The sequence below is a fragment of the Quercus robur genome, chromosome 8 (assembly GCF_932294415.1).
Source record: "Quercus robur chromosome 8, dhQueRobu3.1, whole genome shotgun sequence".
NCBI lineage: Eukaryota > Viridiplantae > Streptophyta > Magnoliopsida > Fagales > Fagaceae > Quercus > Quercus robur.
In genome coordinates, this window is record NC_065541.1 from 32,960,191 (window position 1) to 33,032,279 (window position 72,089).

At 35.5% G+C, this 72,089-nt stretch overlaps 2 protein-coding genes across 2 annotated transcripts; one reads left to right on the forward strand and one right to left on the reverse strand.

The window, feature by feature from the left end:
• The first annotated feature begins 21,404 nt into the window (after positions 1-21,404).
• Positions 21,405-22,626, forward strand: LOC126695249 (cold and drought-regulated protein CORA-like). Its single transcript, XM_050391924.1, has 2 exons — positions 21,405-21,560; positions 22,151-22,626. The coding sequence occupies exons 1-2, from the start codon at positions 21,449-21,451 to the stop codon at positions 22,444-22,446; spliced, it is 408 nt and encodes a 135-aa protein (XP_050247881.1). The 5' UTR covers positions 21,405-21,448; the 3' UTR covers positions 22,447-22,626.
• Positions 22,627-30,196: 7,570 nt separating this feature from the next.
• On the reverse strand, positions 30,197-44,900 carry LOC126695250 (3-oxoacyl-[acyl-carrier-protein] synthase, mitochondrial). The gene is made up of 14 exons (XM_050391925.1): positions 44,597-44,900; positions 43,947-44,176; positions 43,018-43,125; positions 42,848-42,919; positions 42,607-42,693; positions 42,084-42,235; positions 41,849-41,929; positions 41,717-41,750; positions 41,534-41,600; positions 41,368-41,444; positions 33,390-33,450; positions 33,195-33,277; positions 31,595-31,666; positions 30,197-31,052 (listed from the first exon to the last, which is right to left on the reverse strand). The coding sequence occupies exons 1-14, from the start codon at positions 44,742-44,744 to the stop codon at positions 30,888-30,890; spliced, it is 1,437 nt and encodes a 478-aa protein (XP_050247882.1). The 5' UTR covers positions 44,745-44,900; the 3' UTR covers positions 30,197-30,887.
• Between the last annotated feature and the right edge of the window lie 27,189 nt (positions 44,901-72,089).

A 72,089-nucleotide genomic window follows, 5' to 3' on the forward strand; every position in this document is an offset into this window, starting at 1 on the left:
AACAGATTTTTTCCAAGTGACATGGCCTAGGACTTGGTAAGAGCAAACTTTCCATGTACCTGACCCAAAACTTGGCCTAGAACCATTTTTTTTAAATACATGGCCTAGAAATTGGCCAAGAGCAAAAGTTTCCAACTACAACCAAGAAAATGGTCAAAAACAAAAGTTTATGGGTACAAGCTGTAGCACGTACCAGCAATAGGTAAAAGTGTAGATTGTAAGCATATCCCAGTCATGGCTACAACTTTAGCATGTACCAGCAATGGGTACAAACTGTAACACGTACCAGCAATAGGTACAAGCCGTAGCACATCCTGGCAAAGGATGCAAATTGTAAGCAAGGCCCAACGAGGGGTACAAAGAGAAAGAGCCTCGAGTGGGTATGAAAACCCAAAAGTGGGTGTGTAAAGTGCACAAGATTGACCTCCTTGAAAGGAATTGGTTCAAGGGAGCCTAAGGAAGCAAGGAAGGCGTAACTTAAAAAAAAATTCTAAGAGTACATCACTCGAAGCCACACAAGCATGGATACTTTTGCAAGTTTCTATACAAAGAGATTAGTCAATGACATTGCAAACCAGCTAGCGACATTTCCCTCCTCCTTCAAGGTGCAAACTCACCAAAGGCTTGGAGGTATTTCAACTTAACAAAAGAAAGGTACCCTTTTGGTAAGCCCACTCATTACTACCATGTTTGAATATATCAAAACACTGCAAAATGTTGTGCAAGAGGTATCACCCATGCACTAATATTTTATTCATATAGATTAAAACGAAAATTCTAAAAATTTTGGTCTTCTTACTTGACCAATTATCAAAAATCAAATTTGGAATTCTTGTGTGGTTGAGATCCTCACATGGTTTCATATACATGAAGTAATTTTTATTGCCATATCTTATTTGGCAACTGGCTTTTCCAGTGCATACACTGGGGGCTAAAACAAGATTATAAATTTTTCTTAGATATATCTTTCACTTGATGAAAATTAAGAAGTCTAGTGCGAACTTTACTGTACATAAGTTCAGCCACTGTTATTTTCTTTGGCTTATGAACTATATGGAATATAGCAATTCAAACAACAATATAATTGGTGGCATGGTATGTGAATAATCTGCTGCAATCTGAAATATTATATAATCTCTCACAATTTGGAAAAAGAATGAGGCAAAGATCAAGAGCATCCACCAGAAGAGCAAGGTCTTTAGCTAAAGCAAGGCGTGGAGATGTTCCTAAGCCTTCTAAGTCATGTCCTCAGGGAAGTTTCTATCTCTTAATACATTTTAAGAAGAATAGCTAACCTTGATTAGACTCTAAATCAGTATATGTTTTTATGATTCAATGATTTATCATATCATGGTCCCATTGGTAAGTCACTATTCATGGACTAAAAATCTCATGGGGCAAACATCTTGGTGTTATTCACCTTAGCCATAGCAAGCATGTACTACAATGCATAGAATATCTTTGGCAAAGTTCATGGGGGATCCCCTCATTCAACCTATTTTGTAAAACAAACAAAATCTTGTTGACAAAGTTGTGCTATCTTATATTAAGATTTAATATGCATTCAACATGATTTTTGTATGCTACTTTTAAAAAAAAAAGCATATCCTAGAATTGCTAGCAAAAAACGTTAGTGCTAGAAATATACTCTTAGTATCAAATGCGATACCAATATAATTTGGTTATACATATATATCTGCATATATTATTGATAGTTTGACAAAGTTGATTTATTGAATACCAATCTACAGCCTAATACTAATATAAAGGTGAATTCTAATCTTTCGCAACATGTTAGTACATCCCATGAAGGAAGTGTAGCAATTCCTTTGGAGTTTCCCTCAAGAATTATTTGATCTACACATTGATTCTACAAACCAGAAAAGTGTCCAAAAACAATTTATTTTCTCGCGCGTGGGCTACAGGTAACCCACGAGCTCGGGGGGCTAATGTTGAAGGCCAAAATTTCATAAGAAAGCCCATTCCATGAAAAGTAAAGAATGCCCAATTCAAGAAGCAAGAAGAATCAACATTAAGGCCCTATTTATGTTCAGATTTCCGGCAAAAAGGTCATTAAAAAGTCCAGCAAAATTCAGTAAAAGAACTAGGCCGGGATACCCAGAGGTTGCCAGAGGCCCGGGATCCTCAGGTAATGCAGGACAGCTACTGTAGGATTGAGACAACTCAAGAAAGGTACCACGGAATACAAGAAATGAAGAACAGAGATGTCCTTCTCAAGTACCCACTGGTGCAGCAAAGAATCAGAAAGTATAAAGCAAACATTCATGAACAAAGGAGCTGTACCACAAGGAACCAAGAATGAGAAAATCATACGTAGAAGCGACTGGAAGAGAACTTTCAACCCAGCAGTAAAAGATTCCAACTATTTGGGAATAATGACAGCAAGGAAATACAACCAACAGCTGAGTCTGAAAAGTGAGAAATCTTGAAGGAAGAGAGATTGAAGGCTAGTTGCCCAAGGACGCCTCGGAATGGAAAGTCAGCAAGTGACTTTTAGAGAAACAGCAATAAAAGATGAAAACTATGAGAAAAAAAGGAAGAGACCAGCCCTTGAGCAACTGTCACAGCACGAGCTCTGAGGGGCAAAAGAGAGAAATCACTAGTACCATGGAGCCTTAGAAAACACACTATAAAAGGAAGAGAAAACCCATGTTGAAAGAGGGGGGGGGGGATTTTTCAGTAAAGAGAATATCATAACAGAGTCATTAGAACTCTGTAAAATTTAAGAAAAACAGAGGAACGTCTCCCGGTATCCCAGAAATAGCCACTATAGCACATATTTGTCTCCCGGTATCCCAGAAACAGCCACTATAGCACATATTTGGATTCAAAAGGATTCAAATTTTGCAAGTCTTAGAGGCTTGAATAGCCATCAAAGTCTGTAATTTTTGAGCTTATTTGAACCTTGTATCACGTTTTAGTGAGCACATTTGTAATCCACAATTAAAAAAAATAATGAAATATCTCATATTGATTTGAGAATTTCTAACAATTACTTTGCATATTTCTTTATTATATTATCTTCCTTTACTGCTTCTTGCTGCTCAATACATATATTCTTGCTTGAAAAGCTGAGTCTTTTGCCCAAGTAAAGCCACTCAGACTTGAGTTCCAAATCCCACAAGTCTTGTGCAAAAGCACTAAGTCTGTGAGAATTGGGGCCAAGATCCTCGTGACTGAATCATTCTCATAAAATTCATTTACATATATGTATATGTATTAATTAATATATATATATATATATATATCCTAATCTAAGAAACTTACTAACAATTATTTGAAGATATGTGTCTTGTATAGTTGTTCTTGTGTAGGACCTATAGAGGTAAAAGGAAAGGACAAAACTTCATTGCATAACAAGCATGGAGAAAGATTGTATAGTGCAGAGAACCAGAGATTCTGGGTTCTTACAGGCCTAATACGCCCCGGGATCCCACGACAATGCGTCCCGGGATCCCACGACAGTACGCCCGGGGTATCAAGTGAAGGAATTCTTTAAAATGTTTATACGATAAAAGATAAGCCTTAAATATTCTATTTCAATCTCTTTCTCATTGTGAATATTATGAACATCTATTTTACTTATTTTGTAAGAGTAAAGGGTCATTTTATGATACTAAAACACTTATAATGATATTTTATTGCTTAGGAGGAATCGCATTTTTGCCTTGAGGAGATTTATGTGACTTGCGCACAACTTGGTTCGTAATCAGCCCCCATTTAGCTGCGGTGAACCAAGCCCAGTCCACCAAAATACAACTATTTGGCCCAGGATCCTTGGGCCTGTGTGCTAAAGAAAAAAGCACTCTCACACCTCCTAAGCTATAAAATATCATTGTAAGTGGTTTAATGTTGTAAAATGACATTTTATTCTTACAAAATGAGTAAAAAAATTATTTATAATATTCACAATGAGAAGGAGATTAAAATAGAATATTTAAGGCTTATACATTCTAGAACATATACATATATGTATGAATGAACTTCATAAAAATGGGCTAGCCACGAGATCCTTGATCACCTCAATTTTCATAGACTTAGTGCTTTTGTACAAGACTTGTGGGATTTGGAACTTAAGTCCAAGTGGTTTTGCTTGGACATTTCCTTCCAAACCAATCAAGTGAGGAGAATTTTGTGGGAGGAGTGATATCTGATGTCTGCATGTTTTTGCATATGTTTCTTTGGAGGCTAAGTGATATTTTGAAGGATCTTAAGGATATGGGACGAAGTCCTCCTCCTAGGCTCTCTCATTTTGTTCTTTTTCTCTCCTGTCTCTCTTGTTGAACTCTTAAAACTCTAAAAATTATTCTTTTAAACCTCTAGAACCCCCTGGAACTCTCCCCTTCCCCCCCCCCTTCTTTCTGCTATGCTTTGGTACTCCTTTTATAGTGGACATGGTCTGGTACCTCAGGCGAGGATCTCCTCAGTTTGCTGGTAAAACCATGTCCTTTGATAGAATCTGAAGGAGTTCCTTAGGCAGAGTTTTAGCTTAGTTTGGAATTATAACTCAAAAGATTATTTGGCTTTAGTTAAAAATGGAAGATGCCTTCCTAGAAAGTCAAAGGAATAGGTGGGATATTTAATGTAATGGATGACAGTTTTGATTGATAAGGACAACTAAGAGGAAGTTATAGGGAGATGCTATGCACATGGAGGAACTAAGTTAGGCCTTTGGTTCATGCATTCTAAGCAAATACATTTACCAAGGGAAAACTTCAAGATCATCCTTTCACCATAAATCACTCCCCTACCGACCAAACCACTTCTCCCTTACTACCAATTCGAGATCCCATGAGCTTGAACCATGGGTTACAAAGAGGATACGTAGTTTTGTTGGATTTTTTAATGACTTTTGTTAGGAATCTGAACATACACCTTGGCTTTCCCATGTGTCAGTCAAGATCCTCTTCTCAAGGCTTTAAAAGGACACATCAAGGTCCTAGGGCCTTGATGTTGACTCTTCCTGATTTGGCCTTTTTCCAAAAATGGCATAGATTCCTCATTGCAATGGGTGAGCTGGGAAAGCCTCTGACCATCTTCCCATTTGCTTCATGTCCTCTGCTTTGACCGAGATCCCTCGGTTCCTACGTCAAGTACTAAACTCAAGGATACCACTCGTCCCTTTCACTTCTCTCTGCCTCTTGATTTCGACAGGACATCTAATGAATCTTTCCTTCTTTCAAGAATACTTGTGAGTGACTTGTTCTATCTTCTGGGTTGCCCACGTCCTTCTCAAGATCTTCTAAGCCATCCACGTCCTTCTCAGGATCTCCTAAACTTTCCCTCAAAGGATCCACTTCTTGGGTGATGGAGATCCCGCTCGTGGCCTAAGTCTAGGTCCTCTTCTTTTTTACTTTTGCTTTCTTTTTCCTTCTTTTTAGGCCTTTGGGCCTTCATGGTCCTTCTTAACTTCACGGGTTGGGCCTTTTTTTGTTAAGACCCATGGTCTTTCCTTGCTTTTCATGGAATAGGCTTCCTTGTCACATTTTGGTCCTCAACAGATAGATAATGTGACAACCGTAAATGGGGCAAGATAGATTGGTGTTCTTTGATTGCCACTCTTCTACCCTTTCCTAGACTTTAATTGCCCCTTTTATATTAGGTATGGTTTGATTCCTGTAGAATCTATAGCTCCTTTTAGTATGTTGGACAAATCATGGTTTTCTATTGAAGGTGTGCTTATGTAAATCTAAAGAGTTCAAAATTATATTATGTTGAGTAGAGAGTTACCTTGAGTCTTATAGCCAGAGACGAAACTACTAAGGGGTTGAAGGGCACAAAGCATGTGTGATAAGGCGCGCGCGCGTGTGTATAATGAATATTTTAACAATTGAACACAAAATAATTATTTTTGGCCCCCTTCTTCCCAAGAAGTTACAAAAAGGCTCATGAAAATGATAAAACGCAATAGGCAAACACCCATACTATAACATCTATAGCGTTTTTATGTTACCGTGTTGGCTGTTGTTGAGGACTATTTTTTAACACCACATGAAATTATTTCATTGGCAAACCGAGCCACATCAACATTATCATGGATTTTGGGTAAATCTCCTTTAAAACCCAAAAAGGCTCGTATTTTATTCAACTGCATCAATTGGGCTCACATGGCCCACAAGATCTTCACTTTAAAAGGCGGATTCATGGTCCACATCTCATCATCAATTGGGCTCATGACCCACGACATCATCAACATCAATATATGGATTGGGCTCAAGCAATGATTCAAGGCTCAGCCCATATTATCTCTCTCATGCTAATGATGATTCAAGGCTTAGCCCATATTTACACAAAACAATGTCAAAGCCCATGGTTCAACTTCCATGGCGATATTATCTCATCAAAGCTCATGACATGTTATCTCATCAAATCCCAAGGTAAATCATCTCATCTTCAGCTCATGATCCAAGATCATGAGTCTTATCGGAGAAACTTTGGGAGTCATGGTTTGGAAGGCCAAGAAGTAAGTTTAGTAAAGCTCCAGTAGTTTAAAGTAAAAGAAACATGTTGTTTGACATGTCTTCTCCAACTCCCTGAATTCTGACAAGTCATTGTGTAGCGGATAACATCTGGTAAGCCTTTCTTATCACATAACACTTAAAATGATAGAACTCTCCATTGCTCTTCACCTAAAACTTAATACTTATCATATAACAAATACTCAATAGCTCTAGCCATTTAAATGCTGATCAAATAACTATTCATTTAATCTCCAGCTGTTCCTATACGAATTTGGAAACCTAATCATATTATTTCACATAAACTACATTACTATTTTCAGCTAAAATCCAACTCAAACACGTTGCTAAATGTGATTGGCTATCTTTAACCTTCAAATATAAATATTCATAATATCTTTAATACCCAGCTACAATTTGCCATAATCAGAGCAAATATTCCGCTGCCAACTACCTAAGAAGAGCATTAAATACTCTTCTTGTTCCCCAAGATTGAGTCAGAACACAATGAGACCTTGATTAGTTCTCTAAAACTTCATTAATTATCAATCAATCATCTTATTACTTACTAAAAATGTATTATAATAGAATCATGGGCCAAAAATATAAATACCCAAAAAAGAAAACATTTCTAGCAGAACACTAGCAGCGTGTTCAACACTTGATACCTAACTAAAAGTGGCATCACTAGCTATTTAATGCTCAATCCTAGCAGCCAGCTACTGTACCCAAAATAGCAAGATATCCTCAAAAGAGATCTTACCATTTTCAGCTAAATCCAAGAAATTAAATATTCTCTCCACCAGTTTGACATCATCTAGCTAACCTCATCTACTTCAGCTCCAAGTAATAGCTGTCTTATGACAGCTATGATAGCTTTTTCAAATAGCTATGACAGCTGTTTTAGAACATATGTGTCAGCTAACTTAGCAGCCTTGACATTACAGAATTTTCTTACTTTGATAAAAACCAAAACCAACCAAAGAAACTATCTTTTTCTTACTAAAATTCTTTCCTTTTTTGCTGGTTTTTCCTCCAACTAGATTGATTTAGTTTCAAACTTGGCTCTGTATAAAGAGAACCAAGCCACACACTATTCCACATACTATTACCCATCTTATACTCACTCCCTCACTCCCTAATTCTAAAACTTTGTCATCTTGCTACCCATATCCTCTAAACACATCTCCATCTTCACTTCTCTTGCAAAACCTCTTCTCTTAGAAAGCAACATAAGCCACCACAATACCTCATATTATCTACTACAACCTCTCCAACAACTATAATCTCATATCTTTACTATCTTTAACCTTCATATCTCTCATACTTCCATATATCTTACAAACTCATTCCTCACTAAATATCCATACATACTTCCTATATCTTTAAACTCTGTACTGTAACTCACAAAGTATCTATATACAAATTACGTATCTCACATACATCTTACAAATTACACATCTCACAAAATATCCATAATATCTCTCACACATCTTACAAATTATCTCTCATAAATTATCCATACATATTCCTCATATATATTACAAACCCATCTCTCACCAAGTACACATACTAATTATCTATACATATTACAAATACTACAATCCACAAAACATCTATATCTTAAACCATCTCCATACTTCTCAAAAGATATCAAACATTCATACTAAAAGCCCTTCTCATGGAAGGCATAAACTTCTAATACTAAAGCCCTTCTCTTAGAAGGTACAAAGAGTTCTTGCAAAAGCCCTTCTCATGGAAGGCATGGACTTCTAATACATAAAGTTCTCCTAGAAGGTAAAAAGACCTCATACCAAAGCCCTTCTTATGGAAGGCACAAACCTATCTTATAAAAGCCATTTTCATGGAAGGCAATACTATTCATAACTTCATAATAACTAAAATAGCATTATCAAGGAAAAATTCATTTAAATGCATGATAAAAGGGACAAACTTAACCAGCCTCTACACACAGCTGGACATACTCTCTCTCCCTTCAGTTGCACCCATTTTTCCCTTTTAATCTTGAAGTCATCATGGAAGGACTTATCATGGCATACTACCTCTCTACCGCTGGAGTCATTCTGCTGGAATATTATCAGCTCACTGATACTTTACAGCTAGAGTTATAAACCATACAAAGATAAATGACTATGTTTCCATGTCTCCAAATTTACATTATTGAATACATGATTATTTCACCTTTAAATGAAAATTACTTTAATATTACATTACTATTCAATAAACACGATCTCACTAGTGTTTTACTAATAAACACATATATTAATAAATTAATCTGTCACTACTAGACATATAATTTGAACATAAACCTCTGCTGGACATACATTATTTGAACATAAACCCTTGCTGGTCATATCTTATTATGTTAAAAAAGACCAATCCCATTGCTGGACATCTGACACTTAATTAATTACTCCCTAATATTTGACATCACCCAATATACATTATTAAGAACTTTAACTCATAACTTGAACAATGCTATTACACTAAATACATATTACTTTATTTCAACTATTATTACAACCATTAATCAAAAATATTATATTAAACACATATTATTTATTTATTTCAATCATTATCATGATTCTTAGACTTTGGGCTTTATCCATTTTGTAGGCCTAAAAATACATTGGAAGCCATTGGACTTTGCGGTCTAATGTCGAGTTTCAAACTCAACTCCCCAGACAAATCCTGGCCTAGCAAGGTCACCCTTCAAATGGACAACATGTGGTCGTGCAACAAATATCGGTCCCCAACAACTATCTCTCACTCATTATTCACAGACTCAAGCTATTTTTTTTTTTATGAGTGCTAAGATTGGCTATTTGAATTTGTGAATGAGATATGACTATTTTTGCTGAATAGAAAGAGAGATGAATACAAATTACAAACCAAGTTTACGTACTTGTAGTGAGTGAGAGTGGGGTGCGTGTGTGGCAATTAATTAGTGTATGGGATAGGGTGGCAGGTGTGTGTGGCTATTAATTTTTAACTTAAAATATTTAAATCTCTTTTTTAAAAAAACTTAAAAAGTTTTTTATGGTTATTTGTTAGTAAATTAGTGTTAATTTTAGAGAAGTGTTACGTCTATAATATTTCCATAATATTTCACAAGAAATTATAGGTAGTAAGTTGTTATTGGTTCTAATATGAACCCACAACTGAAAATTTTCTTTTATCCACCAATAATAGTTGATAGCAATCTGCCATTTAGAATTTTTTTGTAAAAGTATTGTGAAAATATTGTGTACATAGCATTTCTCTTACTTTCATGTGGGACATTATGTAATTGAAGAGTTGTGTTAATAAATTTATGCTAATGTGCAGTGCGTAGCTATAAGGATTTACAAATTTTATTACATAAATTTTATAAATTGATATATCATTAATTAACAAAAATTAGGATTAACCAATGTAAATCATTTGTTTAAAATTTTTTTAACTTTAATTTTATAAATTGAAAAGGAGATTGTTGCAAATTTTAATACAAAATCAACCATAGATGATTTTTGTTATTTAAAAGAATGTTGAATTCTATTTTTAGATGATTAAGTAACAATGTATTAAGAAACGTTTATTCTGTTTCTTCTCTCTTTTGTTGATATTTTTTTAACATACATGCAAATTTGGATTTTAAAGATTTTTTTTATTTTTTATTGAGGCTTCCCCCCCCCCCCCCCTCCCAAAGTTTAGATTTCCTTTATTGCATCTCTAATAGATTAGCTAAATCTATTTTTTGGAGGACAAACCCCAAAAATCAACTCCATCAGATTCTCCAAATGCAAAGCTTTTCCAAATTTTTTTTGAAGTTTCTACAGTGCTTCTCTAGATATAGAAAACACTATAGCAACTCCAAATGAATTTTTTTCCTTAAAAAAATCATACCACTCAATAAAAAACAATTCTTTCTCTCTCCTCTCATAACAGCTACAAATATTCATAACGGCTACAAAGACAACAATCCTTTCTCTTAAACATCTCTAAACTCAAGCATAATCAAAATATAAACTCAAAAACACAATCTTAAAATTAATCAAATCATAACAATAAAAGCAAAAAAATAAATTAATTAAAAAAAAAAAAAAAAAAAAGACAGAAGCCATCTGACCCATTTTGGCTGTGTTGGGGAGGAAGACGAGCAGCGGTGGAGCGAAAGGCGCAACTTGGCACAATGAATGTTGATTCTGCGCCTAGCTTTTTCCTTTGATCAACGGTGGAGCAAGCCTCTCGTTTGTTCTTTCACTGTTTCTTATCACATAGAGAGCTAGAGAGTGTTCTAGAATCAAGTAGAAAAAGAAAAAGTAGAGAGAGAGAGAGAGAGAAATGTATGGATGAAATTGAAAGGAAAATTAATATAAAGAATAAGAAATGATAATTAAGAAATGCTATCATAATATTTTCACAATAAATCTTAAGTAATAGATTGTTATTAGCTAATATTGGTGAGTAAAAAATAATATCAGTGGTAGGTTCAAATTAGAACTAGTAACAACTTTTCACATAAGATTTTGTTGTGATTCTTGTGAAAGTATTGAGAAAAATGTTGTGGATATAACACTTCTCATTGAAAAATATAGTTATTGGGAATAAACATAGAAAGAATAAATAATGATTAAAAAAAGAATAATGAATGAATGAAGAAATAATATTTAAATGAGATGGAGAAAATAATAGAGAATCTGTTGGAAAGTGTATTTGAAAAAATAGATAAGTAAAAGTTAAATGTCACTGTTAACTGTCCAAACAGTACAAAAATTTAGATAAGCTACTAACGATACTCTTAGCCAACTTGGTTTTATTTCTTAGTTAGAAAATTTGTTAAGAGGAAAAAAGTACTTGGTTTTAGTTAAAAAAGAAAAGAGGATTTCTTAGAATGTCAAAGAGTATTTACTATTTAGGGGCATTTGATGCAGTAGATAACAACTCATATTGATGGGAACATTAAGAGGAAATAAAATGAACGTCATGCACGCATAGCAGAGCTTGAGCCAATCACTTGGTTCACGGCTCCAATCTAAACACATTGACCGAGAGGATGGCTACCAAGTCTGTCTCACTCGCCTACTTGTAAGACCACTTTTCCTATTATTGCATACTTAAGAATTGTCAATGGGCTTGGGCAATAGGTTAGAAAGATTGAATGTCAACTTAGTGGGCATATGCTCATATTTGCGGATGGACATGTTGGTTGACTATGGATCTTGGTCTTCAAGTCTAGAGAGAGAGAGAGAGAGAGATAATTTGTAAATAAACAAATAAAACCAGTCTCATCACACACACTTCGCACGTGTGATGAAACTTTTTATTTTATATTTTTTGGATTTACATGTTTTACTCATGGCAGTTTTATTTTATTTTTTATTTTAAGGAAGTTGTATTAGTACTTCACTACTAATGCGAGAGAAATGTAGAGGTGAGAAAAAAGTAGTTTAGTGATTAAAAAAACGATAAATTACAAATTACACCTCTAAAGTTTAGAAGTGTTTAGATTTTACATCTTGAAATTTCAAAACTTGGATTTTACCCTCTAAAGTTTGGGGGCTTTTGGATTTTACACCTTAACGTTTAAAAATTTGGATTTAACCCCCTAAATTTTAAGAGTAGTTGAATTTTACTCCCTAAAGTTTAGTGATGTTTGGATTTTACACCCTAAAGTTTTAGAATTTTAGGGTGTAAAATCCAAACAATCTCAAACTTTTGGGGGTAAAATTCAAATTCTGAAACATTAGGGTGTAAAATGCAAACACCCCCAAACTTCAGGAGGTAAATTCCAAATTTTGAAGCTTCAGGGTGTAAAATCCAAACACCCTCAAACTTTAGGCATGTAATTTGCAATTTACCCTTAAAAAAAATTATACGTTTGTGGAAAAAAAAAAAAGGGCAGTTTTATTTTTATTTTTTTTTCAAAAAAAATAAGTTGTATTAGTACTTGACAACTAATGTGAGAGAGAAATGTGGAGGTAAAAAAAACTATTTTTAAAAAAAAATTAGCTAAAAATTAGGAGTTTTTAAATTACTAATTTTATATGTTTAACCCTATGGTTTAAGCCTTAGAAACTGATGAATTTGAGGGTATTTTGGGTATCTAAATTGAAGATCTCAAATAGGAAAAGCTCCTTAAATAGTAGTATATATATATATATATATATATATATATTAATAGGTAAAGCTGAGAGAAAATCCAATTAGACTTTACAATTGAAGTTTAATTTTGCGTCATGTATCCTAAATTATTTATTTATAGAGAGAGTTTTATTTCTTAATTTAGGATTCAAAAGTGGGACTACATCATAAATATCTATTTGAGTGAGTTATTGCGTATAAAAACCAGTGAATCTAGAATTAATGAACATAAAAAAATTTTAAAAAATGGATAATTTATATTTTCTACCTAAATATTCTTGCAGGACTTTTTAAAGAGTTAAAAAAAATATATGAATGACTATCAATAATATTTAAATTATATATGTAAGAATTATACTACGCATATTAATGTATACCTTTTAAGTAACCTCACGCATATGTATGGGGTTACAAGTTAGTATATATATATATATATATATATATATATTATAGGTAAAACTAAAAAAAAGTTTAAGGGAAATGCTAACGAGTGCCCTTAGGGCATTGGTTAACAATCCATTTTAGGAAAGTTTTGACATCACTTTTATGAAAAATGAAAAAAGTTGTCAAAACATTAATTACTTTTTTTTTTCTTTTCTCATAAAAATTTTCTCTAACTGGATTGTTAACTAATGCCCTAAGGGCACTCGTTAGCATGAAGTTTAATTAGAATTTGAAATTAGAATCCAATTTTGCGCCATGTGTCTAAATTTATGTGGAGAACACACCATATTTATCCACTTAAATTTGTGCCATGTTTCCACTTAAATTTTTTTAATTTTTGTGCCAAGTGAGTTAATGAGCGCAAAATACAAAGAATCTAATATTAATGAACTATAAAATTAAAAAAAAAAAAAAACTAATCACATATACTCAATAAAAATCATCACACAACAAAGATCACCACACATTCTATCTTATTAAAAATTAGAAAAAAATAATAATCATATGTAGTATTAAATTTGGGTAAAAATTTTATTATGTGACTTGTTAGATTCTAAAGAATTAGAAACTAATGTATTAGAACTTCAATGTGTAATGTTAGCAAATCATGATCAAAACATTTAGTCTAGATTTAGGTTGCACAAAGTGTGTTTTTGTGTAAAGTTAGAATCGAGTATACTGCAGGATTTATTATGTAAATTTGCAAGGCTCGATCGATCGAAAATTAGACTCAATTGATCGAAACTCGTGTAGATTACTTTTCTGCAGAATTTTCCAACTCAAGCCCAAGCCCATATGACGTGTAGGGTTTTATGTTTTGCCTTAAGTATAAAAAGAAAAACCCTAGCCCCGTTTTATTGTTGTTGTTTATGCTGTGTGTATGAATCTCTTATGAGATCTAGACGTGTTTGCCTTCATACATACTTAGGGTTATCAAGATCAAGAATGATGTCGAGAGCTTGGTGATCGCTTCGTGATCACTTCAGTTGCTGCATAAAGAGCTTAAAGAAAACATAAGTGGTGTACTTGTGGTTGCTATGAATCTAAGAAAGAAGTAATTCATGGACTCGAAGTTGTCACGTAGTCGTGGTAATAAGTTTTCTACTCAAGCTGCATAAAGAGCTTAAAGAAAACACAAGTGGTGTACTTGTGGTTGCTATGAATCCAAGAAAGAAGTAATTCATGGACTCGAAGTTGTCACGTAGTCATGGTAATAAGTTTTTTACTCGAGGTAGTAATAGGATATTAGTGATCTAAGTCGCTATTGTAAAACTTCAATTCTTTCATAGTAGATCTGTTTTACCTTGAGGATAGCTAGGTTGAATCCTCCCTAGGTTTTTTACAGGTTTGGTTTTCCTAAGTTATCATATCGTTGTGTTTTTTATTTTCCGCCCTGTTTCAATGATATGATTTACTTGTGTTAACCTAGAACTGTATAATTTACCTAAGTTAATCACTTTCCTAAATAACTAGGTTAATCTGTTTGTGTTTAAGGGGTATAAAAACATACATGACTAATTGCGTTTACTTTAAAAAAAAAATTGATTGATTATTTATATTTTATAATAAATATTTTGTTTAATTTTAAATGTATCCATACATATACATATGTTACATACTATTTTTTATAATTTGATTAATTATTTATATTTTTATAATAAAAATTGTGTTTAATTTTAAATGCATCCATGCATTTGCATATGTTATATGCTAGTATAAATAATTATGGACTCAACGAGTGTCCTATTTAATTTATTGATAATGTAGTATATTATAATTTACTTATTTATTTATAGACAATTTTTTTTAAAGAAAAAAATCTATGATAAAACCCTAGATAATTGTAAGGACCAAATAAACTGGTAACCTAAGTCCACTTAAAACAGTGAGTTGTACAGCTCAGCCTTAGCCCAAGTCAATAAAATTTGTAAGTGAGGGCTCTACTTGAGGATGAAAATAAGGAAGAAAGGGTTGATGTTATGGAATAGATGAGCAAATGTCTCCCTACAAGCCTGCCCGAGGAGGCTAATATTATACAGAGAGTGACACTGTTCACTCTCTTCTCTTAATATTCTTCTTGTTTCTTTTTCTTTTCTTGATAATTGTGTCTGCCTCTCCTTTTCTCTGAAAACACTATCTTTCTTATATTCTCCTCCCTCCTTCACATCTTGACCTCTCATTCTTACCTAACAAATCTCTCCTAATGACATTTGTCTCTTTTTACATTTAAAGAAGGCAGTAGAAAGAGTTTGCTTAGCTGTGACTTATACTGTTCAGGTCATTTTCTCATCAATGCAATTGATAAAGCTATTGCCCACCATTTAATGTGAAGGTAACAGGCTACTCCAAACTGGAAACTTCCTTTATTTTCAACGATTCTCTCTCATCCCCTCCTCTCCTCGAGCGAATTTCCTCTTTGGGCACGTGATATCCCCATATCAGTACTACAACTCTTCAATTTCATTTTTGGTCCTCGGGCACCCACAATAATTTTTCTAACTAATTAAAATAAAATAAAAACACCTAGATAGATAATTTAATCTGTTATAACTTGTAAGTCCCAATGAATTATCACATGCAATGCAAGTTCGTACTCTAAAAAAAAATAAAAAAATAAAAAAATAAAAAAAACCTTGTCGTTTTCTTGTGATTATTAATGATTTAAGTGCCTAGATTTTTGCGTTGTCCCCGCGAGTAAAAATGAGATGGGAATTGGATGCCATAACCTACCATGTGATTGTGATATGCGTCAACATATAGTGAGTAGTAAGTAATGCATGATTTTCATAAATAAATAAATAAATTAGTAACTAACGAATGACCACTATTTTGGCACGTAATTTTATCCAATATTAAAATCTTCTGAGTCATTAGATCGACTGGCATGGATGGCGACTGTTTTGTGAAAGTGAGATCCACATTAAATCCCACCTCTTAGAGCATCCTTATCAGTTCATGTAAAATCCTCTAAAATACAAAAAGGTGCAAGATTTACACATTTTAGGTAAAAAAACACCCACATCAGTGGGTGTAAAGATGTGTAAAATATACACCCGGACGTGTATATGAACAGTAACCGTGTATATATTACTGTTCAATGTGTAAATAATTTTTTATTCTTTTTTTCTCTCTCCTCCATCAAACTGCAACAAACTAACGCAACAAGGAAGAAGAATATCCTAGCGCCAGTGCCACCGCCACCACCAAACTACAACAAACCCAACCACCAAACCCAGTGCCACCACCAAACACCGCAACCAAGCACAGAAAAATATCCCAAAATCAATAGAAACTCAAAAATCAACCCAACCCAAAATCAACAAAAACCCAAAAATCAACCCAACTCAAAATCCATTAAAACTCACCGAGAAACCCAACCCAAAAACAATACACACCCACTGGAAAACCCAGCCCAACGGAGCCGGATCTGTCGCCCGAGTGAGCTGGATCGACTGGCGGCGAGCTGGGAGTGAGCTGGATCGACTGGGTAGGCGAGCTGAGAGTGGGTAAGGGAAAGAGAGAAACGGGCGAGCTGGGAATGGAATCGACTGGTGGCTGAGGCAGCGACGGCGGCGAGCTGGATCGGCGAGCTGGGAGTGAGCTGGATCGACTGGGTAGGCGAGCTGGGAATGGGTGAGGGAAAGAGAGAAACGGGCGAGCTGGGAGTGGAATCGACTGGTGGCTGAGGTAGTGACGGCGACGAGCTAGATCGGCGAGCTGGATCGGCTGGGTCGGCGAGCTGGGAGCGGGTGAGGGAAAGAGAGAAACGGGCGAGCAGAGAGAAACGGACGAGCTGAGTGGGTGAGGGAAAGAGAGAATGGGTGAGGAAAAGAGAGAAAAACGGTTTTAATACCTAATAATAAAAAAATAATAAATAATATTATTTAATTAGAATAGATTTGTAAAATAGAAGAACTGATGTGGGTGTTTTAGAAATGTGATAATGTAAAATAGAAAAAAGTAGCTTTTTCCGTGTAAAATAAATGATAAATTTGCATGAGCTGGTGTGGATGCTCTAATGGATGGCTACAGTCTAGCACCGGACACAGCTAACGATCAAAGAGGATGATTGATGTTGGTGCCGTTTGGATTGCGCTGAAACCTTTGTCTGCATCTGCGTTCTTTTCTTTTTCTTTTCTTTTTTTTTTTTTTTTTTTTTTTTTTTTTTTTTTTTTGATGAAAGGCAGGGGACAATTATCACATAAACTGCTGAATTGATTTTATGTTGTGTTTAAAAGTTGACATAATAGTTTTTAAGAGATTTTTGCAGTAAAATATGTAATGCCTATAATAATACCTATATATCATAGAGCAAAGTTTGGCTGCAAACTTAGTTATAAATTAAAACTACAATTTCACTAAATATCTTTTTTTTTTATGTGAATTTTAACAAATTTACCATTGGATTGCATTTACTTCTTATGTCCTCTATTCTTGCAAAATTTCTAGAAGAGTAAAGATTAATAGTTATGTCATCAATCAATTGTTTAAATTACAAGTTTTTGTAGTCTAAAATTATGCATAAAAAATAAGTTTATGGATCATATAGTAAATAAATCCTATTGGTACAAAATTTGACTTGTGTGTTAAGAGCATAAAGAACATACAATCCAACAATTAGATTTTCAAAATATATAGTTATATTAATTATTTTAATGGAAGTTGTAGCTTTAGGCTACAACTAAGTTGGTAGAGTTTGTCCTATGACATAATCAAAAGGTTTTCATCTTTAAAAAAAAAAAAAAAAAAAAAAAAAAGGTAAACAATAAATAAAATAGCTTATGTACATAATTAGGAAACAGGAGGATGCATCACATAAAAATTAGATATCATTTGAGATAAGAAAGGTAGGCATTTACAAGTGTAGCTCCTATTGAGAATATATATGAATTCCTAGATCTATTAGATGCAAAAAACAAAAAGAAAATAACATACACTCAAAAGGCAATATAATCACATGACACAAGAAATGATGTGGTTCGGCAATTTGCCTACGTTTATAGAGTTGCAATGGTTTCACTATTTTCATGGGAAAATATAATATGCGGTAGTACAATTTTTCTATCTAAAACAACACCCCAACCCTAATTTGAAATAACGGTATTTATATCACATACAACGGATGAGCACTCCAGCTTGGGCATGCCAGCCCAAGCCTCCGTTTCATGGATTAAGCCTCATAAAATCTCTCATTAAAAAACCAAAATAATTTTATATCGAGTCGGGTCATAATCTAGATCAAACACAAACTAGCCTCCACATAGTCCAAGAACTCATGCACCTCTAAACCCTATCATTTATCTAGCTACTTTGTTAAACACCTTGTTAAATTCTGCTTTGTATGAATTTTGTTGGGGTTCATCAAGACCACCAACTGTAAATCCCTTCACGGCACTTTGTTTATCTTTGCTTCAAACTTCAAAATTTGTTCCTTTTCAATCAAATAATCCTCCCAAAGAAACAAAAGTTAAAGTGATTAGAAACTCATATTCAATGATATACAAATTACTAGGTGTGGGGTGGGGGGAGTTCAATGATAAACAAATTACTAGGTGTGTATGTGGGGGGAGGAGGAAAGAGATGATTGACCCCAAACCAAAGACCGAATTGTCTAAGAACTAATATATGCACATAATCATCTTGGGTGACCTAGCTACCGATCGACCTTTGGATCTCTTTCCTTCAGGTCATTCAACTAGAGCAATCATCAATCTTAGTAAGACATGGCCACCAACTTTCGGATCCCTTCCTCCTTGTTGGTCGTCCATTGCTACAAGTACCCTTAAAAGCATTGCGCACTAGCTTCCTTCACATTAACATTGATTAAGCCCAAAAGTCATTGAAATTATTCCTGAGCAGACGACTAGCTATCAGAGATGTACTGCCCATTTTCAAGGTAATTTCCCACCAAATACAACACCCCCATGCTCTCTATAAAATTATAAATTAATACCCCTCCCTTCTGCTTAATTAGGTACGCAATCTCACAAGTTGAGACTATCATTTTCATTTCTCTTCTTCTCCCCCATGTTTGCTCTTAACCGTACGTCAAAGCATTCCTTACCAACCTCTGCTGGTTTGGGACGAAGTAGGGTTTCTCTTTCTTAGCAAGGGACCCATCCAGTTGCAATGATTTACCATTGCTCAATCTTATCACTGACCTTGTGATGGTTCCACATTGTTTAAAATTTTAGCCACTTACAAATTTCATTTCCTTCGAGGAATATGGATAATAAAATTTAATAAGGGTTTATCTCAAAATTCAAAAACATGATACTCCAATTGACATTAGAGTTTTTAGCAAATGATTTGAATTAAGTGGACAGTTAATTAATGATCAACAACGAACTAGATGGTGTAGTTCACATACTTGACTTTGTGTCAAAACTAATTCAAAATAGCAACTTCTCTCTCTAAGGCCTTAAGAGGCTTGACAATTAGTTCTGCGGGGTTGACTAGAATGTGGATTTGAAGTATCATAAGCAATGTTACATATACAAAAAATTTGATAATTACATTTTTTACATCAGTTGAGTTGGTAAGCTTGAACGGATTTTTATCTAAGCCAATCATTAATATCATTTTTTCACCTACCACTAATAATCTAACATATCAATAAGTGTCAAATTTGTTGTTAAATCTTGTGTATCTAGACTTTCTCGAAGTCTCATCATTTAATGTTTTAATCAACGTTTTGTGACTTTTCAATTTCCAGAAATCCCCTTGCGTACGAAGTACTATTTGCATTATACAAGCCGTCTTGTGTCTTCCTTCTTCTTTTTTGATACAGTGTCTTCTTGCCATTGATATATTTATTTTTATGGGGTGCCAATGATTTTTTTTTTTTTTTGTAGAAAAGGGAAAGTTTTATTTATTTATATATATATATACTATACATACCACAAAAGTCTCAGTGCAATTAATGGGCACTGATTGATCAGGAAGTCGGTGAACTTTAGGCCTAGCCATTTTGACTAAATAAACAACTTGCTCGTTTATTGCCTTCCATCCTTTATTATTATATGTAAGGTTGAATTTATTCAATCATTTTGTTGGTTTTATTCCGAGTCAAATTTGCTTGTAATTTAACATTTAGAAACTCTGTATTTAGGTGGGAATCATGTAAGGGTAGTGTGTGAGAGAGTGTGAAGAAAAGCTCAAGAGTGTGTACTCAAACAGGGCCTCGCAACTGGATCTCGCGACTGACAAGTCGCTAAAGGAGGCACACATGTGAAGCATGCAGGGAAGCTGAAGAGTCACGCCAGTTGGAGCACTACAAGACAAAACTTCCAATCTGGCCAGGCAGTTAGCTCGCAACTCAAACTCGCGACTCGTTCCAGTCGCGAGCTCGAGTCGCCAAACCACTCTATTTGTTACAAAACTAACCTTTTAAATTCCAAACACACACTAGTATAAATACCCTTATACGCACGTATTGTAGAGAGCTTCCAAAGAGAATTTTGAGAGAGAAACCCTAAAGAAAAACAAGATTGACTCATCCACAATCTTTATACTTTGATTCTCCAAATTCCTCACTCTTACCCTTTCCATTGTTACATCCTTGAGAGGTACATTAGTCAAACCCTTATCTCACCATACCCATATCTGTGAGGAGGTTATTTGGTGTTTGGGAAGCAGTTCGGAAGAGACCAATTGATATTGGTTGATGCAATGGGCTAATTGCGGGATTCGATAAGTTAGAGAAGACAATGTTCGGCATAACCCTGTTGGAGCAAGAAGCTTGGAGGGTTTAGGTGCACTGGGTAAATTAGGCTTGGAGGGTCTTCTGCTATTCAAGTATCCCAACTTTATTCTCTAATGGATTATTAACCGCTTAAAAGGCGGTGGAGAGGTTTTACGCCGAGGACTTCGGTTTCCTCTTCGATAACACATCGATGTGTTGTCTTTGTGTTTGCATCTCTCTTCCCTTAATCTTTGCCATTTAATTACTGCTATGGTTGTGATTATTTTCAGTTTAGATTGTTTTATCAATTCTGTTTTAGCTTATTTTCATATTCCGCACATATATTGTTTGATAATAAGCTTGAATTGGTAATTTATAATTTGGAGGTCTAAACGTTCATATGTGTTTTACACACTATTTGAACATTCACTATGTACTAAAAAAATTAAAAATTAAGAAAAAGAAAGACGTACGTGTATTTGATCATGTGGGTATTTTAAACAAAAGATAAGAATAAGTTGAAGAGAACTCCTCCTCAACAGCCAACCACAATGTGGGGTCATATCTTTAGTTACATACTTCCTAATTAATTGTTTCGCTCTTTCCATCCCTATATATAGAGAGAAAAGAAAGACGTTGGTTTTATATCATCCTTCTCCAATAATAGTTTCTTTGATAATAGTGTTTGCTAAGAAAAATGGGTTCCAAGGCTTTCCTTTTGCTAGCTCTTATGTTGGCCATTGTTCTTCTCATCTCTTCGGACGTGGCAGCTAGGGAGTTGGCTGACACTTCCTCTAACCTTAAAAACGGTACATTGGGTTTTAGATTTGTCCCCTTGGTAACATTTTTTCATGTTAGAAATTTACATTTAATTTCTAGTTTATTTGTGTAGCAATAATTAATGAAGGTATGGTGCATGAATCTTTTTCTGTCTTACAATGACCAGTGCCCATGTTACTGAAATAATTGAGTTTTCTGATAAATAGAACATGCACATTTCTTTTGTAGCACTGTAAAACATGTTAAAGAATAATTGAACATTGTTTGCACGTTGGCCTCAGCATATAAAGAGCATTTTGACGTGTTAATCTGCGGCAATAGAGGCACATAATTTGTGTGTGTTTCCTGTTTAGGATAATGATTCTCTCACATAATATATTTCACATCTACTTTTCGTATTTTAAATGTAGACATTACTTTTTAATATTTTAAAATGTGTACGCAATACATGCAATTGTATCTATTGTGTGATAAAAAAAAAGTGTATAAAATGAATGTTAGAGAATATTTACTGCCTTTTTTATGAGCATATGCCACATAGTGTGTGTTAAGTACATAGTGGCTTTAATTATCACAAAAGCATAATTACATCATCTAATATGTTTCATCATACATGCAGCGGAGGTCTCCACAAAGACCAATGAGGTAGATGATGCCAAGTACGGTGGACATGAAGGATATGGTGGAAACGACGGTGGAGGATATGGTGGAAACCAGGGTGGCGGATATGGAGGAAACCCTGGTCAAGGCGGATATGGAGGAAACCCTGGCCATGGTGGCTATGGAGGTGGTGGACACGGGGGAGGGCGTTGCTACTATGGCTGTTGTCGTGAGGGTTACAATGGAAATGGCTGCAGAAGGTGCTGCTCTTATGCTGGTGAAGCTGTCGATGTTGAAACCGAAGCCAAACCTTAAAACTAACGCAATAATTATCTAAGTTATGGTGCTTTGATACTTTTTAATGTTATGAATAAAGCTTCAAGAGGTGTAGAAATAAAACCATGACTGAACGTCGACTATAACCTTCTTGCTCTTGCTCTATAGTTACACATGTTCTATAAATGATATCGTTCCACGATGTTGTGTGACACATAATATTGGACACCATCAGCTCTGATCTCAACCAGTCTTGTTTTTCATCCCTTCAATTTCTAGCCAGTATATATAATCTATTACTTTGATTTACAACGTAATCATATATCGACCATTTCTGCATTCAATGTATCGTTACATCCACTTATAGTATATTGATAAAGTTGTGAATAAGATATAACATTGGCCTACTCTTATTGTTGAAGTAATTCATATATGAGTGGCTAAGTGATTGAGAGACTAAATCGTACACAAGTGTTCACAAGATTTGATTAATTGATATAATATTAATAAGTTCACATTTACAAACTTAAAAACTTAAACTTAAGGAAACCTGTAGTACGAGATTTTTTTTTCTTCCTTCCTTTGACCTCAACACATGTCTTTTTGACATTGGGCAAGCAAGTCGACTCAAGGCCTAGGCAACTTAGGCCGAAACCTAAGGCCCCAATTTTTAAAGATTTTACCCTTGAAAATGCCCAAAATGGTTGGATGATATTAAAGATATTACAAATTTTTGTATCACTAATCACAAAAAATAAAAAATAAATAAACATTCATTTATTAATTAGGTAATTGAAATTCACCGATTACCTTCATTATCACGTTAATTTGTATATTTTATGTAGTAAAATTTGTAATATTTTTAGTATTTTTCAAAATTATATGATAATAAATGGTTAAAATAAAGGCTTGTGTACTATTTTTCTTACCACCGAAAAGGTCTCCAATATATTATACCAACAAAAATCCAACCCAATTAAAAACCGTAAACTTTTTGGGGGAAAAAATTAAGCAAAACTATCATGCATAACTTGTATTTTGTAAACCAACTACACAATCAACAAAAAATAATGGTGAAAATGTATTTTTGATCCTTACATTTTGGGATTAGTAAAAAAATAAATAATATACATTTTTTAATTTAAACTGAAAAAATTCAATTTTAAATAAATCTTTATCTCTCTCTCTTGGTTCGTGTGTTTGGTATGATTCTCTCTTCTTTCTCAATCTTTGTTTGTGTGTTTTTTTTGGGTATCCTTTTTCTTCATTCTTTCCAGATCCATGACTTGCTCTCTTTCTCTCTTGGTGCGTGCTTGTGTTTGTATTTTTCTTTTCAGATCCATGACTCACTCTTTCTCTCTCTCGGTGCAAGTGTTTCTGGACATGGGTCTGTTGGGGGGGGGGGGGGGGGGGGGGGGGGGGAATGATTTTCCGGTCATGGGTCTTAGGGAAGAAGAAGGGGAGAGGCTACAATATTTGGTGCTCTGGCGTAGACCCATTTTTGGTGCAATTTTTCAGGATATTGCCCGAAAAAACGGACTGCATCTTGTGAGCAATGCCAGTTTTATCTGCAATTACTTTTGGACAGAATGGCCCATGATTGAGTTTCCCTCTTTCTTTCATGTTAAGCTAGTGGAGAGAAGATGCGAATATAAAAAATGGTGCTCATCTGCTTTCGATGTTTGGCAACTGATATAGCGTTATGATTTCAATGTTTACAGTCTTTCTTTGAAGCATGGTTTATGGTAATTAGCTATCAAAAAAAAAACTTATGGTAATTAATTAATAGTGTGGCAGTGTGGCTAGAACAAGTTGAAACAGCATAGTTGAGCCCAGTTGGGAGATTTCTGCAATGCTAGAGGGCCTTATAATGTCTTGATTTGGGGAAGAACATGTTATTATGTTCTTCTAAATAAATAATAAAAATAAATTAATTTTTTAAGAGAAATAAATTTAATGTTTTTTTTTTAAAATTTGCCAACATGGTATTTTTTAAATGCTAAATAAAATTTATTATTATTATTTTATTAGTTACGTTAGCATTTACTATGCAAACAGTACACTCTGTTTGCTACGTAAGATTTCTATTAGTAGATTAATAGCAAGGCCAAAATGGATGTAATTTTCCCTTTTTAGGGATTGAAATAGGCACGAAATCAAAGTAGGAGCCAAAATGAAAATAGGCTCAAAATTTAAGAACCAAAAATGCATTTTCGCCAAAAATAATCCACAAACATTAAAAAAAATTAAAAATAAAATAAAAAATAAAAAATTTACAAAACTCAACTAGTCTGTTTAGAGTCAATCTTATCTCATGTTTCTTTCTATGTCCTTTGGATCAATGTTACAGCTTATAAGAAACAGTATAAACTTTAAATAGGTAATAAATTTGGCTACAAATAGGTAATAAATTTAAGTGGCATTAACATACACTAATTGTTGTTCTCTGAAATAAACTTAATTTTATTTTGTTGTAATGACTTTGAGGTTTCATCTTTTATCTGTTTTAAAGTGTAAATGTTCTAATTTTTACTCCTAATTGATCTTTGTTCTCTCTGTTTGTTAGATATCAGTCTAAACCAAAAATAAAAAATAAAAATCGGGACATTTGATGGAAAAGTACGGTTCATAGCTATTAGTAACATCACACAAGGATCCTACTACAAGTTTTAGCCTCTTCTAGAAGTTCTCTGTTCAGCATCGTAGGTTTATTATGCTTTTTCTACCTAGATTTGCTAGGTATATAATAGTTTTAATATAAAATAGTTTTTCAAGCTAGGAGAATTGATGTTTGACTTGAAGTGTGTATATCTCGATGAATTTCAGACTTGCTGGATGAATAGATTAGGTTAATTACAAGGGTATTGAGTTTCTGTGACATTTGAATTTTTGAATTAGAATTGCCAAATTTCAAGTATCCCAACTTATGGTCTTTATCATTAAAACTTTGTCCAAAAAATTGAAAGACTAAATTGTTAAATTCATCTCTGTAAGTTGTCCAAAGATGTGTAGTTTTGGCTCGTGCATGATTATGCAGTAAGTTACTATGGTGGGTCTTTTTGCAACTGCGGGCTGGGCTGCCTCCTGCCACGCTATGGCCCAAAGGTTCTGAGTAGGAGAGTCAGGATCAGCTTGGCTGCAACACACCCCAAATCGACTTGTGTGCAAACTAAGGCTCCTTTACTAAAACTTTGGTGACATGCCCATGGTAGAGGAAACTGTTACAAAAGGGTTATGGTAAGCAAATATAATTTAGCAACAATAAAAGGGGGTATGCTCACTGTCAGCTGAAAAGCGGAAAATATTGAATGAAATAAAAGGTAAAGCAATGCAACAGTATAAATGCAATATAAATAAGATGATAATAATAAGAGGGAGATAACACCAATGCTTAATCAATAAAACGAAAAAAGAAAAAGGTTAGTTTGCTGTGCTTGGTTGTCTTATGGAGTTAAGTCCAAGAAGAGAACCACTTCTTCAATGTGGATAACCTCACAGGGAGATCCTGCCATGGAAATTAACCACTTTGAAAGAATGGGCCTAAATGGCTTATGCTCAAATTCCTTAATCATTAATAGAGGGTAGGTTTTTAGAGGGAGAGAACAGATTGGCCTATTGGTGCATGCCTGCCGTCTCACTCTTGCCCATTCTCTGTTTTTCTTTCTAACTCTCTTTCTCTTCTAAGTTTTGCTACTCTATTTTCCACGCTCTTCTTTTGTAGTGCTATTATGTTATCTCTTTGCTTTCGTGTTCTTGTTCCTTCTTCCTTTTTTTCTGTGCACGGCGAAGGACCCTTTTTATACTGCCTGCCATGATGAGTTTTTACTATTTTGCCCCTTAACCGCTTTTGTCTGTTTGTGGGTGTCCTTCTAGACCACCTATTGGTCTGTCAGCTGCGCAGCCACTACCACTTACCTATGTTGGCCATGCCACTTCCCATTACCAGACAAAGAGTCTTATTTTGTTTTCTTACTCACCGTGACATTCTCATCCGGATAAGGGTGGACATTCTCTCTCACTATCCCTCATGGCATGCACCTAGTGATTCCAACTCATTTTTCCCTTTTTTAAGTGGTATGTCATCCCAGCAGGACATTTCCCCCAAAAGAGTTTGAGTGAGAACCCCAGAATAGGCTCTTCCCTTCTCCCTATCACCAGACCATACCCTCTCTTACCTCTGACCCATAGCCCACCACCCCTGTATTGGCTGGGTACAGGTTGGTGGTGCCTGAGCCTTGTGCGAGCTCTACTTCCATGTGTGTCCATGGCTTGTCTGCTGCTCATACATTTTCCATGACCTAAAGGCTCGTCTGTTCATTCTGCTACTCGCTTTTGACCTTTTGTGGCGTGAATGGTTCTTTGAGCCTTACTTGATTGTGAGCTTTTCCTTCTTTAATCCATCCTTTGCCCCTTTTGTAGGTCTGCTAGCACTTCTGCCATGCTATTCTGTCATTCCTACTATGCTATTATATGACCCGTGCTTGTTGGGCTCCTTTTGGGCCTGTTGTATACTTTCTCTTTGCTTAATTCTTGTGGCTCAGTATTACCATTGGGCTAGTATTCATAGTATTTTGGGCTTCCTTGACTCATTCCATTGCTTGGAGGCTTCCTTTGCCCATCTCATCATTTTGGGCATCCTCGGCCCATTTCCTTTCCTTTGGCATCCTCAACCCGTTTCCTTTTCTTGAGCATCCTCGGCCCATTTTACTCCAATGGGCCTTTGCTAAGTCTTTTGGGCTTCCCCGACCCAAATTACCATATCCTTTACTTTTGGAGTTCATAGGCTTTCCATCAACCCTTACTCACTTAATTCATTACTTTGGGCCTCTTTGGCCCATTCTTGCATGCTTTCTTTTTTCATATAATGCCCATGGGTTTACTCCTTTTCTTTGAGCTCCTTTTGGCCCGCTTGCTTTCTTTGAGGCCCATTTAATATTTTTTAGGCGTATGATCCATTATTCCTGCAATTTGGGCATAATGGCTTTCTTCCCAATTTACTAACTATTTTCCTCCCATATTGTTGGGCTTCTTCTTGCTATTGGGCCTTTCTGCCAAAGTGGGCATCAACAGTTACTAACACTAGGTTTATTTTGATGAAAATTTTTTTTTTTTTAATGACTTGTTTTCAAGAAAATATTTTTCAGAAAATTAATCAATTTTATTTCCTAGGTTTGGTAGCAACCTTGAAAATGAGCTAGAAATTTTATTTTTTGGTATATGGTATGTTGATGCTAAAAATCACCAATTAAGTTAATTATCCAAATTTGGAGTTTAAGAAGGTCTTCTAAGATCTGCAAAAAAAGAAAGCTGAACAAATAAACCACTAAGGTGTGCTTTGATAGGGGAGCCTCCAATACTTAAGTTAGTATCAATCTCTATATTTTGAATGTAAATAGTATTTTGTAGTTTTTTTCTCATACCGTAGCAAATGAGGCAAATTGTCCCTTTTATAGGTAGTCAAGGTAGCCATTGTGCTCATAAATGCATTCCCTCGCATAATTGGAGGCGGTTATTACCTTAGGTGTAATTGCCACCATCTTGATAGGAGTTTAAAGCTTTTGAGTAACGGTCGTCATTTAATGTGTTGAATGTGCATGAATAGTTACATCATTTTCTTTGATTGCTAATTGGTGACACAAGATCGTTGGATGACCTTACCAATTTTTCTGTCCTTATCATGATATGTGTAGAAAATCAATAATATTTCTTGTAATTTAAAAAAAATTATATGAAGGAAAACTCTCATTCATAACATGTATATTTTGTAAACCAACTATATAATCAACATAAAATGGTCTGCAACCATTATAATTTAATATAGGAATATAGACTTTTTTATGAGTAAATAGGAAGATAAATACTATGGTAAATTACATTCTAAATTTTAGAGTCTTGGATATATTTTATTTAAACTTCAAACTTTCAAAATGTTTCATTTAAACCTCAAAGTTTTTAAAAATGTTTCATGTAAACATCACATGATTAGTTGGTAATAATGAAATTTATTTCACACTTCAAAGTTTAAATAAAAGTTACCCAAAACTCTAAGGTAGGTTTAAATGAAACTCTCTGAACTGTAAGCTTTAAATGAAAGTGTGGAACATGTTCGGAAGCTTTTGAGGTTCAAAATATACATTTTGAAAGTTTAAGAAACATACCCAAAACTTTAGGGCCTATTTGGTCTGAGCAAAAAAGTTGTGTATTTTGTATTTATTTTCAATTTTTTGTGGGCCCCACCACTAAAAAGCTTGTTTAGCTTTATATTTGTATTCAGTTTTCATTTTTAGTATAAAAATAAAAATAAATAAAAAGGGATTTGAATACAAAACTAAATACAACTTTTTGGTGTTTTGATTTTCTTAAAAATGAATACAGAGGCATTTTTGTAAAAAAAAAATCAAATCTGTGGATCCCACTATCACTGACTTGTCACATCAAATCTCTCTCTCTCTCTCTCTCTCTCTCTCTCTCTCTTTGTTGGTGGTTGTCATAAAAAAGAATAAAAAAAGTGAAGAGGAAAACAATGCAGAAAATGATACCAAACAAAAAAATAGATGGAAACAAAAGATGAGTACAGGATTTGAGTATAGAAAATAAATACAATCTCATCACAAACCAAATAGGCCCTTAAGGGCTTGTTTGGTTAGCTGGAAAAAGGAAAAAAATTTGTTTTCATTTTCAGTTTTTAGTAGGTCCCACCACTAAAAAAAACTGGTTTGGTTTTAGCATTTGTATTCACTTTTCATTTTCAATATCCTAAAAGTTTGATTTGAATACAAAAAATGAATAAAACTTTTTTGCATTTTCATTTTCTATGAATACGAATACAATGATATATTCATATATATTATGAAAGCAAAAGGTTACTCTTATTTTGAATGATGTTATGTGTGTGAATGAAAAAAGTTTTTTTTTTTAAAGTAGAAAACAATAACCAAACTCAAGTATGATATATTCTATACCCAAATTATATATTAAAAACAACTTACCAAACACTATCAAATGTGAAAATAAGTCTTTTTCTATATTCAAATTCAAGATTTTGCTTCTCAAAAAATAAAAGATTTGAATATAGAATAAAGAAAATGAACGTACACCACTTTTGAAACCAAATAGGCCCTGCAGCTAGAGACAATCTTTCAACATTTTGACATTTTCAAACAGAAACTGTCACTGTTCATAACTAGGAGAGCATTATACAACTTCCCATTACCATCGTAGGAAGAAGGGTCATTATTCTGCCATTTCATAAAAGAAAATTTAAATTAAATTAAATAAATAAATAAATATAATATAAAGTAAAAAAACCATTAAACTGTTTACCACAAAAAAAAAAAAAAAAAAGAAAAAAAAAAAGAAAGAAGATATGCAAGAGTACTACAGCAGCAAAAATTTACAGCAAATGCTTCTTAGCAGTGAAGACTAGACCAAATGTGTACCGATGATGTTAACATATTTCACTTGACTTGAAACATCAGAACCACCAGCCCTTAATGAGAAAAATAAATTGACTTGAAACATCAAAACCACCAGCCCTTAATGAGAAAAATAAATGACAAATTTTAACTCTAAACCAGTTTGGAGGAATTTCCTCTAACCCACTACATGACAATTTATAAGACAATCCACGTTTATTATTAAAACAAGTAACATTAATCATTAAAAAACCATGCGACTAAAACTATACATGAATTATCTCTTCAATAGTCACATGGTGCGTTGGAGGAAGATAGCTCTAAAAACTTTTTCCAAAAATAAATTATTGAAACAAAAATATGAAAATACTATCTTCGATGAGAAATATATATGCATATACACAAATAAGAGTACATTGATAATGGTCAAGATTACATCACCAACACGAGTACATTGATAATAGTCAAGAGATTTCATCACCAAGACAATATTCAATCGTCACATGGTGTACTGGACGAAGATAACTTCAAAAACTTTTTCCTAAAATAAATATTGAAACAAAATAGTATCTTCCGTGAGAAGTACATGTGCATATGTATACAAAATAAGAGTAATTGATAATGGTCAAGATTACATCACCAAGACACTACTCAACACAAAGCATGTTTTATAAATGTTATCAAATCCCTCCTCTCTTTTAAGTAGGTAATCTTAAATTGCCGGATATTAATGAGGGAACAACAATTTCTTATCTCTGTATAAACCTCGTGGTTATGATACTTTCTCTGCAAACCTACCTGGTCCTTACTACCAAGCTCAACTAATCAACATTTCAAAATTCCAAAAATCGTGACCCTATCTAAAACAGAATATAAAAGGTACTACAACAATATCAAGGAGAGGAAAGGGTAGAGGGGGGATTGGGGGGCTATTCTGTCGTGACCCTACGGTCATTTCCAATAAGCCGTGGCTTTGAAAAGTCATGGATGTACTTGAGAGTTGAGACCAATGAGATTTGCATCTTCAGAAGTCCAGAGAAAAAAAATGCAGCCAACTGATATTGTTTATGGTTCAGAAGTGAACAGCAGTGATGCATTTGTTCCTCCAAAGCCAAATGAGTTTGACAAAACTGCCCTGATTGGCATTTTCTTTGAAGCAGTCAAAGGCATGAAAGCATCATTAAATATGATATCAGGTTTAGTAAGATTAAGTGTTAATGGCGCAACTCCCTGCAATGGAACACAAGCCACTTAGTCATGATTGCAAACTTAGTAAGGCTGATAACTAATTTGCATGTTAAGAAAGCTCAAAGTAATTTCTTTTAAGTTTCAGGTACTTGATGAAATCTCCACAAATCTTTTCTTTTTCAAGAATATATCTTACCCCATGAATCATTTCATATATTCATGAAAAATCCGGTAAGAAAAAGTTTCTATGAAAAAAAAAATGTCTTGCTCAATGCCAATGAGCTTCCTTCTCTCATAATACTTGGTTGGAGGGTGAGGTCTTTAAGTTCAAGGCCCACCAAGTGTGTGTATAACTTACCAACAAAAAAAAAAAAAAAAAAAAAAAGCCTTGCTTCTTTCTCAATTCATGCTCGCTAAAAATTGTCATGTTTCATTATTAATTCATGCTCAAGTAGACCAGCTTAGCATGCTCTTCTCATCATGAGATCTCCAAAAATCTCTATACTATCAATCAGGAATTCATACAATGGATTTAGGGTTTTCATGTCAATTTTCCAAGGAGTAAGGTAATCACAATTACTCACATGGTCTATAGCTAAAACTGCAAAAATTGCTTCAACAGCTCCAGCTGCTCCAAGGAGATGGCCTATAGCACCCTGAAAGTTATTGTAATTACATAAAACCACCAAAAGAACCAGTCAGTAAGAAAACCAAGAAATAGCAGATGTATATGTTGTATATTGGTATGCATTTCAACAACAACGGATGATAAATTTTTCTCTCAAAGCAGCATAATACATAGGTGACGACGTCAAAGCCCACCAAATTTTGAACACGCAACAAAAAATATGTATTGAGACAAAGATTCCTCTAGAAAATCATCACAGGCTTAAACACAAAATCTTAAAACAAAGCTAGAAACTATAAGAAAAATATTCTTTAATGGACACAAATACTTGTGTAGGACTGAAGGCTTCCTACTTCTATAATCATCTACAAATTATGCCACTCCTCTTTGACCACTAATGATGTTAGGACATATATGATTCACTTGTTAGGAACATATATTACTATTTTATGTAATTGGCTAATCCTTTAACAAAACGCATTTTACTTGTATTTAGGTAGATCTAGGATGTGTTTAATACTTTAAGAAACTGTGTTTCAAGAGCAAGTGTTGAAGACATGCAAGTCTGTCCAGGATTCAAGCTAAAAAAGTGTTGTTCATTAAAACTCGACAGCTAACTCGACAGCTAGCTATCCATCGGGCTTAAGAAGCTGTTCCAGCCCCGTGGCTCAACAGCTGCTCGACAGCATCTCGATAGACAGGTATCTATCGAGCTTTATGAAAAACAAAATTTCAGTTCTATTTTGACTCAAATCCGGTTTTATGTGTTTGAGCTTTTTTTTCTCACAACCCTAGACATATAAAATGATTATTTTAAGGGCCGTTAAAGTGTTTACAAGTTGCACAAGTATTGAGCAAAGTTTGTTCAAGCAAATTGTGACTGGAGACAGAATTTGCCCTAGTTCATCGTTCTTGAAGAAGTTGTTGTGTTTGTGCACCGTAGGATTTTATGACCAAGTATCTTCTTGATCTTCATCGTTGGGATGAACTGAAGAACTTTGCAACCAACAACCTTCTCTAGTTGGTGATTGAAGTCGCGTACTGGGATCCACGCAATTGGTTAGTCACGTACTTGGGAGCCGTGCATTGAAAGAAAAAAGTGTCACTACAGAACAATTCCAATTGGGTATTGAGGTAAATGTTCAACTGTAGGTTGGTATAAGGTACCGAGATTCCTTTACTTGTAACCGCTTGTTGTGATAATAGTGGAATTTCGGGAGTTGTGATTTGAAAATCACCCAATGGGGTTTTTGTCGTGTAGGTTTTCCCCATTTGTAAACAAATTACCGTGTCAAATTTATTTTCCGCTGCATACTTAGTTTATTGGTGATTTGTTTGTACTACTATGCGTTTGCATGTTAATTAACTTAATTAATTCACTTAGCTAAATTAATTGGTTAATTTATCACAAGGGGTCAATTCGTTTTTTACCTATCAGATGAGAAGATGAAACTAGGCTTATGGAGGCCAGCCAACATTCTGAACATAAATCAAGCTAATAAAATGGATGGATATCATGTATAAGTTATCAACCTATTTGAAGTGCCAAAGCTTACCTTTGTGGAGGATAGGGCCAAAGCACCTGATGTTGCGTGTTCTGAGAATACATTTTTGATAGCATTGGCTTCTATCGCATCACCTGAATAAGGGATTCAGAGACAGGACCACATGCATTAGTTTGAGCAAGTAACATTCTAATCCAGCTTTATGGAATCAGAATGCAGCAAGTTGTGAAGGTCCATATGATTTACCCAAAAGTGTAGAAGTAGCATGGGCATTTACATAATCCACCTGGTTAGGATGAAGGCCGGACTGCAGGTCATAAAAAAGTGAGCATATTATAACAAACCACAATTATCCTTTAATGCATATTGACATAAAATTTAACTTAATCAAGCATTTTGTTGAGGAAACTATTATATCAACCTTACAAAAGAACTATTTAAGGGTCATACTAAGATGGCAAATGAAAAGAGTGAAACAGCAATAAAGTTAATCGCCAAGACAATTTAGCCCTGCACCCATTATGACCATACATCCACCAATTTTTATGTGCTCTCATGTGAAACTGATCACATGAGATTTGGATGGTTAAAAAAATCATTTAAATCATTTGTAGGCATATAACAATTTGTTAGATTTGAATACATATCCACCAATGCAGCTAAACCAAGCATAACCAAAACCTATGAGTTCCCAGTAGAGCAACAATCTGAAATTCCTCTTCTAAATTGGTTGAAAAATACTTGTGGCAAGATGTGGGGCCCGGCAGCCTCTGATTAGCTGGAAATTTTTTTTCTTTCTTTCTCTTTCATCTTTTCCGATCAAGCATGGGAGGTTTTTGTAGTTTTTTATTGAATCCAAACTCTTTCAGTTGGTGATACAGGAAGGAGGCCATTATTTCTCCTTAAGGATTTTTGAACGTGGCAAATTTTTCATGAAATCAGTTTTTATGGGTAAGAATGCAGCACAATGGCTGATGAAAAATATTTAACACACTTTCGTTGGGGTTAATCCCAAGCAATTTTTACATTCATGGAAGGGGACATTGCATACACTCTTCAACAGAGTTCCAACTCCTTTGACCACTTCTTATTATTGACTGAACTTAAGATTGGCGGGTCTAGGAGGTCTATTATGTTGGAAAATCTAGTTTTGCATCTCATACAAAACACACAGCGTAAGCAGCAATCACGAATCTACTTCATTCATGAGAGATAACATGTAACCTTAAATTCTAAAACAAAGAATAGAAAGTGTACCTTGATGCAATGAAATTCAAAACCAAGACTTGAGAATACCTTTTACCTTCATCTCAATTCCACATGGTGCCCAAGAAATGTAGTTTCTCAATCAGTCTTTTTGTACATTGATTCTCAAAGAAAAATCCTTCTTCTCCTTGTAGAGAAAAACTGTTTTCTTTTCTTTTTATCATACGTACATTCTAACTACCTTAGTAATTACTTATTTAATAAATCTTATTAAATAAAAACTGATTATCTAATTGGGTTAGCATTTTGGGCATACCCAATTGGGCTTTAGTTTGTGGCTTGAGATGGGACCAAAGGGAACAAATAAGACACTAGCTCTAATGGGCCTTGGGCTTTTCTGTTAACTCTTGACAAGTTCAAAATTACCATTAATTATATTCAATACCACTATAAGAATATAATTGCACTCGAGGTCTTATTAATAAATTATATCCCAAGACTTTATTATACATGCAACCCCTTCATTAAAATATTCATAGTAATATAAAGTCGTAAATGTTGACTGCCACTTTGAAGATTACTACATCTTAATTCTTGAGTACTCGGTTTAATCCTTTATATTATTCATCATATATTTATGAAATCCAATTTCATAAATATATACTTTAGTAACTCCTTATTAAAGTGGTTGGGCCTAACACTTTGAATAATCAAATCCATTAAACTTATCTCGAGGAAATATTTTATATCTCCGTTAAGAGATTATGAATTCCATCTTGAGAATATGGGCCCGTTTGGTAACCTTACTCAACACACATTTTTCACATTTCAACACACTTTTTCACCAACACATATATCAAAAACATCCAAAATACCTTACTCAAACTTGTTACCAAACGGGCCTTATATGTTCCATCAACACTAAATGCAACTGCCCAACATACTGAGATTTTGATCATGACTTATAGATCTCACTCTTGATATATCAAAGTAACCTACACCTCATGATCAGGTCCATTATTCTCTCAGAATTTAGAGTTTATATAAATAAAAGTCGTGAGATTTATTATTCATTTGACAGTCGTTAAGAGAATAATAAATCCCACAGCAATCCAGTTCAATATGTCTTAACTCTTAAAACATATCAACATATCAACTAGAAGTCTTCACTACCATGATCAAGACAAATCATCTTAATTGATATATTATAGTCTTCACAAATGAAATGCCCAATTTCATCACCGACTACAAACTAAAATTCTGAGTTTACAAAGAACTTGTGATTTATATCTTCTAAGACTTTTCACATAAATCACATACTATGCATCTCATAGACTAAAATAATGTCCCGTTAGTTCATTAATAAATAGTCTCAAAATTAAACAATTTAATTATTTATGACATGCCAATAAATTGGATTTTAGGGCATAAACCCTAACATGTTATTATCCCGGGAGGCCAAGCAAAACATGGTTGGAGGTTTTTCAGGCTTAAATTAAGAAAGATGATAGAACCTAACCAATATGTTATGGGTGGTTCAGGCCATTGGAAATTTACTGCTCAGCCAAATTCTAAGATTCAAACCTCTGATCATTAGAGATAGGAATCAATCACAGTAGTTGGGTATCACAAATAAGGGGAATACTCGATCAGGTGATGAAAGGGTGGTGAAGCCAATTGTAGAACATTCACAGGTGGTGCCGAGTGCAATTCTTGTAGGCAACCCATGTCTAAGAGCCGTAGGAGGGGGAGACGTGTGACCTCAGTGCCTTGATGTGGATGCTAAATTAGGGGAGACAATCTCGGTAGGCAATAAAAAGAGATTTCCATTAAGGTTCAGTTTGAATTCAAATGAATCAGTGACATAGGACAAGGGGGAACAACAAAATCTTTTTTTTTTTTTTTTTTTTTTTTTAGATAACGTAAAAATATTATTAATAAAAGTGCCAAACTAAGTACATTGGGGATGTACTATAGGGGCACAAACTGCAAATCACAGCTCTATTTATCAACTCCATTTTGGTTTCTTGAAGATAGACAAGACAACATCTGGCCCCCATTTCCTAATCAAATTTCTAACCCAGATCCTTTTATCCTGCTCATTCATGATTCAACCCTCTAACATTCCAAGAAATAATCTTCAAACTCATTGATGAGACACAACAGCCCACTCCATACCTGCACTCCTTAATTTCTTTGAACCATACTCAACATTCAAAGACAACAATAAATTTTTCAACTCCCGATGACCTTTTTGCCCCGACTTGACCAACTTCGTCTGATCACCTATCACATGTTGCTATTTTTTTTTTTTTTTTTCTGGCCTCTATAGCTAACAACAATCCTGTAATTTGCTCCTTAAAACCTTCCAATGAAGTTCCCTTCGATTTCTTAAAAGCCTTTATCCGATTGGTTATCCATTGTGAAAGCTGATTGTTATCAACAATCTCCTTACACCCAAGCTCCTTCATAGGACTAGATTCCAAATCCAAAGGACCTCTAGTGGCCAAAGGTACCACAACTAATGGCTCGCCACCTCTCTCCCAAGTCATCAACCTTTCATCAAACTCCCAAATCTCATCCTCTAACCCAGGAACCACAAACATGGAATCTACTAGCCCATCACCCTCCTTTGCCCAACTAACCCTCTGCCCTTCATTAATAATAGAACTAATACCGGGTACAGACTTTCCCTCCATGCCTGAGCAAACCCACATGCATTCTAGAGACCGATATAGTGACAAAGGGAGCACCAACTGTCGTCCATCCATCACGCAGTTGTAGCATCCATTCTTTGGAGTTACCCCAAGACTTTCCAAGTCTCCAACCAATTCCCTAATTGTGGACCAAGATTGATGAACCCCCTCAAGATTAGAATCCTCATTAGTAGTGGCCGATACTTCCGAACCCACAAAATCCTCATCCCCATCTTCCGTCGCCACCTGAGATGTCAAAGTCACCATCACCGACCCTATTGGAGCACTAGAAGCCTATACCGGTTCGAGTGATGGCTAGGCCACCACCACTGGCAAGACCGACATGGTGGAGGACCGGGTATGCCAAATCCAGCTTCTCTGATCACCAAAACCATCATCACATGTCACTTCCGACACCATTATGGAGGAAACCGTGTCCAAAGGCACCAACGGCACCATCCCCAACCCTATCACCGACCCTATCAGAGCACTAGAAGCCAATATCGGTTCGAGGGATGCTTGAGCCACCACCACTGGCAAGATCAGCATGGTGGATGGCTGGGTATGTCGAATCAGGCTTATTTGACCACCAACACCAACATCGCCTACCACTTCCGCCACTGCTATGGGGGAAATCGTGACCAAGGGCACCATCGCAAGCTACCCCGACGTTGTAGGCGAGACCACCGAGCTCACGGGTTGCTCCGTAGCTGTCGAACCACTTGTATTTGAGCTCAGGTCAAAGTGGCACTTCAAGTTAGATGATTCCAGAACAATTTGCCCGTAAAAGAAGGCCCAAAGTTTGCTTGAGCATGTTTGGAACAGTTGCCAGCCTCAAAGACACTTGGGCTTGACAAACACCGGCCCAAGTATGTTTGTTTACCGGCCAAAATGGCCAAATGGCCATAATTTTCTAAGTATATAATTAGTAAACCCGGTTCCCAAACTATATTATTTACTAGCATCTCGAGTCTATGAGACTCGATTTTGGCCTATAAATCGAGTCTCAGAGACTCGATTTTTATGGTCTAATCACGTCCTATGTGGCATATTTTTCCACGTGGCGACCACATGAAAATCAAGTCTCTAAGACTCGATTTACAACCCTTATAAACAACAGATCAGAGACCAGAACATACCAGAGTAGAACCCAGGAAAAAAAAAAAAAAAAAAAAAAAAAAAAAAAGAGAAAATAACCCAGGCGGCGGGGCAGTGCGCAACCCAGGCCAGGCGACGATCGACCCAGGCAGCGCGCGACCCAGGCGGGGCGCGATCTGGGCCGCGTGAGACGCGCGACCTAGGCAGCGCGCGGCTTGGGTTGCGCACCGTCCAGATCGCGCGTTGCCTGGGTCGGTCGCCGCGCACCGCGCTGCCTAGCCTGGGTCACGCACGGTGCGCGCTGCCTGGCCTGAGTCTCTCCCTCTGATATGGATTTCTTAAATTTTTTTTGGGTATTTCGGCTTCTCTGATCTGATCTGAGTCTCTCCCTCTGATCTGGATTTCTCTGATCTGATCTAAGTCTCTCCCTCTAATCTGGATTTCTTAAATTGTTTTTTGGATATTTCGGCTTGTACGAAACTTAGAATTTTTTGAAATTTTTTTGGTTTATAAATCGAGCCTTAGAGACTCGATTTCCACGTAGGAAACAAATGCCACATCAGACCATAAAAATCGAGTCTTTGAGACTCGATTTATGGGCCAAAATCGAGTCTCATAGACTCGAGATGCTAGTAAATGATAAAGTTTGGAAACTGGGTCTACTAACTATATAGTTAGGATTTTATGGTCATTTGGCCATTTTGGCCTTGTTTACCGCCCAAAAGAGTTACTTGGGCTTTCTGATCGAAGGGGCCCAGCCCCACTTTTTTATTCTGAAAAACAATTCTCTCCTGTGCTACCCATTTGCCAGCTTGCTCACCACGCTTAGGGTCCGTTTGGTTGGAGGAGTAAAAGTGGAAGAATAGAAAATAATGGGAAAAAGGAAAAGTAAGAGAATAGAAAATATTTTAATTTTTCTCATTTTTGTTTGGTTGAGAGTGGAAAAGTGGAATAATGGAAAAAATGAGTTTGTATAAATTTACGTATATATTCTTATTAAAAAAATATGCCCAATTAAAACCAAAAAAAGGGATAAACAATAAAAAAAAAATCAATCACCTAAATTTATTAAAAAATAAAAATCATGTCTAAAAAAAAAAATCTAAACAAAAACCAAAAAAAAACAAAAACAAAAACCAAAAAACACAAAACAAAGCAAAAAAAAAAAAAAAAAAAAAAAAAAAAAAAAAAAAAATATGATCATAGACTTGTAGGAAGCCTGCCAAAAAAAAAAAAAAAAAAAGGAAGAAGAGACAACGTGTAGGAGGAAAAAAGAAAAAAGGAAGAGCAACGTGGACAAGCCCTTGTGCAATTGCACGTGGGCATTTTTGTCCAAAAATGATGTCCAATTTTTCTCTTCAATTTTCTCTCCATTTTAGAGAGAAAACTTTTTGATGGGCTCAGAAAGAAAATACCTGAGTCCCACAATTTATTTTCCTTCCTTCCCACCCAACCAAACACACTCCAAAAAGTTTTTCTTCCTATTTTCTCTCCAATGTTATACAATCCACCCTATTCCACTTCCAAACAAACACACCCTTAGAGCGATCCCAAGATACCCGCCTCTTACCATTCTCATTCACATCCACAATCAGTCCTTTCCCTAACCAAAGTGACTTCCTAATATCACGCACCTTTACAAATTCAAAAGTTTTTGAATTCGAATAAAACTTCAATGGAAATCTGAGATTATTTCCTTCCAGGATTTTCGCCTCAGTATTATTCTCCCAGCCTAAGCTTTGAAAACTACTACTTGTGTGCAAGATTTGACTCTTGGAGGCTCCGCTATTTTCTCCACGACTCTATTCTTATCCTTTTCTCTAATGAAAGACTGTTGAGCGTGCTTCAAACTTGCTAGCACTAGAGCTTTTACAGTTTCAACAAAGGACTGGGAAGAACGAAACTCTAAGAATTACTTAGACTTGTATGGTACAAATTTTAAGCCACCCAACGCATATTGGGAAGGTTCTAACATTCTTCTTAATTCAATCCCAAAGGCCCTCCAACCTTATTGTAACTTTCCGGCAAGGATAATGATAGATCTCCGCAACACGCCTACTTTAAGCTCAGTCACTAATAAGTACTAACCAAATGAGTTGGACTGTCGTTGCAATGTGTAGGCAGTATCTCCTACCCTGAGCGTGAAAAACTGCTTGGGATTGACCCCAATGAAGGTGTGTTCCAGGTTTTGCATTAACCAAAGTGCTGCACTCTTGCCCATAAAAACTAATTGCATGTAGTATTTTCCCTGTTCGAAAATCTTAAGGGAGAAAAATTCCCCCCCCCCCCACCCTCTTCCTCAACCACCAACTAAAACAGCTTAGATTCAATAAAAAAAAACTTCGGAAACCACCCATACCAATCCAAAGAATTAAACTAAAACAATATTTCTGACTAATTTGAGGTAGTCGGGCCTCCAAAAAAAATCTATTTCTACCACATATCTCCTAATCTATGAGACTTGAGTCTAAAAAATAACAGAAATTACAATGCAATCGAACAACAAAATCTGATTTAGAACACCAGGGGCAAATTTGGTATAGCTTGGGTTTTGATGAATTAGGGTTAGGTTTTGGTATGGAATAGGCTAGAAAATAATAGGGATTATAGGGTTTCCAAAGGGGACAAGAATTAATAGGGTTTGGGAATGAAAACAAAGGTTAAAATCAAGATTTGGGCCGTTGTGAACAATAATGTGAACAGTAACCGTGAATAGTAAAATTAAAGAAGATAGATCAATTCTAAGAATCACACCTAGACTTCCTAAGCATCTCACCTTGGATTCCTTGGCATCACACCTCGGAGAAGGTTGCACCACACAAACCTTAAAGAAAGCTTCATAACTATTAAATTCTGAAAACATTCATCACTCACCAACTCAATAGAAAGTACTACCAACTCTTTAATTTTCTTCTTTGTTTTCTTCTCTTCTTTGTTTGCTTTGTGCTTTTCATGCAGAAAGTAGCCTTTTGAATATACATCTTTCTTACTTATCATAAAAAAATATCCACTAAAAGTCTACAACACCCTAGATATGTGCTGCCACCACAAAAGAGTACCAAAATAAAAATAGAATTGGTTGATTAGGTCCAACATATATTGATCTACATATATCATTTGCACAATTAGCTAATGATAATATATGCATATACAAGAATACACATGCATGCCAATAAAAAGTGTACATTACATAAAAGGTTCAATGCAATCAATTAGATTGTTACCTGACTTAAGGCACGCTTCATGGCCAAAATAGCACCTCTTCCATCAGTGTGTGGTTGAGTAATATGATATGCATCACCTAAACTACATTATAATCTTCAGAAACCAATAATCCACAAAAACATTATAATGAGAAATCTAATAGTTATTATGTCCATGATAAACGACCTGACATCCCATAGCCACGAATCTCTGCATAGATTTTTGCACCTCTATTTTTTGCATGCTCAAGTTCCTTCACAAAGAAAAAAGAAAAATACCAATCCAAATGAAAAACAGTGAAAACCACTCAATAAGGATAGGAAAGGGGAAAAAAATCTAAATTTTCAAAAAAGAGATGTTTCAACTCACTTCCAACACCAAGACTCCAGAGCCTTCTCCTATCCTGAGTACAATGTAAAATTTAGACAGCATAATGAAAGCATATCAAAACAGAAAAAAATATAAATTTGAAAAATAGGGAAGCCATGAGAATATGCTTACACAAACCCATCTCGGCCACAATCAAAAGGTCTTGAAGCTTCTTGTGGAGCAGAATTATACTTGGTTGTCAAAGCCCTTGACCTGGACTTGACAAGAAATGTTTTTCTAAATAAAAAAAAAGTAATAACACCCCCTTCCCCAAAAAAAAAAAAAAAGACTAAAACTAACTGCCTTAGCAGACTTTGTTGCAGTACATAGGCTCTAGATAAGGCACAAAATTCAATGCACTAATTACCTGCAAAATCCCGCTATTGATAAAGCATCAATGCTAGACTCTGTGCCTCCAGCCAACATAACATCAGAATCTCCAAATTGAATCATCCTAGCAGCATCGCCAATAGAATGTGCCCCAGTGGCACATGCTGTCACTGCAGCATGGTTTGGTCCCTATATTCAGAAACAAGACCAGACCAGACAATAATATCTTTTATTGCAAAAATAAGAATGAATGAGTCCTCCAAATTACAGAGTATCATTGGTTAGAGTAACTGAAAATGGGGAAGCGTTCATGAGCTTATTGAGGACAATGAGCTCTACCACCTTTTTGTGCAGAAGAACTTGCCAACTCATCATTCTAATGGTTGGGGAGATAAAGCCCCAACCAGGGAGTTGTGATCCATGCATCAATTTGCCACATGAGGTTGTAGTTCCATGACTGGCCCTTTGTCCTCAAAAGCTCACACAAACATGGACACAACTCCCCCTTCCCCCAATTTTGTAAAAAAGATATTTTTCCATGATTAAAGTTATCTACGCACCTGAAATCCATATTTCATGCTCACATGACCAGATGCCATGTTAATTAATATCCGTGGGATGAAAAATGGACTAAGCCGACGAAGGCGCTGCATTAAGGGGGGAAAAATACATATAGAGTTAATCGTTTATGAAGCTATCAGGATGGTTCCAGGCTACAGTTATGACCATCGGGAGAAACTAATAACCATGAAACATGTTCTAAGAGCTGGTAAATATTAGAACAGTGTAGGACAAACAAACCTTCTCACAAATCATTTGTGCTGCATCCAATATGTCAGTGATGCTTCCAATTCCCCCACCAATGGAGACTCCCTGGTGTTCTTCAAGTTTTAAAAAAAACAAAAAAAAGCATATAACCATGGTATGGAAAAAAAAATGTCACGTATTATTCACATATGAAGAATATTTACCGTTCTTTCCTTCTGTTCCTGCTCAGAGGGCACCCATTTTGCATCTTTTAGAGCTTCATCAGCAGCGCACAGTGCATAGCCTATAAATCTTGCAATTGATCGATGCTCCTGAGAATTATCATTGTGATCAACTTGAAGAGATAAAAAAATAGAATATATATAAATGAATTAGAAATTACAGCATGAATAGATGAATAGTAAGAAGAAAATAATAAGTGCAGTACTATTCTTTATAACCTAACCAAAGTCATCCACCATCAATGTTAGACACTAGAGACTGGTTAAAAGAAATAGAGCAGAGCAGAATATATCCAACCTGACAACTGAAAGTAAAATCATGCAAGATATCAACCAAATCCCTTTTCTTGTCAATGGAGCTCCCTCATTTTTTTCAAACAAACTACCCATTTTCAAGTTCAACCCCAAATGATTGACAAGGTTAAAATGATTTTCTTGTGGTAAAGCAGTGGTTTTTACCCATCTTCAATCCATCCAGAAGTAATTCGTACTTCAGCTGCACTCAATATGTACTCACTCATATTGTCACCCTCAAAGTCTTTTGCTAACAGATATAAAGACTTTAGCACAACCGATATCCCACAGTTCCTCTTTTCATCTAAATATCACACACATATCTCAAATCATCAAAACCATACCTTTTCATAGGTTACACAATGTAAAATTCAGATTCCAACCAAACAAATTGATTCCCTAGTTACCACACCCACTATAATTCAGATTCCAACCAAACAAATTGATTCCCTAGTTACCACACCCACTATAATTCAGATTCCAACCAAACAAATTGATTCCCTAGTTACCACACCCACTATAAAGCTTAAGAACCAAATTATACAAAAGACTAAAAAGCAACTCAAAGGCAAAGCAAGCTCTGAGCCTCAATGCAATCTATTAGAGGAGAAATTTACCTTAGAATTAAGCCACAAATCCTGATTGAATTCACCCGGATTAGTTCCACAAGGTACAATTGCTGCAACCTTCGATGTCAACTGATCAAAAGTATGCAACTGGGTCTCCCTGTCAAAGGAATTCATCTTGATATCTTCAGGTGTTATTGCTCTTATCCCACATCCCCCCTCTATTAGACTCTTCCACGTAGTCTCCACTCCACAGCCAAGTGGAGTCACCATGCCTAAACCTTAAATTTTTTTTTTAAAAAAAAGTACTTTAACAATAAAATTTAATACCGAAACACAGCTAATCTAACAATGGAGATTGTAGTAGGAAATGACGATAGCAAGTACTGGCCAGAGACAGAGAGACAATACAATAATCACTTACAAATTAACACTAAAAATGCAATAACCACTTCAAAATCAACAGTAGAAATTAAAAACAAAACAAAACCAAAAAAAAAAAAAAAAACCCAACAAAATTGAAGCTTGAAGGCTATATATAGTTCAGATGTCTCTATGTATTTGTATCTATGCATATGCAAAATACACGCATAACCAACACACACGCATATATATACAGTCAAATTACACGCTTCAAGCTCTAATCTTTAATGGGTTTCTGCATTTGTGTGTGTCTGTCTGTGAGAGAGAGAGAGAGTTACCGGTAACAACTACTCTTCGAGAATGAACTACAGGAGGGGAATCAAAAGCTCCGAAACCAGGAGAAGAAGAAGAAGAAGATATGCGACGACTGAAATGGAAACGAGAGGGAACTACAAGTTTACGCCAAGGAAAAGGAGGGCCTGCCATGGCTTCCAAGACCCTTCTGAATTTTTGCTTTTTTGTTTTGGGTTTTTAGTTTTAGCAGTACATACCGTTTTTTCGTTTCGTTTAAGGCTGATATGAGAGTGGGTACGGGACTGCGATAGACTGCGAAACTGCGATTTCAATTTTCCTTCAATTGCGTGGTCGAATTAGCTCAATTGGTCACGTTTTAACGGTTATATAAAAGAGTCCAAATCTCTAAACAACTTTTCCCTGCTCCACCAATCAAAACTTGTTACGTGTTCACCTAATTAATTAAATACTATCTTTATTGACTTATTAATACTACCATTATTAATTAACTAGCCTCTGAGCACGCGCGTGAGCGCGTGCTCAGAGGCTTTTCTATTTTTTAGGTAAGGATTAATTTAGAACATTTATTATAATTTGGAATTATTACATTTTTCAATCACAAAAAAAAAATCTAGGGGTGTGATTGGAAAATTATTTCTCCACATATGACACTCATCACACCCCTAGGTTTTTTTTGTGATTGGAAAATGTAGTAATCCCAAATTATAATAAATGCTCTAAATTAACCCTTACTCAAAAAATAGAAGAGCCTCACGCGCGTGCTCAGAGGCTAGTTTTTTGCTAATAAATTTTGTAAGGTTATATGTAATGAATAAATAAGAAGAGAGGAAAATTATCTTATGAGAGATTCTCATGAAACCTCTCTCCTACATTATGTGTGGGTTTCCTATACTGTCGTTACATGTCTCCCACAAACCCACCTAAAATGTTTTTCCTTTTGATATGTTTGTAGTCATTTTATTTGGAATTTTTTTTAAAGCTTCATAAAATTTATTTGTTATTAAAATTTTGATCCGCCATATATTTTTCTTTTTCACAATCTCCCTACTAAAATGTTTGGATAATCAAATTTAATGGTTACTAAAATATACTCAGAATTATTTATATCACTCTTAGCTAACTTGCACTATCAAATGACAAAAAATAAAAAAATAAATAGGGAACAATATAAAAAATAAAAAATGAAGAATATAATGCAACATAAAAAATGAAAAGAATTCTAAAATGAAAGAAAGAAAATAATCAAACAAAATGGTATATGCCATTCAGTTAGTAAAATGTAAACAAAATGATTTCAAAAATGGTATATGCCATTAAGTTAGTAAAATGTGGGAATAATACCATTATTTGATTTGTCTCTAAATCAGTTTGACTGTGTTCAATGTCTGTTGTTCCACGATCTCTATTATCTATAGAATGTGCTTGTGTATTTCCGGAACTCATATCTAGTTAATACAAATTTGATTAAAAATTAAAATCAATGCTTCCCATCAGTGAATTAAGAGACAACAAAAGTGACATATTATACGGACTTATTACAATTTGGAAAAAAAAAAAAGTAATAGATAGACTTTAAACAGTCTATGAATAAATAGCAAACACTATTTTTTTTTTTAGATTAAGATAACCATGAAATTTTTTATTTTTTTTATTTTTTTCACATAGGAAAGACATCCATTAACTATTTAAAATTTAAAATACTCAACTTCTACACAAATACAAACTTCCACCACCACCACACACACGTTCTCCTATTTGAATTGGGCAATTCAAGCTGTACTCTTAGTCTTAACTTCTAATCCTTATCATTTCTTTTATTTTTTTTAAGTTTTTTAATAAAATAAAACTTTTAAAATTGTTTAGAAATTTGTCTTACTCGGTTACTCCTTAACTAAAATTTAAAATTTTAGATAAGTAACAACTTAAAAATCTTAAGTTTTAGCTTATTTAAAATATCTTTCTCAAAAAAAAAAAAAAATTATCTAAAGTTTAAGAGTTTTAACTGTTCATAAACACATCTGCTAATATTAGCCAAAAAAAAAAAAAAAAAAAAATCCTTACACCTACACGTTGATGGCTTATTAAAAATTGGTTAGGATAATCAATTATCACTTTTTTAAAAAAATAAAATGAAAAAGTCACCCGTTATACATGGTTCTTACTCGGTTACTCCTTTTAAAATTTTAGATAAGTAAAAACTTAAAAATCTTAGATTTTAACTTATCTAAAATTTATTTCTAAAAAAAAAAAAAAAAAAAAACCTTTTCTAAAATTGAACACTTTTAACTGTTCATAAACACATCTGCTGGTATTAGCAAAAAAAAAAAAAATTCCTTACACCTACATGACTAAAAAAAAAAAAAAAAACCCTATATCATACAAAATTTCAGTTGTCTTATAATTTGCTAAACCTGAATACTACAATTCTTTCTAATCAGACATGTAAAGGCACCAATGTTAATTTAGAAGCGATTTTGTAATCTTACGTTGGATGTAATGGTTAGTGAATCTATCTAAATCAGTGAAGAATTGCAATAAGTATTTAACGAACAGATTACCTAAATCTTAGATTTTAACTTATCTAAAATTTATTTCTAAAAAAAAAAAAAAAAAAAAAAAAAAAAGCTTATCTAAAATTGAACACTTTTAACTGTTCATAAACACATCTGCTGGTATTAGCAAAAAAAAGAATTCCTTACACCTACACAACTAAAAAAAAAAAAAAAAAAAAAAACCCTATATCATACAAAATTTCAATTGTCTTATAATTTGCTAAACCTGAATACTACAATTCTTTCTACTCAGACTTGTAAAGGCACCAATGTTAATTTAGAAATGATTTTGAAATCTTACGTTGGATGTAACGGTTAGTGAATCTATCTAAATCAGTGGAGAATTGCAATAAGTATTTAACGAACGGATTACCTAAATCTTGTAGAGAAGCGTGAAAGTTCAATTTGAGAGCAGAGTGAATTACAAAACTAAGCAAAGAAAAATAAATTAATTGATTAATTAAACAAAAGAAAAATCTTACCATTTGAAAAATCTTCTTCTTCAGCTTGTCGCCTCCCGTTCCTTAGTTCGTTCTTGTTGAAGGACAGAATTTTGAAAAGTTCCACGGCATTAATAAAAAGTAATGTGATCCATGTGTTTTCTCTTCTATATATTCAATTAAACCACACGCAGGCTCCTTTTATATAAAGATGTAGCCACCTGATAGAAACTGTATTTCAATTAGGAATAGGAATGGTAATGATTGAGAAGAGTTTTTGTTGATGTGCAAACAAAAATTCTATTTCAAACCGGAATAGTAGGAGTAGACGTGGGTTCAACTGAGAAGTTCTTTTTTTTATGAGAAGTTCTTATGAAAATTATTTCAACTGACACTTTTTTATGAGAAGTTCTTATGAAAATTATTTCAACTGACACTTTTTTTTTATTTAACGTGGGATAGTTTTTGCTTATTGTATGGGGTAGTTATTTTCTTACAAATGTACTGACAAAATTTTTATTTTTTTAAGTGGGATGGTTTTTGCTTTTTTTATTGGAGGGGTAGTTATTTCTTACAAACGTGAGTAGTGGGAAGTTCTTTTTTCGAGGAGAAAATTGGGGAAGATTTATTGTACACGTTTTTTTTTTTTTGTGACAACACGTGGAGAGTTTTTTATGCTATTGAATAGAAGTAGGAGTTTATTAATGTACTATTTTAACCCCATTTTTAAAACTTAGGTAGGGGTATTTTTGACAGTTAAAAAAGCAATAACTAACTTTCGTTTTCCAATTTACTATTTTAACTCCATTTTTAAGTTGTTGGTTAATTAATTTAGGGGTATTTTTGACAGGAAAAAAAAGCAATAACTAACTTTCTGAATCCTCTTAATATATACAGAAGATTAAATTTGAATTAATCAACAATAATGGGAAAGTAGATGACAGATGAGGTTATTGGGTTATATAGGAAAACCAATTACTGATACATTTTGAATGAGAAGTTTTTTTTTGTTTTTTTTAGGATATTGGAAAACAAAGTAGCATGTAATACCCTCTAAAAAAATCCAAAAGATAAGAATTTAAATACATATTCAGTCCTAGTTTGACTGGAAAAAGAAGTCCAAAAGAAGTCTCTCATGGTTTGAGGATATCTGATGTCCATATTCTCACCAAATCATATTGGCTAGAGAAAGAAGTCAAAAAAAAAAAAAAAAAAGAAAAAGAAAAAAGAACAACTACACCACCAAGAAGCTATCTACACGAAACTACATGGGCTGACAAAAAAAAAAAAAAAAAATGAAGTCAGTCCTTCATTAAAGAAAGAGTTTGTGTTTTAATACATGACTGATAAACCATCCGCGGGCAATTATAAAAACTATCTATAATTTTTCAACGTGAGGGCCTTAAAAATAAAAAAATAAAAAAAAAAACCCTAAAAATATGTTGTGTTTAATTCTAGGGCAAAACAAAAAGAAAGAGTTCTTACCAATATCCTTTTCCAAGCAGCCAGTTCAAGCACAAACCCTCATATTTGAAATTTCAGAGTCAGCCACGGGTAATAAGCCACCGTCGAACACCCTTAATCCCTAATCACATTCACCCATGGATAAGTACTTCTGAAACTACGCATACTTAGTATCCATGGCAAGTAAGAACTCAAAGAAAGTCAATGATAAAGAAAGTAAAAGAAAAGAAAGAAAAGAAAGAGGAACTTGCATAAAGTAGAACCTAAAAAGTTGTTGGAGCCTCTGACAAAGTCTGTTTAAATTGTTTAGAAACCAAATTTGAAAGTAGAAGAAAAAGAAATAAGAGGATGTAGTGCTAAACTGAATGTCTTCAATTTGAAGGAGAGTGAGAGAAACTGTCAAAGCATACGTGAGTTTGTGGCTCTTAAAGTATAGGAAATTTAATTTACATATTTATCCCTGTTAGTTGAAAACTTGTAAGTGGGTATGATAAGGATATTTTAGACATAAAAATTAAGGAATCCAAACAGGGGAAGCCCCTTAAATAGTAGTATAGATTAGGTGAACACGTAGCAAATTTTTATTGGTAGAGTATAGAATGGAGTAGGAAAAGTGGAACAGAATATTTGGATTCATATAAAAGATATGTGGTTCAAACTCCGCTTACACCAAAAACTAATTAGTATCTTGGTTTGATGATAAAGAACTATTATTAAGAGTGAACGTATACGTTGAAACTCTCTCTCAAAAAAAAAATTTCTTTTAGTTGTCTCATCTTAGCTCTCAACTGTCTCTACACAGTAAGTGGTGACATTTTTTTTTTTAAGACTTTATAGAATGGTTTTTTTTTTAGCGCAAAAATACCATTTTTCATCCTTGCATTTTGAGTCATTATGGTCAATTTGATTTTACATTTTATAGGATAGTAATTTTACGCTTTATGTCAAAAAAAAAAAAAAATCTACGCATTGATACTCGAACAAGAGTAATTTTTTGGTACTTTCGGAGTACAAATAATAGTACTCCTTCCTCTCACATTAATGGTGGAGTTCACTCATTAAATTCATGGTAAAATCTACTCTGAATGTGAGAAAATGAAACATAATTTCTCCGTGTTTCAAAAATACCTAAGAATTTTCCCTCAAATAAGGGATCTATGTTCAAGTTTAATATATTTAAACTTTGGATGTCTCAGCTGGATTCAATTGGAGATGCCAATTGAGCCAGAAGGCTATTGTCAAGCAATCAATATCTTGAACTCAGTGACAACTCTAAGAAATTTTTCTAGGCTAATCATTAAGAAATTTAAATTATACAAAATCAAATAAAAAGAGAACTTAAATATATCTATATCACACACACACACACACACACAAAAAAAACCAAAGTACATGAAGTTACAGTTTCCTTCTACTAACAAAATGAAAAGCCAAAATGGGATTGATAAGAGACAAAGTGAGAAAGAGTGTGAAATAATGATAGAAGAAGAAGAAGAAGAAGAAGAAAAGAGGGAAAGGGAGAATATATTACATATGTGATCAGCACACTTGTGAGACTTCCATCCACAAACACCAACAAAGACACTGCAAACCCCCCCCCCCCCCCCCCCCCCCCCCCCCCTCACCAAAGTTCTTATTCAAAAAAGGAATTTCAACAATCATTTTACTTAAAATTTCCAATGTCCATTCTTTCTAATTTAGTAGATCAAAAAGTAATCCTACTTTATTTAGAAGCATTATCCAAGTACTTAAGGTTGTCCATGGGTAGGGTTTGTGCCCAATCTAATCACTTTAAGTCCCCCAGAATGGCACTCGTTGCAGATCAAGAAGAAGCTTCGGTTTAGATGAGTGTCAAGTCTCTTCAGTTATCAATTGGATGTCGGTCAGATTCGCAAAGAGCATATATGGCGGAAACTCACTGGATCTTGCCAAAATCCTGCTTAGTCTAGCAAGATCTCACCATATTTCATCAAATATGGACCAAATCTGACCAAAGAAAGCCTTATATCAATTAAGAAAGCCTCATTTCAGTCAAGAAAGACTTGTATCGACGGAGAATGACTACTTGTAATGGTGGAGATTGGTCAAGTTGCTTGGAATCGGGTTTCCATGCAACGACCCACCAATTGACTCTCCGGAATTAGTTTTTGAAGGCAAAGACGACCTGCCGCTGACCACACCAGTGTCGAGTTAGATCCGGTCAGTTGGGGGGGGTGGGTTGGTTCCACTGGTTGCTTGGATAGTCCTACAAGTACTCTTCCTTTTCTTCTCCCACCAATCTAATTAGAATATTATTAAAATAGTCAAGGCAAAAAAAAAAAAAAAAAAAACCATCATTGACACTTTAGATTATACCAACCAGAGAGAATAGTCAAATTCTTGAAATGATTTTGATACCCTTGTTTATAAAAAAAGTTATGCTTTTGTGTTGATTATCGTATCTTTTTTCGCTTTGCATTACGTTCAAAAGCATGGTTAGTTGTAGCTTGAAGATGCAACAATGGTGGAGTTACATGTCCAACGTAAAGGGAATGTTAAATTTGACCAATACTTGGTAAAGAGAAGCTCTGGGCATCTATCGCAACCCATGAACTCTACGTGTAACAGCTACAAAACTCATCCTCAATGTCTTTATCTTGTACCATTGAGTTCATGTTTATTTTGGGTTATCATTGGATGTACAAGGTTGCCATAGATGAGTACTATGTGCTAAATGAGTAATCCTTTGCATCTGAACAAGTCCAGTTGTCACGTAGTGAAAATGGTTGCTATTGAGTGAATTTTATTGCTGGTAATGAGTCGCGTCATTGCTAAATGAGAATTTCACTAAAAGCATATTTGGTAGACTGTAATAAACACTTTAAAGTGTAAAGTAATAGATGTTCTTAAAGAATAACTATTCAGTTACTTGGTTATGTTTCTATTACAGAGAATAACCATTCATGATGAATAACTATTCTTTTTTTTTTCTTTTTTCTTTTTTTGAAGGGAATAAATAACTATTCTTAAAAATAAGAAATATTCATCCATTATCAAAACCCATGTAATTTCTATTCCTTAACCCAACCTAATTCACTTAAAAGAAAAATCTCAAAAAGCCCCCTACCTGCCGCTGCCCTCAACCTTTTTATTCTCTCTCTCTGCCATATTAATCTATGGTTTTCAAATTCATTGAGGACTTGCGAAAATCTGAAAACCACAACTTGCCAAAATCTGAAAGTCATAGACTATGTTTTTCATGAAACAATATTTCTTTATTAAGCTATCATTGTTGTTGTTCATCTTCTTCTTCTTCTTCTTCTTTTTTTTTTTTTTTTTTTTTTATTTTATTTTTTAATATTTTGAGAATCAATCTATGGTTCTTTAGGCCATAATTTCTATATTAAAAAGATTTTTCGCTGGTTAGTCTATGGCTCGGCTCCAACAACTGAACTTTAATTATTAAAATAATACATCTTGCATAGAAGCACGAGTTAAAATTTAAGGTGTTATCATTTTTTCCTCTCTTTTTTAACATTTATGGAGTTATTAATTTTGAAGTTTGAAAAAAAGAAATATATATTAATTATAAAATAGTTCAATTTATACAATTAAAATGTTAAGTTAGATTTTAAAATGTAATTTTATAAATAAGGGTATTTTAGGGAATTTGATTTAAATATGTTTTCATTTAACTAGAATTAGGGTTCTGTTCTTGTGTTGTCACTAAACAAATGAATAGTAATAGTTATTCCATAACAACATCTTATATACCTTGTAATACGTATTCTTATTCCTATGTAATTATCATTATAATGTACCAAATATGCCCTAAATGATTAAAGGTTATAACTAAACAACCTATCACAAGCCATTAGATGTTGCACAACAAATCTCACTTGACATATGAAATTTTTTAATTTTTTGTGCCAAGTGAATTATTTATATATATATATATATATATATATATTAATAACCAAAGCTTAGAAAAAATCCAATTAGATTTAAATTGAATTCTCAATTTTGCGCTACGTGTCCCATTTAATTTTTAATTTTGCGTCAAGTGAATTATTAAGTGTAAAAATTGAAGAGTCCAGATCTAATTAAATTCTAAATTGGATTTTAATTAGAGTCTAATTTTCCATCACGTGTCCATCTAAGTTTTTAATTTTTGTGGCAAGTGAATTATTATGTGCAAAAACCAAAAAGTCTAAAACCAATTAAATTCTAAATCATATTCCATTATATATATAATGAGAAATCATTACATATTTTAGAAATGTATGGTTTAGAAAAAGTGTGAGTTAATAGTATGTATAATTAGATTTTAATTAGATTTTAAGTTAATACATCTAAATCATATTCCATTATATATATATAATGAGAAATCATTACATATTTTAGAAATGTATGGTTTAGAAAAAGTGTGAGTTAATAGTATGTATAATTAGATTTTAAGTTAATACATATGCACAGAGCTACACACTAATATATATTTATAACCAAAGCTCAAAGAAAATTCAATTAGATTTGTCCCATTTAATTTTTAATTTTATACCAAATGAATTATTGAATATAGAAATCGAAGAGTCCAAATCCAATTAGATTCTAAATTGGAGTCCAATTTTCCACCACATGTCCATCTAAGTTTTTAATTTTTGTGACAAGTATTATTAGGTGCAAAAACCGAAGAGTCTAAAATCAATTAAATTCTAAATCCTGTACTTATGGATTAATCATCGCGCCAAAGATGCACGATGGTAAAATTATAAAAATTGAATGGGAAACATGACTTAAACTTATACTCCAATTTAAGATCTAATTAAATTCTCTATCAACGATTCCTATTACATTGTAATCACTATTATAATGTACCAGACGTATCCTAAGACCAAGTCTCCCAAAACCAAACAAAAAAAAAAAAAGGAAGTGAAAAGGCATTTTATACTTTTCATCTTTATCTATATTATTTTTATCCTAATCACTTTCCCTTTTTTTTTTTTAGGTAGAATGAATTATCACGACACCATCATATTAGCATAGCCACCCATGTGAGCCTTCAAGGCTATAATTTCATTTAGTTTTTTTTTTTACTTTTATTTTTTTATATTTTTTTATAATTCAACTTTTAATACACTTATAAAAAAATAAAAATAAAAACTTTTAATACACTTAATGCCTTTTTCTTTTGTGAAGAATACACTTAATTCCTTTTTTTTTTTTTAATAGAAGGAAATACACTTAATACTTAATAGTATTGTAAGGACACAATTTGATTCCTAAGCCCAAAAGGTAAAAGGATCTAGGCCCAAAGAACCCAATACAATGAATTTGTAGAGAGTGGGTTAGAAAACTAGGCTCTAATGAGTTAGGTGACAATTATAATGAATTTAGACCACAATAAAGTAAAGATAGACTGGTTTTATCTAAAGAAAATTGTCATCGACACAATCCGAGAAGATCAGTTCTTGTATATATCTTTAGAATTTGATTACAAGCATAGTTCTTGTTGCTACAGTATTTTCTTTCTTAATTTTTTAATCTCCATCCCTCAGTATCTTCCTTCTATTTTATACTATCTTCATTCTTTCATCTCTACCATCCACGTGTAGATTAGATTGCTAGTGTTAATCCTTGTCCTATCAGCACCTTCCTGAAGTCTTTGGGAGTAGCTGTAAGGTTGAAAGATACTGTCCAAGTATCACTTCCACATTAATGCTGCTAGAGAGTTAGTTGCAAAACATTCAATGCGATAGTAGCAGCTTTCTCTTAAATATTTCATAGTCTACCTTTGTCTTGTACCTTCAGAATGTGTATCCTTACCAATAGAATTTCTCTGAATGTTGCCTTGGAAGGCAAACCACACCCTCAAATCTTGGCTTTGATCAGCCTAAGAGGCATTCCTCCTCGGATAACCTTCTTGGACTCTTATGACCAAACCTCACTTCTTCATTCACTAACACGGGCTCCCATAACAGTGTTTACCCGTCCTTGGACTATTTAATGTTCTCGGATTGGGCTTCCGGCCCAATATATATACATAGATATATACTACTGGGCCTATCACCCCTACAAGTATAATAAAAGAAATTAATTTTTTTTAAAAAAATTATGTACGCTAGGCACGCCCTTTTCAATTTGCTAAGCATATCCTTTAACATGTAATTGATAAATTTTTATTTGTACAGTTTAGAGTATAAAGTGATCATACTGTTTGGTAAAGATGCAATTTTGTTTTTGATAAATTAGGTTTTACTATTCTATACTTTAAAATTAATTTTATTCTAATTAATTATACTTTTATATTATAGATATAGTTTCATTTATTGCTAAATATTTTTTTAATATAAATGTCTACTAGAAAAATTCTATTTGGATATGAAAATTTTTTAAGAAAAGAAGAGAAAATTTGAAAAACTACTTGAATCTCAAAAAAATATCTTTGGATAAACTTATTTCTAGTAATAAACAAAACTATGGGCTCAAGAATTTAAATAAGGTACCTGTGCCACGTGTTGTATCCATGGCCGAGAAGTCCATTATCGTGCCAAAGAGGCCACACGCTCGGATAATAAGGCCACGTCAATGGCACATTGCCAGAGGAGGTCCTACTGTTGAGAAAAAGTTTCAAAGAGGGGGTTAGCTCCGACATGACTAAAGGGATAGTGGCTGCCTCACATTTAATGCATCCCACCAAACCTCCTGACTGTATTTATGTGAAAAAGACCCTTGGACAGTGCTGCCTTGGCCGTCGCAACTCACAGGGGGTTTGGGAAGGTGTTTGATGAGACAAGCACTCAAGTGGTGGACTAGACAATCAACAAATAGAGGGTCAAGATCGCCTAAAGGGAACTATATAATGTGAAAGATCCTCCAAGGAGGGGGTTAGAAAATCTGTAGAGAAAACACTGTAGCATTAAGAACAACAACTATAATCAAATCTAAGAGAAATATATTCAAGAATTACTCTTCTCGGACATTGCCAATGAAGAATTTTTGTGCACCATATTTGTTTATTCATTGTTTTTCCTTACTCTCTTACCATCTTTAGCCCATTGAGGGCGTTGTCCACTTCATTGAAGCCTAACTTTTTAGCCCACTCTTTACAAATTTATTATATTGGGCTCTTTAGGCCTTAATCCATTCATCTTTTGGACTTAAGAACCAAAGCCTGCCTCTACAATTGGTGCCGTCTGTAGGAAAGGCTTGAGTTTTAGTGAGTTCGACGTCCAACCATGGCAGGATCAGGGCAAGACTGGGAGGAGTCTAGTGGTTCCCAACGTCAGGATCAGTTCCTCAACCTTGAGTGGAGGAGGGATCGTGAGGTTAGTGTGCACATCACGCATACTAGCAGGAACCAGTCTCGAGAAGGGAGTCACATCTCTTACAAGGAGAATACTAGAAGCTTGCAGTTAGAGATTGACCGTCTTCGTAGGAGGCTACGCCGCAAGCAAAGAAGAAGGACTCCCTCAGATTCTAACCCTTCTTTTGATGATGAGGGAGATGGTAGCTACAGGCCCAGGTCCAAGACTCCTCCCAGTGACTCTTTTTCATACGATGAAGACTGTCACTACAAACGGAGGAGTAAAAGTCCACGTCGCAAAGGTATAGGCAATGATGCTATGAGTAGGGCTCTTAGCCAGATCTCTAAATCATCGCATGTAGAATTGAAGGGGGAAAACTTCCCCGGTGTTTTGCTTAGCCAACATTCACCATGTACAATGGAAGAACGGATCCTGTGGAGCATGTGAGCCACTTCAACCAGAGAATGGCTGTGCACTCCAAGAGTGAGGCCCTGATGTGTAAGGTGTTCCAATCTAGCTTGGGGCCTGTGGCAATGAGGTGGTTTGACGACTTGAAGGAAGGCTCTATTAATTCCTTTAAGGAGCTTACTCGAGCGTTTGGGGCCTGTTTTGTAACTTGCAGTAGGGTTCCTTGGCCTTTGAACTATTTGTTGTCTATGGCAATACGGGAAAGGAAGACCTTGAAAACGTACTCTGACAAGTATTGTGAGATATTCAACGAGATAGATAGGGACTTTGATGACATAGCTATAAGGACCTTCAAGGTCGGCTTACCCGTCAAGTATGATCTAAGAAAGTCTTTGACCAGGAAACCGGTCAGGAGTGTGCGTAGGCTCATGGATCGTATTGCTGAGTATAAGCTGGTTGAGGAGGACCAGCAATAGAGAAAGAGGAAGGCTAAGGTGGTCCCACAAGACAGAAGGAATCTTAGCTCGAACATGTACAATAACAATCGACCTCGAAGAGATTTTGTAGGGCATTCAAGATCTACTACTACTCAAGTAGTCATACTGTGTTCCGAGAGCCGGTACACCAAATCTTGGAAAAAATCAAGAATGAGTCCTACTTTCAATGGCCAAACAGGATGAAGGGAGAACCCACGAAGCACAACCAAAGTCTTTATTACCAATACCACCAGGAACGAGAGCACACTATCGAGGATCGTAGGACTTTATGTAGCCACTTAGAGCAATTAGTTAAGGTGGGAAAGTTGAAACAATTCCTGCATCAGCCCAACGGACAAGGGGGTCAGGCAAGGTCAGGGGCTCAGAGGGACGCTTTCGCAAGACCACCTTTAGGTAAAATCAGCGTCATCTTGGCTACCCCAAGAAGAACTAGTTCTCAACTATCTAGGGTGATGTCTGTAGCTCTGCCATCTACAGATGGCTCATCCCCTGATCCGAAGAAGAGTAGAGTGAAGGCCTGACCAATTTTGAGCTTTTCCGACGAAGACAAAGTGGGAACCTTGCAGCAACACGATGATGCCCTAGTAGTTACCCTCAAGATAGGAGGGTATAATCTAAAGAGTGTGTTGGTAGATTAGGGCAACGGCATAAAAATCATGTACCTTAACCTATTTAAGGGACTGAAGCTAAGGTTCGAGGACCTGACATGCAAGATTGTCTTTCCGAAAGGCCAAATCCGGCTACCCGTTCAAACAAGGACAGAGGTCGTGGAAGTGAACTTCATTGTGGTAGATGCATATTCTCCCTACACTACCATTGTGGTAAGGCCTTGGCTTCACGCCATGGGGGCTGTACCTTCCAGCCTACACTTAAAGGTGAAGTATCCGTCCGGGGGACAGGTTGAGGAATTGGTGGGGAGCCAATCCATGACCAGGCAATGCATGGTGGCCACAATTAGACATCAGACCGGGGGTGAGTCCTCAGCCTTCACGACAAGGGACTTGTAGCAATCAAGGGTGCCAGAGTTTTCTACAGGGGCAATGGCAGAAGGGGCTAAGTGTGAGCAACTGGAAAAAGTTGTCATTGGCAATGACGAGAAGAAATTCTTCCAGGTCGGAGTTTAACTGCCTCCTCAGGAGAAGGAAAAGCTGATAGATTTTTTCAGAAAAAATATTGATGTATTTACAAGGCTCTTAGGGTGGATCCGGACTTCATTTGTCACCATTTAAACATCAATCCATCTGTCCTCCCCAAAAAGCAATCACTTCAGCATTCATCTAAAGAACATTCTACTATTGTCAAGGAAAAAATGCTCAAACTTAAGCAGGATAGGGCCATAAAAGAGGTGTTTTACCCCGAGTGGTTGGCCAAGATGGTGGTGGTGAAGAAGAAAAGTGGGAAATGACAGGTGAGTGTAGACTTCACGGATTTAAATAAGGCTTGCCCAAAGGATCCTTTCCCCCTGCCTCAGATAGATCAACTAGTGGATGCAATCGCGAGCCATTCTCGGATGAGCTTCTTGGATGCTTTCTAGGGATATCACCAGATACCCTTGGCTCTAAGTGATTAGCAGAAGACTTCTTTCATTACGCCCACATGGAATTATCATTATAAAGTGATGCCCTTTGGGCTGAAGAATGCGGGGTCGACTTATCAAAGAATAATGACCAGAATGTTTGAACCGCAACTGGGAAAGAGCATTAAGGTCTACATAGATGATATGATGGTAAAGAGTAAGGTGGAGTTCGAGCACATAAATAATCTCAGAAATATTTTCGAGATACTAAAGAGACACAAACTGTGCCTTAATGCTGCTAAGTGTTCTTTTGGAGTGGGCTCTAGCAAGTTTCTAGGTTATATGGTTACCGACTGCGGAATTGAACTTGACCCAGATCAAATTAGAGCAATCCATGACCTGCAGCCTCCTCAAAATCCCAAAGAGGTTCAAAAGTTGACAGGAATGACTATCGCTCTGAATCAATTCATTTCTCAGTTAGCGGACAAGTGTAGGCCTTCTTCTAATTGTTGCATAAGCGGAAGGGATTCGAATGGATAAAGGAGTGTTCATCGGCCTTCCAGCAATTGAAAGAATATCTTTCTCAGCCACCCATTATGTCCAAACATGAGGAGGATGAGGTTTTATTCGAGTACATTGCTGTAGCCTCACATGCGATGAGTCTGGTACTGGTGCGGGATGAGAATGAGGTGCAGAGACCAGTTTATTATGTGAGCAAATCTGGCAGAGGTTCGCTATTTACCACTAAAAAGGGCCATCTTAGCAATAGTGCATGCTACACGAAAGCTCTCACATTACTTCCAGGCTCATATTATTGTGGTTCTAACCCAACTCCCTCTCCGATCACTACTTTGGAAAGCTGATTACACAGGGAAGGTTGCAAAATGGACAACAATCCTAAGAGCCTTCAATATTAAATACATGCCTTGCACCTCTATAAAGGGCCAGGTCCTCGTCGACTTAGTGGCTAAGTTTGCTAAGTCTTCATTTGAAGAAAATGGTGAAAGGCTGAGCATGGATGGAAAATCAGTTGGGATGGTCTCCTTGCAGGAGCCCCTACCTTGGAAGGTGTATGTTGACGGTGCAGCAAACTAAAAGGGATCAGGAGTAGGGCTGGTTGTAGTATCGCCTAAAAGGATCACCATTGAGAAATCCTTAAGGCTGGGCTTCTCGGCCACAAACAACGAGACCGAGTACGAGACTTTGCTGGTGGGGATGGCTATGGTTCAGAAAATGGGAGGAAGAGTAGTGGAGATGTTTTCAGATTCGAGGTTGGTTGTAGGCTACGTAAAGGGGGAACTAGAAGCCAGGGATGTAAGAATGCAAGAATACCTAAACCAGCCTAGGCACTTGCAATCAAGATTTGACTCTTTTTCCTTACACCAAATCCCTAGAAGCAGAAATACACATGTTGATTCCCTTACCACTCTTGTAACCTCCTTAGCGTAGAGTCCACCTTGGGTCATCATGGCCGAAGATCTATGTAACCCTACCGAGATGGAGAGGAAGAAGGTCCAGATTCATCAACTGAAGGTGGGACCTAGTTGGATGGATCCTATTGTCTTATTCCTTAAGGATGACATCTTGCCTGAGAAGAAGGGGGAGGCTGACAAAATGCGAAAAAAGGCTCCGTGATTTTGGTTGTCCGTGGACTAAAAGTTGTATAAGCGCTCTTTTTCTGAATTGTATTTGCTATGTATCCATCCTAAAGCAGTAGAGCCACTCCTAGAAGAGTTGCACAAGGGGATTTAAGGAAGCTATACAGGAGGTAGATCCTTGTCTCACAAGACCCTTACAAAAGGATATTGGTGCCCAATATGTAAAGGGGAGTGCAAGAATATGTGAAGAAGTGTGACCAATGTTAGAGATTTGCTCCCAACATTCATCAGCCAGGGGACGTTTTTAATCCTTTGTCCAGTCCCTAGCCTTTTGCTCAGTGGGGTTTGGACATTGTGGGACCCTTCCCCAAAGCACCGGGAAACAGGAGATGGCTTCTAGTCAGCACTGATTACTTCACAAAGTGGGTTAAAGCTAAGCCACTAGCAAACATTAGGGATGTGGATGCCAAGAGGTTTGTGTGAAAGAGCATTGTCACTCGGTTTGGAATTCCTCATACCCTCATCTCAAACAACGGACTTCAGTTTGATAGCAAGGCTTTTAGAAGGTACTGTTGTAAATTGGGTATCACGAATAGGTATTTCACTCCAGCTTACCCCCAAGGGAACGGGCAAGCCGAGGTTGTTAATAAGATCATAGTAAATGGACTCAAGAAAAGGTTGGATGATGCAAATGGGTGGACGAGCTTCCACATGTCCTTTAGACATATTGGATTACCCCTCATAAGTCGACAGGGGAGACCCCCTTTTCAATGACCTATAGGGCCGAAGTTTGTGATTCCTCTAGAAACTGGATTCCCAACACTGAGGACTAACTTATTCGTTCCAGACAGTAATGACAACCTACTAGAAAAGAGCCTGGACCTAGTTGAGGAGCGGAGAGAAAACGCCATGGTTCAATTAGCATATTACAAGCAGAAACTCAAACAAGGGTATGATTCTGGTGTGAAGTTAAAACCATTGAACCCAGGGGACTTGGTATTGAGGAAGGTGGTGGGCACTGCAAAAAACCTAGCATAGGGGAAGTTAGGGCCCAATTGGGAAGGGTCATACCTTATCACCTCGATAGTAGGCATAAGAGCATACTTCTTAGAAGATCTAGATGAAAAAGTTGTGTCATGACCTTGGAATGTAAATAACCAGCGAAGGTACTATTATTAATGAAAGGCAGCTCTGCCATGTTTTTAGTTTGGACATTATATGTTTCATTAATCACTTGTGTAAATATTAAATAGAACATTGGTTATGCCTGGTTCCTCAGACCACATGTCTTGGGCAAATTAACATTTTTTAGTACTTGTGTGAATATTAAACAAAACTATGCCTGGCTCCCCGGGTCACATACCTTGGGTAAATTAATATTTCTGGTTATTTGCTTAAATGTTAAACAGAACCTTGGTTATGCCTGACTCCTCAAACCACATGCCTTGGGTAAATTAACACTCTCTAGTACTTGTGTGAATATTAAACGGAACTTTGGTTATACCTGGCTCCTTGGACCACATACCTTGGGTAAATTAATATTTTTGGTTATTTGCTTAAGTGTTAAACAGAACCTTGGTTATACCTGGCTCCTCAGACCACATGCCTTGGGTAAATTAACACTATTTAGTACTTATGTGAATATTAAACAGAACCTTGGTTATGCTTGGTTTCTCGGACCACATACTTTGGGTAAATTAATATTCTTGGTTATTTGCTTAAGTGTTAAACAAAACATTGGTTATGCTTTACTCCTCATACTACATGTCTTGGGTAAATTAACACTCTCTAGTACTTGTGTGAATATTAAACAGAACCTTGGTTATACCTGACTCCTCGGACCACATACCTTAGGTAAATTAATATTCCTAGTTATTTGCTTAAGTGTTAAATAGAACCTTAGTTATGCCTAACTCCTCAGACCACATGCCTTGGGGTAAAATTAACACTCTCTAGTACTTGTGTGAATATTAAACAGAACATTGATTATGCCTGGCTCCTCGGACAATAAACCTTGGGTAAATTAATATTCTGTGTTATTTGTTTAAGTGTTGAGCAGAACCTGGGTTATGTCTGGTTCCTCGGATCACACGCCTTGGATAAATTAACATTTGTATATCTCTTTTCCTACTAAGCATTTTGATTATCTCTAAAAGACTTAGACCTCTATGTTGATTACACAATTTTTAGTACCAACACGTAGTCATTTTTTCTCACTGTTTACATAGATTTAATTTATTTTAGCTAACAACATATAATTACTCCTCGCTTTTGTTAAAACGTGGATGTTCACCCTTGGAAGCACCCTTAATCTAAAAATCTCAGCAAAGGGAAAAACAATGATTATAGCCAACCAGAGACAAACATTGTAGGAAACACAAAAGTCCACAAAGGCAAAAAAATAATATCTTTTCATTCAACAAAAGGACAAAGTACATCATGAACTGGGGCGAACTGCCCTAACCAAAGAAAAAAAAAGTACAAAGAAAGAAAGAAAGAAAAGTTCTAAACTAAGCCTTCGCTGGGGGAGGGTCTTCTTTGCTGACCAGTGAAGGAACAGGAGGATCAACGGCTTTCTTCTCCTGGGACATAACCTGAGGCTTGGCTGGCTTGGACTCCTTCGCCTTGAGAGCGGCTTCCTTGACCTTGCCTTTGTCCTCTGGTCGGGCTCTGCTTTGGCCAACCTCCTTACCCTTGGCCACCTCCACTCCCTACCTGGGTCACCAGCCTTGCCAGGCTCTTTGGTGGCCACAGGAAAGGGAAGAAAGGCCTAGGTGGGAGGAGGCTGCTCAGCCGTAGTTGGAGCAGGAACGACTTCCTTAGGGGCTGCCTCAGGGACTTCTCGGAGGTCCTCAGGATAGAAGACGTTCTCAGCTTTCCTCCGCTTTAAGTTCGTAAGAGCTCTAGCCACATTTAGGGTCTTAGTCCAGACCTCGAGACAATACTCCCTATAGACCTTAACCAACTCTTCAGTCAGCTGGGCCTTGGTTTCTTGCACTCCAAGGTCATAAAACTTTTGCCTGTAGTGTTAGCAACTACTTGGGCCACCTGGGCAGCCTCTTTGGCCTTAGACAGCTCCGTCTTCAGCTCCAACACCTACTACTTGGCTGTGGCCAACTCTATCTTGGTGTAGTGGAACTTTTGGCGCTGCTCCTCCATTTTCTCCTTAGCGTTCCTAAGACCAACCTCCGTGCTCTTCCGGTCCCTATCTGCGGTGGCCAACTTCAAAGCCAGCTCCTTGTTCCTGCCCTTGGCAACGGCGAAGGACTTGTTGGCCTTCGCGCGGAGGTTATTCACGAGCCGAGCCTCGTTGTAGTCGTCCTTCACCCATTTCTCGGTGGTGAAAACCTTCTGGATGGCCTACGCAAAGACAACAAAAACACTCCTTGAGATAAGCAAACAAAGAGACTAGCACGGGATCAGTGGGACCAAGTTAAGAAACTCACCAAGGCTAAGTCCCTCTTCAGGAACATAAAGAAATCCTACTGCCCCATGTTCTTTAAGGCATCCATATCCTTAAGCAGCAGGAGAGGTCGCTCTAGAGCCTTGGCCACGTAATGAGCATGACCTCTCTTGAACTCCTCAATGAAGGAGCTCCAGGGTACCACCACACCATCCAATTCCAATCGGGGGTTCCAAGTTGGATAGCGCACTTCAGTCGAGTGCTCGGCCTCCTTACTCTCAACCGAGGAGGCCCGCCCTTTGTCTTTGGCCATCTTCTGCTGCTTGGGCTCCTTTTGGGGGCCACCACCCTCTCCTCAGCTCCTTCCTTCTCCTCCCTCTTCTTCTTCAAGTTGGGTATAGGGAGCAGGTTAACTGTAGGAAGAGGAGAGAAGGGGAAAGGGAAAAGTAGGAAGGGGCTGGGACCTTAAGGCGCCCTTAGATGTCGACCCTTTATTCCTTTCCACGAGGAGCCCTTTCAAGCCTTTTTTCCTATTCAGGGCCATTCCTTCTTGTTTCTCGAAGCTGTCGTCTATGTGTGCGATGACAAGACTAGAGGTTTGAACACCTGAAAATTTGTTGGGCTTGCCTTCTTAGTCCGAGACTTGAACCACCAGTTCTCCTTACTTCTCTCTCTCGTCCTCAAGATGAAACTGGTCTATCTCAGTCTCGAGCGACAATCGCAAGAAAGTAGTTTCTTTTCTTAGAACCGCCACTTCATGGGGAGAGCGACGAGCAGGCAAGTCAACTTGCACAATGTCTTCTCGGGTAAGGAACCCAGGCACCGAGACGTCTATCCGCGCCAACCAAGGATCGCCTGCTATTATCGCGTGGCCTACATCTTGAAACTTGTCTAACATAGGCTTAAAGTCGAGGATGAGATGGACGGCTCTTAACTGTCTGCCCTCACTCATGAACACCTCGGACCTTAGTACTTTGTTGAGGTCCGCGACATTGACGAAATTGATATTGGGGGCCATGTGCCTTTTATCTAATAAAATAGCAGAGAAGCAAACCACGGTTAGAACAATGAAGCCCTCCATTAAAAAGAAACAAATACTAAAGGAAAAGAGAGGGCAGCAAAACTAAGAAACCAATGCCCATGTTAAAAAGAAAAAAAGAAAAAAAAAAGACCTAAACCTAAGGTACCCCACCTAACTCTCCCTCCCGGATTGGGCAATGAAGATCATCGTGCCATTCACCTGAGACTATCAGAAAGTCATCCTTCATGCCCTTATTGGATTTGGGGAGGCATGAGACGAGCCTGACAACCAAGGATCTAGACTTAAGGTAATACCCTGCGTCTTCGAGCAAGTGGCACTCGTACACCCAAACAACGTCGTGCCAGGTGAGGTTTAGCTCCATTTACTCGTTAAGAGCATCCACACTACCCAAGACCCTAAACAGGTTAAACGCGTATTGGTGAGGGCACAACCTATGGGCAATCAAGTAGTCCCTAGTTACTCTACCCATGTGAAGCGTCATTCCCCCTTATATGAAGGCAATTATGGGAATGACAACCTCCCCTTCCCTTCTGTTGGTAAGCCACTGACCTAGAGCACAATACCATAGGGAAACTCCCTGGGGAATGTGGTACTTAGCCTTAAATCCCTCCATACTGGCGGGAAAGTCTATGAGGTGAGCGAATCTACCCATCTAAGCAAACTAAGGTAAAGTGAAAGAAATTTTCAAGGAAAGGAAATAAAGAACAGAAGGCTAAGGAAACTGGCTGAAGAGAAAAGAACCTAAAAGTGAAAGAACTTACAAAATAAGCACAAGAGTTGCTTCCGGAACTCACTACAACAAAATGTATTTTCAGTTACGAAAAAATTTGTTACTAAAAGTCTAGTTTTTCGTCGCTAAGAATCTTTAGCGACGAAATCTACTAATTAGCATCGCTGAAACCTCGTCGCTAAAAGTCCCGGCGATGAAAAATTTCGTCACTAAAAGTCCGATTTGTTTTAAAATAAAAAAAACTTTTAGCGACGAAAACGATTCGTTACTAAATATTTTCCTCGCTAAAAACACTATTCAGTGACAAAAATATTTTGTCACTAAAAACACTTTAGTTTATTAAATCATATTTAGTGACGAATAATTTCGTCACTAAAACTATTTTCGGGTACATATAATGACGAAAAATTTCATCACTAAAACTATTTTTAAGAAAAGCCAGGCACATATAGCGACAAAAATTTTCGTCACTAAAACCATTTCTTACAAAATTCTACTACATTTAGCGACAAAATATTTTGTCACTAAAACAATTTTTTGTTGCTATATTTGTGACGGAAAAATTCGTCGCTAAAACTTATTTTCTGTTTTTATTTTTTTTCATGGCTTTGATATTAACCTGTAACCTGTCATTACATTATTAAAACCTCACATTTGAATAACACATTTATTTCAACAACACATTTATAAAAAAAGATTCATACATTCCACAAGTAAAAAATAAAACAAATATACAATTCAAACACCTTCCATACAATAATTGTTTGCAACATATACAATAACTCAAGATGTTTTATAACAATACAAAAAGTGTAGCATAATATAATTAGAACTAACGGAAGATGTCCTCATATGTCTTCAAGTAATGCCAAAAGTAAATATCCTAAAAGCCACCAATAAGAAATCTACACAAATATAAAAACAATACTACATTAAAATTGTAAAGTAAAAATATTAACTATGTTATAAGAAACATTTCTAACAATGCATTAAGAGTAGCCACACCAATGAATTAAAATCATAACTCCGAATGTGTGGGTCAATTGCTAAAATAAAGTACTAACCAATAAGTGTTTTAACTTGAAGATGAATCATCCCCATAGGTAAGAGCGTCATCATAACCCTTACTCCTCAAAAAGTTAAGAATATTCTTTTGGATCTCTTCTTGCTTAACTCATATCTCTTGGTCCCTAACTCGCTCCTCTTGGTCCTAACTCTTGCCTCTTTGAGCTCAATTATCTCATTTTCTAGCTGTTAGATATACTCCACCGAGGAATTAGATGAGGCGGTGGTTAATAGAGAAGAAGAAGGTCTTATGCCAAGTCCTTTTACAATAACGGACTTCTTTTTAAAAACCAAGTTTGAGATCTCCTCTTGTATAAGGGGAATTACATTAGGATCTTGACAATGATCCTCTTACACTTTGAGAATATTTTCCTATCATTTGAAAGAGAAAAAGAAACAAACAATCACATATGTTATAACTTTACAAACATGATAGAGATGTAATGATAGGGATGGAATGATATACATACATATGTCGCTTCATCCTCATGGTGTATCCACATATTTGTATTTGGATTGAAATGAACATCTTTGAAGATTTTGCCAATTTAAGAACTTGACCGTCATTATTATTTGTTTGATTAATTAACATTCGAGTGTTAGATAGATATAGTTAATTAATCACAACATGTAATATACTAATGTTTAAGAAAATGAAAAAACACGCATCTCTTCATCAACCCTAACAGCAAGTGCTTTTGTCTCGCATCTATGTTTGTCTGAAGTTTTCTTCTTATTTTCAAAGTTCTTTCTAGATTTTTTTTCTAATAAAAAACATTTAAGATATTTATTAGATCATAAATAAAACATTATACATTTACTTCATCTAAGTATTAATCTAATCAATTGACAACATAATATAGTAAACATTGGATAATAATAATATACGCATAAATAATTTACTAGCCATTCCTCATTGGTCCATCTTCCATCAATGAGTTCAGTCCACTGCTCAAGTGTGGCATTTTTTTGCAGGTGACTTCTTACATAGTCAGCACCATGAGATTGTACGAGCTTTTTATAAGCTTGATGCAACTTGTTAGAGCTACAACTCAATAATCTTCCACATTTTGTATTTAATGTTTTCATTATCAAGTTGGAATCTCCTTGTAGTTCAAATTGATCCTGTAAAATAAAGTGTATATGTATTATAAAAATATTATTATATGAATTTAATATGCTTAGTGACAACAAAGACGAGTTAGATGTTATCAATGTAAATTTACCGCGATATTTTGAAGCATCACATCTCTAGTAGCAGCATCAACACTTTTCCAATTTTTCACGTTGTAACTAGACAAATTACTTCGCACTTGTACGCCAATTTGATTGACAAGCTTGTACGCATTCTTCCTAACAGGAGCATCATACTCTGCAGCTATACATTTGGCAACTTATCACTTTTTTCAACAAGTGCCCGTATTGCTATGCCACGTGTTGTTCCACGGGTATTTCTGTTAGTAGATCCTATTTAAACATTATTAATGTTAAAAAAAGTATACATTTCATGTACATTGTAGTTAAATTATGTGAATTATAATCTCAATAGTAAAAACAGGCTGCAGTTATAATTAAGTATGTTCTATATAATTACTAGTCGTGCTAGTTAATGCGTCGGTAGTCTGCGGTAGTGTGCGCCTCCGCACTAGAAGAACTTTGGGCGGGAGGATTTGTTTCAGGAGGTATTTCCGTAGATTAAACCACTAGGATAGATGCCTCACCTCGTGAGCGTGTAAGTCGTCCTGGTGCCATCTGTAACTAACAAACATACATATAATAGAACAACAAAGTCATTACAAATAATGGAATAACAAAGTTATTATCATCTACTGTACCCTATGAAACCTCTATTGTACCTTATGGATTACAGAATTAGATGACTTATCATCATTGTCATAGTCACCAATAGGTGGTACATAATCATCGTCTAGCACAACACTAGTTCTACTTCTTTTTCCTTTTGCACAATTGGACTAGTAGAATTCTTTAGAGAAGTTGAGATATGTTTCAATCCCAAAGCATCAATTCTCTCTTAGTTTTGCCTCATTATGCCCAATCTTGTTATCTCATATCTCGGTACATTATGAGTGTATTTGGCCTTTTTGGGCATTTTTGAAACTATGTATTAATATGAAAGATAAGTACAATTACTACTAACTTAACATCATTATCCATACCATTATCCATATCAAGCAATTCACAAATACAAAATTTGAACACAATTGCTACTAACTCAACACAACAAATGACCACATCAATATTCATATCAAGTTCAAGATAAGTATAAAACATCTCAATAATAATTACTACTAAGTTTATATATCATAGTATACATCATTATCCATATCGAGTAATTCACAAGTGCTAAATTTGAACATAATTGCTACTAGTTTAACACAATAAATGACCACATCAATATCCATATCAAGTTCAAGATAAGTACAAAACAATTGCTACTTAGACAAGCATAAAACTTTAAGACAAGCACACAACATTTAAGACAATTGTTATGAATTCTACATATCATAATCCATATCAAGATCAACATCAGGTATGTCATGCTCTTCATTTTGATTAACATCTCTTGAAGTTCCACCTTCAAGAACAACCTCAGTTTCAACATCACCCATACAATAGTTAATAATATTGTCCTCAACATTGATAGAGACAACATCAACAATCACTTCTTGTTGGAATGCATCACTATTTTCTGTATTATCATTGGATTCTCCACCCCTGACTTCCAGGACATCAAACACTCCCATATGTTGAATGGATTACACAATTTTCCAAGATTAACCCAATTTAGTATCTTGAAGGTAGAAAACTTGCCTCACTTGACTAGGAAGTATAAAAATGTCATTTTCATACTACCGACTTGTAACATCAATGTTTGTGCAGTGTGCATCAGTTCGTATTATTCTCCGTCGACCATTGGTACCAGTATTATGCCATTCATACTGAAACAAAAAAACTTTATGACTAAACACATACTCCAATTCCTAAATTTTGCACACATGACCATAGAAGTAATGCATTTCTCCCTTATGGTCCCCTTCAGTACATACACCACTGTTTTGGGTTACACGGCAATTGTCTAGGTCCCTTGTATGGAACTTTACACCATTGACCATATAAATTGTGTACTCTTTCACATGCAGCTTAGGACCATTTGCTATGACCATAATTGATTAGTAGCTTCTGGTGACTCATTAACTTTCAATCTATTTATCTATAATGACATACAACAAGTGATATTAATTAGTAATAAGCAATGACGAAACTATTTAAATGTTTAATTTTTCTTAGTGTGTGATTAAATTTCAAATATCTTACATGTTCTTTAAACCACTTGAGAAAATCTTGTCGTTGGATTTGAGTTATAACTTCTCTAGAAGGATTATGTAATGTGCTTTTGTGTTCACTGTTAAAAATAAGATGATATATTTTCAGCTAAGCATTGTAGATAATATTCAAAACTTGATTAAACAATACATGCATATGAAATAACATACTTTAAATAAAGCTCTAGCTCAGGACTATTGTACAACAAGTATCAATGAGCAGTATCAAGCAATGCACGAGACAAGTTGCCATCATTTCGCCTACCACCTGTAGGTCGGGCAGTTTGTGAAAAAACTATCAATCATTCGCTAAATTCACCAAAATCTTCATTTCTTTTTCTTCGATTATGCACAATTTCAATCCCATCAATATACAAAGACCGGTTGTTAATACATTCTTTGAGAATGTAAGCCTTTGCAATCGAACCTTCTGGTCGAGCTCAATTGGAAACGTATCTTTTCAATTTTCCAAGGTACCTATGAGGAAAAAAATTTTGGAGTATGTGATTTTATACCACATGGGAAAGATACAATTGATGAATGCATCAAATGATTTAATTACCTTTCAATTAGGTACATTCACCGATAGTATACTAAGCCTCCTAGAATTGCTTCACGAGGCAAGTAAATAGACCATAACATCAAAGAATACTGGAGGAAAGAACTTCTCAAACTTGCATAGTATAAGAACTATACATTCTTCTAGTTTTTCCAATTCACTCCGCTTTAGAGTCCTTGAGCATAAGTCTTGGAAAAAACTACCCAACTCAAATAAGATAATACTAATGTCTTTATGTGCAAACCCTTACAACATAATTGGAAGAATTCATTGTAGTAGCACATGATAGTCGTGGCTTTTCAAACCAGATAATATACCATTTTTTGCATTCATTGACCTTGACTAATTTCAAAAAGTCATAGAAACCATCCCTTTCATTTGGGCTTAATGAAAAGAAAGCCCGAGACTTGTCATATGATCCATTAGGACGTTGTTTCAAATGCAACGTGTGACTAAAGTTCATATTTTGCAAGTCTATCCGTGCCTTGTCAATGCCCTTATTTTTCCCCTCAATGCCCAACAAAGTACCATAAATACTCTCACTAATGTTCTTCTCCACATGCATGACATCAATGTTATGCTTAAGCTTCTTATTTTTTCATTATGGAATCTTGTACAAAATACTTACCTTTGACCAATTTGGCTCCCCAATGAGTTGTCTCTTCTTGTTACTTGGATGTTTTCCTAAAATTATATTTGGCATTCTATCTATCTGCTCTTGTATTTTTCCCGGTTGTAACTCTAAAAATCTTTTCCATTTCTCCGATAAACCATTATGCAACCAACTATGTCTCCAATGATGTTCCATAAGCAAATAAGCTCGATGGTTAATAAATCCAATTTTACTTTCCAAAACTTCTGAATATGGTTCATTGTTGCAAATGTAACAAGAATGATACCCCTTTGTCCCCCACCCAGACACGTTGCCAAATCCAGGATAGTCATGTATTGTCCACAACAAAGTTGCACGTATCTGAAAATACTCTTTACAATAAGCGTCATAAGTTACTACACCTTCTTCCCACAACTTCTTCAACTCGTCAACTAATGGTTTCAATTAAATATCAATTTCATTTCTCGGTTGATGGAGACCAGGAATAAGTAAGGACAACATAAAATATAGCTCCTTCATAACCAACCAAAGTGGTAGGTTATAGGGGATAAGTATGACAGACCACATATTATAGTTGTTGTTCATATTCCCAAAAGGGTTAAATCCATCTGTAGCCAACCCCAACCTTACATTGTAAGGTTCGAGAGCAAAATTAGGATGTTGCAAATCAAACTCCTTCCACTTCTCACAATCAGCCGGATGCCTCATTATCTCATCGTCCACACGTTTGTCTATATAACATCTCATGTCCTTAGCTCTTTGGCCTAACATGTACAATCTCCTCAGTCTCGGTGTCAACGAAAAGTAATGCAATACTTTATAAGAATTCTTCTTACCTTGGGCACATGTATCCTTGTACCTAGGCACCTCACACACCGGATATTTATCAAGATTTTCATTTTCTTTCCAAAATAGTGCACAATCATTTTTACATGCATTTATATACTCGTATGACATGCCTAAGTCACGTAATATTTTCTTTGCTTCATAAGTTAACCTTGG

Bases quoted from the DNA above. Each gene is read 5' to 3' on its own strand.
- LOC126695249 (XM_050391924.1), top strand. From the start codon at position 21,449: ATGGGTTCCAAGGCTTTCCTTTTGCTAGCTCTTATGTTGGCCATTGTT. The intron at 21,561-22,150 runs GTACATTGGGTT...TCATACATGCAG, and splicing joins TTCCTCTAACCTTAAAAACG to CGGAGGTCTCCACAAAGACC.
- LOC126695250 (XM_050391925.1), bottom strand. From the start codon at position 44,744: ATGGCAGGCCCTCCTTTTCCTTGGCGTAAACTTGTAGTTCCCTCTCGT. The intron at 31,667-33,194 runs GTAAGCTTTGGC...AATAACTTTCAG, and splicing joins TGGCCCTATCCTCCACAAAG to GGTGCTATAGGCCATCTCCT. The intron at 31,053-31,594 runs GTGAGTAATTGT...GTTCCATTGCAG, and splicing joins CAGTTTTAGCTATAGACCAT to GGAGTTGCGCCATTAACACT.